Source organism: Nicotiana tabacum, chromosome 17 (assembly GCF_000715075.1).
Source record: "Nicotiana tabacum cultivar K326 chromosome 17, ASM71507v2, whole genome shotgun sequence".
Lineage (NCBI taxonomy): Eukaryota > Viridiplantae > Streptophyta > Magnoliopsida > Solanales > Solanaceae > Nicotiana > Nicotiana tabacum.
The window spans coordinates 81186537-81258625 of record NC_134096.1 but is presented as its reverse complement, the minus strand read 5'-3'; the positions used below and the strand labels follow the sequence as shown (position 1 = coordinate 81258625).

Below are 72089 nucleotides of genomic sequence, written 5' to 3'. Positions count from 1 at the left end.
TTGGAGGTGACGCACATGCTAGGTGACGGGCGTGTGGGCATGCACCATAGAAATTCTGACTTAATCGGTTCTGTGGAGTTGCATAACTAAATAATCATGTCATCATCCACATGTCCTTCACGTGTTGGAGAAATTGAGTTGAGACTCGTATTAAAGATCATGTTTAGGCTACGTGTCGATATTTTTGGACCCACAGAGGTCGTATTGCTATTAAATTATTTGTTTAAATTGTAATTTTATACTCAGTCTCTGTTTCCATTCATGGATATATCATATCATCATGTTGGACCGATTTTCATGTCATTGTGTGCCCGAGAAACTAGAGATTTGCAGTGATATTTATGGGATGGGGCTACACGCCGCAACATATTTTATTTATTTATGCCTGAATCTGGCTTATTATAGCGCTTGGGCAGAAGAAGCCCCTCCGGAGTCTGCACCCCACACAGTGAGCGCAGTGGATATTATATTTGGCATGGAGTTGCTGTATACATTATATTTGGGATGGAGTTCCCTGGGCATGGAGTTGACCTATACATTTATATTTGGGATGGAGTTCCCTGGGCTAGATTGGACATATACAGTACTGAGTGATTGAGTACTCTGAGAGTATGGGTACACGAGGCTTCCATTGTAGAGCATCACATACAGCATGTACCGTGGCATGTAGATATAGAGATGTCATACTCCTCATATCATTCAGATTTGATCTATTTTACTTGTATTGGGTTTATCTGTTGTACTTGAAAGCATGCATACATTTATATACTATTATTTTCTATAATTGGACAATGCATGTTGAGCTCGTCACTACTTTCAGCCCAAAGGTTAGTCTTGTTACTTATTGAGTACATTAGGTCGGTTGTACTCATACTATACTCTACACTTCGTGTGCAGATCCAGGTACTTCCGGATACAGTGGTTGCAAGATTTTCGAGATTTATCTGTTGGAGACTATCGAGGTAGCTTCTTTGGCATCCGCAGACCTTGACTCTCTTTCCTTTTAGTTATTTGTACTATTTTATATTTTTAGACAATATTTTTATTAGTCAGACTGTGTGGTCATTTAGATGCTCATGTACTTAGTGACACCGTTTTTGGGAGTGTATTGTATAAAGACAGTATTTTGTATCAGAAATTGTGGGATTTTACTCTTAAATTTATTTATTGTGTTTTCAAACTTAAAGGAATTGGTGTTTTATTGAGGTTGTCAACTAGCCTAGTATTAAGATAGGCGTCATCACGATAGATGAGATTTTGGGTCGTGACAAGTTAGTATTAAAGCCTAGGTTACATAGGTCTCACGAGTCATGAGCAGGTTTAGTAGATTCTTGCGGATCGGTACGGAGACGTTTGTACTTATCTTCGTGAGGCTGCCGAACCCTTAGGAAAATTTCACTTTCTTGTATTCTTATCGTGCGAATTTGTTGATTCTGGAAAACTAAACTTATATTATTCTATTCTCTCACAAATGGTGAGGATACGTGCTACCGGATCGGACGTCCAGCCACCAGTACCACCAGTTAGGGCCACGAGAGGTCGAGGCCGTGGTTGAGGCTGGGGCCGCGGTTGAGGCCGAGGTGCAGCTAGTACAGTAGCTAGAGCAGCACCTGTAGACCCATCAGTTGTTCCAGCTCAAGAGCAGGTTCCAGATATAGTAGAGCCGGTGGGACCAGCTCAGGCACCGGCTATGCCTATTGTGATACCAGGCCTTCAGGAGGCTTTTGGCCCAGATATTGATTGTTTGCACTGGCCTTGCTCAGGTGGTTTTGGCTCAGGCCGCACCATCCATTTCCCAGGCTGGGGGAGGTACTCATACTCCCGTCGCCTGTACTCCAAAGCAGGTAGTGCAGGGACTTCAGATACCGGGGGCACTACCAGTCCAGCCGGTTGTAGTTGCTGAGGCCTAGGTGGGTCCTATTATGAATGATGAGGAGCAGAAAAGACTAGAAAGATTTGGGAGACTTCATCCTCAATCATTTAGCGGAGCTGAATCAGAGGATGCTCAGGATTTCTTGGACAGATGCCAGCGGATACTTCATACACCGGGTATTCTGGAGACCAGTGGGGTCTCATTTACTACTTTTCAGCTGACCGGGGAAGCCTTCAGATGGTGGAAGACTTATAAGAGAAGCAGGCCAGTTGGTGCAGCACCACTTTCATGGCATGAATTCTCCGTATTATTCTTGGAGAAGTTTGTGCCACAGACCCACAAAGAGGAGCTGCGCAGGTAGTTCGAGCAGCTACGTTAGGAGAATCTGTCTGTGACCCAGTATGAGATGAGGTTTTCAAAATTGGCTCGTCATGCAGTTTGGATAGTCCTCAACCAACAGTTTTGTTTTGTTATGACTCTAAGGAATATACCAGGTGCCAAGTTTGACGAGGCAGTTGATAGTGCTCGGTGGCTAGAGATGGTCCGTATTCAGGAGCGTGAGGAGAGGGAGGTAAAGATACCTCGTGGTCCAGGTAATTCCAGTGGTGTTCCATCTAGGAGACAGTCCTATCACAGCAGGGGTCATCCTTATAGGCCCGCTTAGATGGCTCGTCCAGCTCATCTTGGTGCATCAGCTAGCCATGGTTCATACAGTGCTCGACCGGGTCAATCTTCTCTTAGTGCACTTCCAGCTCTCGTGCACCATCAGTTTAGGGTTTGTTTGTACCAGGTTCTTCTGGTAGTTATTTTGGTTCTCGAGGTCAGCCTCAGTACTTGCCGTCATTGTCCGAGAAAGGGTTGTTTTGAGTGTGGAGATTTGGGTCATATGAAGAGACATTGTCCCCGCCTTTCGGGGGGTCCAGTTCAACAGAGGAGTCAGGCTACAACTCTCGCACCAGTTATTTCACCACCCGCCTAACCAGCACGGGGTGGGGCACAGACAACTAGAGGTTGCCCTAGAGGAGGAGGTCAATCAGGTGGCGGTCGGGCCCGATTTTATGCTCTTCATGCCATACCAGATATCATTGCTTCAGACACAGTGGTAACGAGTATTGTCTCAGTATGCCACAGAGATGCTTCTTTATTATTTGATCTTGGTTTCGCTTATTCGTATGTATCATCGTAGTTTGCTCGTTATCTGGATATGCCCCGTGAGTACTTAGTTTTATTGTTCATGTATCTACACCGGTGGGCGATACTATTATTTTAGACCGCGTGTATCAGTTGTGTGTGGTGACTATCGGGGGATTGGAGACTAGAGTTGATCTCTTATTTGAATAGTATGGTTGATTTCGACATGATCTTGGGTATGGATTGGTTGCCTCCATGTCATGCTATGCTGGATTGTCACGCTAAGACCGTGACGTTGGCGAAGCCGGGGTTGCCGAGGATCGGGTGGAGAGGTTCTCTAGATTATGTTCCCAGCATGGTAATTTCTTATTTGAAGGCCCAACGGATGGTTGGGAAATGTTGTTTATCTTATTTGGCCTTTGTGAGGGATGTTGATGCTGACACTCCTACTATTGATTCTGTATCGGTAGTGCGAGAGTTTCCAGATGTGTTTCCTGCAGACCTGCCGAGCATGCCGCCCGACAGGGATATTGACTTTGGTATTGACATGGTGTCGGGCACTCAGCCTATTTCTATTCCTCCGTATCGTATGGCACCAGCTGAGTTGAAGGAATTGAAAGAGCAACTTCAGGAACTTCTTGATAAGGTGTTTATTAGGCCTAGTGTATCGCCTTGGGGTGCACCAGTTCTATTTGTGAAAAAGAAAGATAGTACTATGCGGATGTGCATTGACTACAAGCAGTTGAACAAAGTTACAATCAAGAACAAGTATTATTTGCCACGTATTGATGATTTATTTGACCAGCTTCAGGGAGCTAGGGTGTTCTCTAAGATTGATTTGAGGTCTGGGTATCACCAGTTGAAGATTCAGGACTCGGATATTCTAAAAATAGCATTCAAGACCCATTATAGTCATTATGAGTTCCTTGTGATGTCTTTTGGGCTAATCAATGCCCCAACAATATTCATGCATCTGATGAATAGTGTATTTCAACCTTATCTCGACTCATTTGTCATAGTATTCATTGATGATATCCTGGTTTACTCTCGTAGCCAGGAGGAGCATACCCAGTATTTGAGGATTGTGTTGCAGTGATTGAGGAAGGAGAAGCTTTATGAAGGGTGTTATAAGGTTCGAGAAGAAGGGCAAGTTGAGTCCTCGATATATTGGGCCTTTTGAAGTACTTAAGAGGATTGGAGAGGTAGCATATGAACTTGCATTGCCGCCTTGTCTATCGGGTGTTCATCCGGCGCTCATGTATCCATGCTCTGGAAGTATGTCGGGGATCCGTCTCCTATTTTGGATTTCAGTACGGTCCAGTTGGACGGTGATGTGACTTATGATGTGGAGCCGGTGGCCATTTTGGACCGTCAGGTTTGAAAGTTGAGATCAAAGAACATAGCTTCAGCGAAAGTGAAGTGGAGAGGCTAGCCAGTCGGAGAAGCTACCTGGGAGATTGAGAGGGAGATGCGGAGCAAATATCCACGTCGTTTTGAGACTCCGGGTATGATTCTAAACCCGTTCGAGGACGAACGTTTTTTTAAGAGGGGGAGAATGTAACGACCTGGCCGGTCGCCTTTTGTATTACAGCCCCGTTCCCCCATTTATTTCTTATTCTGTGTTCAATTATCGTTGTGTAATTAGCCGAGGTAGTTGGTTTGGTTCTGAAAATATTTCGGAATGAGTTGAAATACTTAGTCTCAAGGTTGGAAGGCTAAGTTAAAAAGGTTGACCGGATATTAACTTATGTGTAAACGACCCTGGAATGGAATTTTGATGGTTCCAATAACTCCGTATGGTGATTTCGGACTTAGGAGTGTGTCCGGATATTTATTTTGAAGCCCGTAGTTAAATTTGGCTTGAAATGGCGAAAATAGAAAATGGAAGGTTTAGAAGTTTGATCGGGAGTTAACTTTATTGATATCGAGGTCAGAATCTAGTTTTGGAAATTTTGATAGGTCCATTATGTCATTTATGACTTGTGTGCAAAATTTGAGGTCAATCGGACGTGATTTGATAGTTTCGGCATCGAATGTAGAAGTGAAAGTTCGTTAGTTTTCATTACGCTTGAATTGGGTGCAAATCATGTTTTTAGCATTGTTTAATGTAATATGAGGCATCAAGTAAGTTCGTATGATTTTTTAAGACTTGTTGGTATATTTGGTTGAGGTCCCGGGGGCCTCGGGTGGATTCCGAATGGTGAACGGATCGAAAATTGGACATGGAGAAATTCTGGAAATTTTTGCCTTTTGGTGCAATCGCACCTGCGGAATTTTACTTGCAGGTGTGATCACGCAGAAGCGATATGGGCGTCGCAGAAGAGGCCAGGCGTGACTGAGGCAGTGGTCGCAGAAGCGGGCAGGTGGACCGCAGAAGCGGAGTCGCACCTGTGAATGTGCGATCGCAGAAGCGGAAATGAGAGAGGGGTGGCTGCTTCGCAGAAGCGGACTTCTGTCCGCAGAATCACAATAAGTCGCAGAAGTGTCGGAAGACCTCGTATCTGCGAGAGCATAGATGTGGCCAAGTGTATCGCAGATGCGAAAACACTGGCAGTGTTAAAAGGAGTGGTTCCGAGATTCTTTCTCATTTTTGGACTTCAAACACTCGGTGGGGGCGATTTTTCAAAGGGAATTCACGGGAATTCTTGAGGTAAGTCACTCGTGACAATTTTTAGTCAATAATATTGAATTATCATTAAGTATTCCAATGAGATTACGTGATTTTGAGGTGTAATTCGAGAATTTGGTCCTAGGGATTTGAAAATAAGAATTTAGGATTTGGAGGTCGAGTTGATGTCGGAAAATGGTAAATTTGGTATGGTTGGACTCGTAGTTGAATGGGCGTTCATATTTTATAACTTTTGTCAGGTTCCGAGATGTGAGCCCCACTGTTGACTTTTGGATTGATTTTCAGATTTATTTGGGAAATTTAGTATTTTCATAGTGGATTGATTCCTATAATTTGTGTTGACTGTATCAAATTAATTGTGACTAGATTCGAGGCGTTTGGAGGCCAATTTGTGGTGCAAGGGCTTGTTGGAATAGAGAATTTGCACAGTTTAAGTTAAGTAACACTTCTAAACTTGGTTCTGAGGGTATAAATACCTAAACTACGTGTTATATGATTTGTTTGGAGGTGATACACATGCTAGGTGACGGGCGTGTGGGCATGCATCATAGAAATTGTGACTTAATCGGTTCTGTGGAGTTGCATAACCAAATAATCATGTCATCATCCACATGTCCTCCACGTTTTGGAGAAATTAAGCTGAGACTCGTATTAAAGATCATGTTTAGGCTATGTGCCGATATTTTTGAACCCACAAAGGTCGTATTGCTGTTGAATTATTTGTTTAAACTGTAATTTTATAGTCAGTCTTTGTTTCTATTCATGGATACATCATATCATCATGTCGGGCCGATTTTCATGTCATTGTAAGCCCGAGAGACTAGAGATTTACGAGTGATATTTATGGGATAGGCCTGCACGCCGCATCAGACTTTTATTTATTTATGCCTGGATCTGGCTTATTATAGCGCTTGGGCTGAAAGAGCCCCTCCAGAGTCTGCACCCCCACACACTGAGCGCAATGGATATTATATTTGGCATGGAGTTGCTGTATACATTATATTTGGGATGAAGTTCCCTGGGCATGGATTTTCCCTATACATTTATATTTGGGATGAAGTTCCTTGGGCTGGATTGGCCATATACAATACTGAGTAACTGAGTACTCTGAGAGTGTGGGTACACGAGGCTTCCATTGTAGAGCATCACATACAGCATGTACATTGGCATGAAGATATAGATATGTCATACTCGTATCATTCAGATTTGATCTATTTTACTTATATTGGGTTTATCTGTTGTAACTTGAAAGCATGCCTACATTTCTGTACTGTTATTTTTTATAATTAGATTGTGCCTGTTGAGCTCGTCACTACTTTTAGCCAAAAGGTTAGTCTTATTATTTATTGAGTACATTGGGTCGGTTGTACTCATACTACACTCTGCACTTCGTGTGCAGATTCAGGTACTTTCGGATACGGCGGTTGCAAGATTTTGGAGATTTATTTGTTGGAGACTATCGAGGTAGCTCCTTTGGCATCCGCAGACCTTGACTCTCTTTCCTTTCAGTTATTTAAATTGTTCTATATTTTCAGACAGTGTTTTTATCAGTCAGGCTGTGTGATTATTTAGATGCCCATGTACTTAGTGACACCAGATTTTGGGAGTGTATTATATAAAGATAGTATTTTGTATCAGAAATTGTCGAATTTTACTCTTAAATTTATTTATTGTGCTTCCAAACTTAAAGGAATTGGTGTTTTATTGAGGTTGTCGGCTTGCCTAGTATTAATATAGGCGCCATCATGACAGATGAGATTTTGGGTCGTGATACTTATCAAAAGGTTGATGACTCATGTGGGCAAGTCTATAGGCTCGATAGTATATCAATATCTGTGAGGGGATGGTTATAGTCATCTTGAAGGAGGAGAAATCTTAAAGTTGAAAACTTAAGTCTGCCAGTTTTCGAGTGGAAGTCTTCAAAAGGTCACCAAGTACAGAAGTCGAATTCGTAAAATCCATCAAGTCTCCAATCAAAATGGTTCTTGATTTAAAGGTGCTTCTATGTCAAGGTATCATCTTTTGGGGCAAAAGCGCTCAAAGCTAAAAATCCCAACGTGGCTAAATGCGAAGGTAAAATATAAAGTATTACCTAGAACTATCCTGGAGGAATTCCATTTTAAATTTTGATATGTTTTGAATTTTGAAGTCTAGTTTTCGATAAATCAAATGGTTCTTAATTTTGACATTTCTGCCAAGATATGAATTTTTTTGGTGAAACTGTGCAAATCTGAAACTGTCTACGTGTCAGAATCTAAAGTTGATTTCAAAATATTATCTGGGACGGTTCTAAAGGTGTTTGATAGGGAATTTCGGATATGTTCTAGATTTTGAAGTCTAATTTTCCATAAATCAAGCAGTTCTTAATTTCAACATTTTTACGCCAAGATATGATTTTTTTGACGAAGTTGCACAAATCTGAAATTGTCAACGTATCGGAATCTAAAGTTGATTACAAAATATTATCTGGGACGATTCTGAAGGTGTTTGTTTGGGAATTTTGGATATGTTCTAGATTTTGAAGTCTAATTTATAATAATCAAACGGTTCTAATTTCGATATTTCCACACCAAGATATGAATTTTTTGGTGAAGCTGCGTATATATGAAGTTGACTTCAAAATATTATATGGGATTATTCTGAAGTCGTTTGATTGGAAATTTTGAATATATTCTAGATTTTGAAGTCTAGCTTTCAAAAAATTAAACGGATCGTAATTTCAACATTTTCACACCAAGATATAATATTTTTGGTGAGACTGCGCAAATATGAAATTGTCAACATGGTGGAATCTAAAGTTGATTTTAAATTATTATCTGGGGCGATTATGAAGGTGTTTGATTACGAATTTTGGATATGTCTTAGATTTTACAGTTTGATTTTGAGAAATCAAATCGCTCATATTTTTTATGTTCTCACATTAAGATATTTATATTTCCTACCACAAAAGGTGCAAAGGTGATGAACAATATTATTCTCAAAGAAAAAAGAGGATGTATCTCCAAATATAGAGAACTTCGAGACATGAACGACAATGATGTTTAAAAGAAAGTCAAGTTCTATTATGTGGACGTCAATACGTCATGCTAAGAAAAGAACTATTGATATTGAATCGCAAAGAAAAAAAAACATCAATGAAAACATGTGATATAAAGTAAAACAGATAGAGTTTTCATTTCTAAGAATATCCGCTAATTAATCAAATGCAAGAAGAAGAAAAAGGCAAATAAAATACTCTATATAGGCTAATCTAAACATAACTTGTAATTGACTAAGTCTTTAAGGGTGGCCTCTAAGTGTTGTTTCTTCATCTCCACGTCAACCAAGTCATCAGAAGCCGCCAAGGAAACATCAGAACATCTACAATACTCATGTTCAGAAGATGAGACTCTAGATTCAATCTCTTCAACCTCTTTCTTGGCAGCATCTCGGAGAGCACTAAATTATTTCATCTTCTCCCTGGCCTCTTTGAGAGATTGACTGGTGGCAGATAATTTCTCGACCTTCTCCCCTTTTTCAGTCAAAATAAGATCAAGATGTTCCTTGGCTTTTAAAAATGACTCTGATTTTTCTACGTCCACAACCTTATCAGAAAGAGTTGATCGTGCCTGGTCATATGAAGTGGCAAGCCCAAATAAAGACGTCAATAGGTGTTTTAGAGGGGAAATATACACACCCTTTCCATCCATCTCCTCGAGAATCACTTGGATCTCGAATTAAAGAGAAGAAACATTGTCTGCAGTAAGGTCGGGGGGTTTGGCATGAATTTTAGCCCAGGCATTCAAAATGAAATCCTTGTGAAGAATCAAGACAACCTTTCTTCCGTCAAAGATAGACATCGTTGGTGCTAATCATTGGTGAAAATTAGGCCCTGATTTTTCTCCAAGATTAGGAATGGAAGAAGCCACTAGGTCCGACTTAGATATTGGAAGTGATTTCCTTGAGTCTGACTCCGCCACAGATTCACTACTACCTTGTGGCTTACTTCGGTATGATACTATCGAAATATTAACATTGTTTGGCTGCATAGAAAAAGATAGACGGTTAGTGAATCATTACCTCTTTAATAGTTGTCAAAGTCCTTGAAGCACTGCCAATGTTGTTAGTAATCTCGACTATACCCAAATCAACATCTCCTTATCTATTTGATTATGGCTTCACCCGCTTGAAGTTTTGATCTCCATGACTACTATCACTCTCATTTTGGGGTGGGTATTTTTTGGAGGTAGGAACAATGGTGCTTAATGGATAGGAACCCTCATTGACTTGATGAGCCTGAACATGTCCCTTCTTTTTTTGAATTTATTTATATGGAGGTCCCTTGATGTCACATGGTACAACCACTTTGAATTTTAAAGTAGGAGGTTTTTCATCCTTGTTATGCTCTTGAGGCGTGATCTCTAAAGGCGTAGCAGTAACTGGCCCATCGGTATTCACCAAAGATTGCAAGTGGTTTTCAAGGAAGTTTTCATGCACTGGTTCCCACCAAGACTTATAATCGGACGAGACATACTTCTTCATCTTGGGCATAATAGGGGAAAATGTAGACTTTGACCTACTTTTAGACAACACACAAATTCATAAAAGTTCCAATCTTTCTTCTAAAGAGGCCTCACAAAAATCTTGATCCAAACAACCGGGTATGTCTTGATAAAAACTGAATTGACGACTGAAGCGATGAGGGCTATAAGGCTCCACAGTGAAGGTCGATCCATTTCTGAAAGGAAGGTAATTCGAACGAATACTCATAAAATAATTTCACTCGAACTCTTCGTCATTGCCATCATCATGATAATAATGTGGTTGAGAATTACTTGGCATTGTGGAAGTCAACGCGGTACTTTCTCCTCCATGAATACGTTTTCTAGCGTACTCATTTCCAAAGTATCTCGATGTTCCCTCACCTGAATATATGGCCATCAGAGGAGTAGTCGGCCTATTTATTAGAGTAAAATGTGCTTGTAGTAACAGGCCAACCAACCATACACATAATGAATTGGAAAGTAAACTCTAGAAGGATCAAGTGGTGAGTCATTTGAAATTGTGTTTAAGCCGTTGTAGATGCAAGCTAAGACTGGAACGACGAGGTTAATTCTTTGCCCACATGTTAGAAGGCCTGCAATAAGTCTCAGGCCGAATGAAGTTGCCTTTTTTTGCATGGAGCACAAAGGCACATAACTAGCATGATAGAAAAACAACCAAGTATACTTTGTCTTTCTTGTCGCTTCTAACGCCAAGTTTAACAAATAGTGCATCTTCAACTTCCGAATAATTGACCATTTTATCTATGGCTCAAGTAGGGTTGTGTGTTGATTTGGGATGAGCTGACTTATTTTCTTTTCTCGCTGGAGGTTATTCATACTTTACAATCTTTTTGCACCAAAACTCTATCCATCTTATCATAGGGATGTCATGACTTGTAGTGTTTCCCTCTCGGAATTGGTGATATGCATCAAACAATTGTTGACAAGCTTGTGGAAGGAACATTTTATCCTTGTCGTAAGCACCTGTAAGTTCTCGAGTATTTGAAATAACTTCCTTATAAGGAGACCCCATTAAAGGCAGACTCCCAATAGTGTATAAGTCCCAAAGGGATATGGATAACTCTCCAACTTATGTGAGCAACGTGTTTGTAAGAGGAAACAAAGCCTCACAAAAAGTTTGCATGATACTGTAGAATGATCATAAGTAAACAATGAGGCATAGACAATATCGTAAATATTGGTGGCCCTCAATGTTCGATGGCTCTTACTAAGGATATCTTCGGTCCACTCCCAATAGCCAAGAACATAATGAAATTCGCCACCCAAAGTTAAGGAATCACTCCAGTGTATTTCTCCTTTGAGGATTCGTCGTCCTAAGCATGGGAGGAAATTTGCCACATTCTTAACTTTGTGATTATGGGAACGAAGAGTCCATGTCTTGAATTTACGTTTGGTGTTTTCAAAAGTCCAATATACCAAATAAAATGAATTTGTAAGGGTGGCCACGAAGCTGCATATAAGTCAGTTAGTGGTGTATCAACTAGCAATCTCGTCTCCGTTTTACTATCCCTGTACTCTGAAATTACAAGATACTTGGATGTAGAAGAAGAGGATGCTGATTCTCTGAAGTAATCCATGTTCAAGCTGCATGAAAAAAATATATGTTAGTACCTAAGTCAAAAGGGAAGAATAACAATCGTGATCTTGAAAGAGAACATGGATAAGTAAAAATTTTGCCTCAGACTTTTTTTTGCTTTTAAAGGGTTTTCGTTGCGAACTTTTAAAGGTATTCGTCTCGAACCTTTAAAGGCATTCAAATTTTAAAGGTTTTCGTTCGAACATTTAAAAGGCATATGTTTCAAACTTTTAAAGGTGCTCGTCTTAAACTTTTAAAGGTGCTCATGGCGAACTTTAATGGGTCCTTATTGTCGACTTTTAAAAAAAATTACCACGAGCTTTTAAGGGTCTTCGCCAAGAATAAAGGTTTTCATCGCGTGCTTTTAAAGGTCTTCACCAGGAGCTTTTAAATATTTTCACTGTGAATTTTTAAAGATCCTGACCATGACCATGAGGTTTTAAGGATTTTTGCACAAACTTTTATGGGTATTTGCCACAAATTTTAAAGGCTTTCATCGCGTACTTTTAAAGGTTTTCGTCTCGAACTTTTAAAGTACTTTGTAGTTTGACGAAGTTGCTTCTAAAAAAAAAAAAAAAAAACAGAGTAAAGAAAAATAGAAAAAAGCACAAGAAAGAAGGTAAAATTACCTTGGTGTCAATTCTTCCGAATCGTTAAAGCCCGGTTCGAACAACTTGCAAACACTGTAAACTGATGATCAATAAAGGAAGGAAATGCAACTATTTATAAGCTGCGAAAGGCTGCTACTGCAAGATTTATCCGATGTGGGATCAATTACGTTAAGGCGACGTTGGGTGTGTTTGGTATGACGAAAAATATTTTTTTATTTTCTATTGTTTGGTTGCACAAAATAGTTTGAAATTTTTTTTCTTAAATATCATATTTTCTTGAAATTGGAGGAAAATGACTTCCCTAAAAAAAGTTAGGAAAATATTTTCCAAAAACTCCACCTACCTCACATCTAATCCCCTCCAACTTCAATTTTTTATTTTTTTTCGTTTTTCTACGTCACCCCCTCCCCCACCCACCCTCGCAATTTTCTTTTGTATTTTCAATTTTCTGTCCCCCGCAATATTTTTTATATATTTTCAGTTCTAGTTTTTTTATTTTTCAGTTTACAGGTTCGAAATTTACGAGTTCCAAGGTTATGAGTTCGGAGATTTATGTGTTTAGAAGTTTGCGAGTTTAGAAATTATAGAGTTTACATGTTCGAAAGTTTAGCGGTTCAGAAATTTATAAAATTTATGGGTTCGGAAGGTTGTTGGTTCGAAAGTTTATGGCTTCATGTTTATTGTATCTAAATTATAATTTATGAATACTCTTGAGAAGTTATTTTCCTTAATTTGCGTATCAAACACCGAAAAATGAGTAAAATTATTACTTATTTTCCAAGAAAATATTTTCTTAAAAATATTTTCCACGGAAAATATTTTTCATGGAAAATATTTTCCCAAACACACCCTTAATGCTTTCGTGTCCAACTGAAACTGGTAAAAATATTTGATTCCTATTTGGATTTAATGATTCTGGAGGATTGAGGGTATGCGGGTAACATTAATCAGCCAAAGTGAGCTTTTGCTTCTATATTTGCCTTAAACTATACATAACTATCACAATTTTAAAGAAATATAACAAATTCGTAGCATGAAACCAATATTACAGTTGTGGCCGAAAAATATTTATATTTGTAGCACACAGTTCCATTAAAATAGGAATATTAATTATTAATCTCTAAACATAAGTAATTTGAATGGAAAGTCAATATATCTTTGTACAAAAATCATGCTTTTTTTTCTCTTTATCTATTAGCTTTCCTTCTTCTTCTTCTTCTTCTTCTTCATCTTCTTAATTTTATTTTCTGCCGAAACCAATATATTTTCTAAATTTGTTTCATTCATTTTCTTTTTAATTATCTTTCTTAAGTTTTTCTCTTCCTTCTTTCTTCCTTTCTTAACATAAAGATCTTACTTCGATAATAATATACATTAATATATACAAAACATATATAAAAAATATATATTGAATTAACACATATAAAATATACATAAAAAATACATCTTCAATTAAGATGATACTTAGACATGTGAAATATGCATAAAAATATATCTTAAATTTAATTAAGATGGCAAATAAATATACAAAAAATATATATATAAAAAATACATCCTGAATTAAAATGGCACTTGACATATAAAATATATTTGAAATATATATTAAAAATACATCTTAAAATAAGATGGCACTTCACAAATAAATATACAAAAATTATATACATAAAATATATTCTGAATTAAAGTGATACTTGATATACAAAGTATAAAAGACGTATAAATCAATACATCTTGAATTTAGGTGGCATTCACATATGCATCAGATTTTAAAAAATGGAGTGAAGAAGATGAATGTTGGGCTTAATTTTTGTAATATGCTAATAATAAAAAAAATATTCTTTATGGAATAAACAATAAATAATACTATTTTTTTAAAATAATAGTTAAAAAAGGATCAAGTGTGTAAAAAGAAAACTCTAAAAATAGTGTACACGTTGTCCCTACTAGCGAACTAATGAAGGAAAATATATAATTAAGTGGATGGGATATAATGATACTAAAAGATTCAATATTCAATGTGATATTCCATGCCACCTGGGAAAAGAATGTCAAATGCAAAAAGCTGACGTAGGTTCAATAAGCAAATGGAAGCCATTTTTATTCATGAATTAATAGGCTACTTTGTTAGCAATATTCAATGAATTGTTTGATCCACAAGTTCGAATAAATTTCTACTTCATGTCTAGTCATTAAAGTATATTGTTAGCTAAAGAAGCCTTAAAGTAGGGGCATTTGTAGACATGTAAAATTTATTGAATTCAAATTCAATAAAAAATTTGGATTATATTTTAAATATACTAGTCCAAATAAATTATGAGCTAATATAATTTGATTAATTATTTAAATCCGATAAATATTGACTGGGCTAGCCCATTTAGTTGGGCTACAAATAATTGGCCCACTTCATTAAGCCCAAAATGTCATCTTTCTAGAGGCCTAGTTTGGTGCCATGTGTCAAATGACGTGGCACGCTAAGTCAAACAAAAGAGCCAATAGGATCATGTCACATGTCAAAGTGACAAGGCATGCCACATCAAATTAAAAGGCTAATGAAATCGCGCCACGTATGCAAATGACATATTATGGTCTATCAAATGCGGCCTTGTCACACTTCAATTTGATTGGTCGGAAAGAGTTTGTTCTTATCATAACTCTTCCCTCCCACAACTATATATAGGGTTTTCATAACCCAGAAAAGACATCAGAAGTTATAACAAGAATCAAGAGAGAGTTTGTGGATCAAACGCTGCAGATTTCTCTAAAAAGCTACAAACATTCAAGTGTTCTAAGGATTAAAAAATCAATACGAATATTCAAGAACAAGCTGCAAGCCCTTGGATTAAAAATACGTCAAGCTCAAGCTTCAAGCACTTGGATTAATACGAAGATTCAAGAACAAGCTGCAAGCCCTAGGGGCATTTTATATATACCTACTTTGGGGGCTATCATTAAACTTATTTCGTATTGCACAAAAATTTACAAAGTGTACCCGCTCGAATATGAAGTAGTTTAATCTCTTCAATGCAACTTTAGAAAATCAAATTAGAAGTTCTTCTATATTTCAAATACAACTTTAGAAATTCGAATCTTAAGTAGTTCAATCTCTTTAATTCAACTTCAAAAATCAAATCTGTAATTTTTCTATTTATCAAATGTAACTTCAGAAATTCGAATCTTATGTAGTTCAATCTGTTCAAATGCAACTTTATATTTCGAATCTTAAGTTCTTAAACATAAACTTGTTCTTCGAATTTTAATAATTCAATACACAATTCAACACCCATATTTACTCCAAATGAGTTTAAATTTGAAATATAACTTAATATCGTAAAAGAACAAATCCTGATCATCAAATTGTCAAAACAATAATAAATTCAACAAATTTATTTTGCAACTAAGAAGAAGAAGAAATCCTAAGCACAAAGAAGATAAAGGCAACATCTAAGAAGAAGAAGAGAAAAATATATGTGTCTTTTTACAAAAAATGTGTATATATATGAAGTTAGCTATTTTTTAAAAGTGAGTACAAATTCAATGGAATTGGCAAAATTGAGAGCCACGTGACAAAATTTAAGCCTGTCAACAAGGGTTGGGCCGTCCAGACAACAAAACCATGTCTCAACTACGGTTTTGGCCCAACTCAGTACGCAACTCCACCGGCAGTAACTGTTATTACCTATTCATGGCGTAAAATGTCAGTTGACACCGGCAGAGAACGCCTAAGGAACACTGTCGTCTCCGATGTTCCGAACAATTTTTCACTTGCGATCTTTCTCAACCCCCATATTTTCCCTTCCTCAAGCCCTTCGCCACTTCTCTCATTTCTCCATCTCTCTACCAGCTCAATCAACCCACTTGCCCGTTAACCCATCACCACCGTTTACTGAAAAGTCTTCATTCCATTCTGTGTCATCGCTTAGTAGCTCGCTGCTTCTACAGAAGCATCAAGATGGGTCAGGAGATGAGTTCAATACGGACCCAAAGAGTCCTCCAAAGCTATTTGTTGTTCAGCCTCGGCTTCGGCCTGATTCCATTCTCAAGCCTAAGCTTGAGGAGGCACTGAACCTGGCTAACTCCCTTGAGGAGCAAAGAGATGGGTTATATGATACTGAGTTCCTTGATAAACAATTGCCCCCTCATCTTGTCGTCCAAAACCCTGCTGCTCGATCAACTCGCGCTGGTGCGTTTTCCCTACCATTGTTCCCCTGTTTTGCTTAGTAGGAGTAATACTTTTCGTTTTAGCTGATACCCAGCTGTAATGCAGCAACAACAACAACAACAACAACTATTACTGCTACAACTCAATTCCAAACTAGTTGGGATCAATTGTATGAAACCGAGGAGTACATGCATTAAAATTCTGTAGGAAATAGGAAGCTTAATTTGTGGGGAGTGTAGCAAGAGTTAGCTCAACTGTAGCTTGTAACACCGAGAACTTGGATCTGCAAGGTTAAACTCATCTCGCAAGTTGGAAACAATTTAGAAATGAGCTTAATATGCTTGCGTTGTCCAAGAATATGCTTGAACTGAGGGAATAAAGGACTCCATTTGTTCTAGTTTACGTGACCTTATTTTCTTTTTGGTCTGTCCCAAAAAGAATGACCCGTTATTATTTTAACATAAACTTTCTCATTTTACCCTTAATAACAATCTTTTTAGCCACACAAATGTTATGTCATTGTTAAGACCACAAGTTTCAAAAGTCCTATAGCCACACAACTTATAGCATGTTTAAGACCACAAGTTTCGAAAAGTGTTTCTTTGTTAAACTCCATGCAAATATAAACAGGTTCAAATAAAATGAAATAGAGGGAGTATATTAGAAGAAGAATATAACACTCAAAGCAAGTATTGTTTATAGTTGTCTCTAGTATATGTTTGTCCTATAGTAACTCAGGTGGTCACCTATGCTCTGATATTCTTCCTTTCATAAGAGCCCAATTGTTGTTCGAGGTGGAGAGTTGGAGTCTTCCTGAAGTTATCAGTAGGAAGGATGGCTAGCTATTGCTAATTATTTTATCCATCACTTAATTTTGAAATGATTTGTGCATTGTGCTTGCTATGATATGACAGATACGTTTTTCGGACCTGGAACTGTGGATAATGTTAAATGCCATGTAAATGCTCTGGAAAGTAAGGTAGAGGATTTAATATCTGGATGCAATTTAGTAAATTCAGTAATCTCTCCCTGTATTATGGAACTGTTAGCGGCTGATCAGGTTGATGTTGGTCACCACCATTTTGTTGGCAGGAAGGGATAGATGCCATTTTTGTAAATGCAATTCTCACTGGCATACAGCAGCGTAATTTAGAGGTAAGTCACTGTATTTGTTGGTCTATTCATTTTCTGGTGAAAAAATAAATTAATTGAGCCATTGGAAAAGTTGCTAACTTGCTGTACTTGTTAGTATATTTATTATCTTAGGACAAACATGTTTCTCATAGCCACAATTATCCATTGGCAAAGGGCTTACTGTATTTCCCTTTTCCTTTTCTGTTTATGTTTTGTCCTTTCACTGGCAGCGGGCTTGGGGTAAACCTGTTCTGGACCGTGTGGGCCTTATAATAGAGATTTTCAATGCACATGCTCAGACGAAGGAAGCAAAACTACAGGTGAACTACTCTCTGCTATGGTGTTCGATGTATTCTCACATGATAGTTTCTGGACGAAGAGGGAATACTTAGTTCTCCGCATCTGACTTTCCATTAACTTACAGGCTGAGTTGGCTACACTTATGTACAAGAAAAGCCGTCTTGTTCGTTTACGTGGTCCTGGTGGACGTTATGCTTTTGGTGTAGCTGGAGAAGCTGAAGTAGTTAGTGCCAGAGGGTAACTTTATTGCTTGTTGACTTAATCTCTATTCAAGGATGCTTTTGGAAATTCAATGAAGTGCTTTCTGTTCACATTTATCCACTTGTCAATAATATTTTTTCTGTAATTAAGATGACTGCTAAAGTTTGGGAAATTCCAGTGGCTGCTCCAGGAGTATCTGAAGTATGCCATTTTCACTTGCAGGAGAGGAAGTGGGGGACGTGGTTTCATTAGTGGTGCTGGAGAGACAGAATTGCAGCTTCAGCGGCGAAGGTTTGTCACTCACTCTGACTGAGAAGATGTATTATTTTATTATTCTAAATCTTTTGTGGACAGATAAAGCTGGAAAGGTTTTAGTCTATCTGTAGAAATTGTAGAGAACCTCTAATGTTAAATCGAACGAAATGGATATTGGGAATTCATAAGCCCAACTAGCTTGGCACTGAGGCTTAGTTCTTATTATTGCTGTAGACAAAGCTGGAAGTCAAACTTTCTGTCAAGTTAGCTATAGCAATATATTGAATGTGAATGTTATGCGTACACAACTCTGTCTATACGTCATTATGCAAGGCATCTCTGTTAACTGTTAGGAAGGTTATTTGAGAGTCAAATGAATATGAGCCTGACTTACTATATTAGAGACTTTGATGCATAATGAAGCTGATTGGATGAATGAACCTCAAGCATGGAATAGGATTAGTTGCATTTTGTCTTCTGTCTAAAGGACAGTGATTTAGTATGTATAATAGCAACTATTACTCCTTTCAGTGGCTATAAACTTATCGTATTTTTAGTGATCACATGTCTATTTTATGGAACTACTTGTCAAGAAAAATGAAAATGATTAGTAACTAGAAAAATAGAATGTGATAATATATGATTATTCCCTGAAAAGTTTGTCAACAGAAATATGTATCACTCCTTTTCCAATTTTCTTTTTTGATTGGTGAATTATTTTCAGTCAATAGTATAGGTTTTCTAGTATATACTTTAAACACTCCCTTTGGTATTGTCACCACTTGCCTGATGATGGTCCAATATCGTTTAGCTCATGCCTGTATCCATATGATATATTTCTACTCTAACTGCCTTCGGTTTCAGAATTTTAGAACGGAGGAATCAGTTGTTATCTGAAATTAAAGAGGTTCGTCGCACACGAGCTTTGCAACGCGCTGCTCGCAAGAGGCATGGAGGACCAGATGGTCAAGAAATTCCTACAGTTGCTGTTGTTGGTTACACAAATGCTGTAGGTTGATCAGAACTACATGAATCCCTTTAGTTTGATATTAATGCAATCTCTCGGTATTCATTGAGTTTGTTTCTTTAACAGGGGAAATCTACCTTAGTTAGTGCAGTCTCGGACAGTTATCTCTACTGCGATGATCGGTATGGTAAAGCAGTTGCTAGTCTGTACTTTCATTCTGATGCTGGCTGTCTATTAAGCTTTTAACTCCTAACTTGCCACCATGCCCTTCTATATCTTATGCTGGCAAGATGAGTTATATGACACTATCTGACATTTGGGCTCTTCATTTGCAGATTGTTTGCCACAGTGGACCCCAAGTTAAGAAGTGTCATTCTCCCATCAGGGTAATACAAAATTGGGTGAATTAGTAAGACCTTCCATCTAGTTTAGCGAAATTAAGTGGACGTCCCTTTATTCTCAAAAAAAATAAGTGGACTTCCTTTTAATCTGAGAAATATCTAGGATATCTTCTTTACTTTTCCCAAAGAAAATATCTAAGATTTCTCCTCAAGTTTAATGTTTTGTTACACATACCTCTGCCGCTGTTATTTGTGCTATTAAAAGCAATAGTGTCATAAAAATTAAAGTTCTTATTCGAATTTTGTGTTACAATGGTAATGTCTTACCTAAAATCTATAGGAGAGCCAAGAGAGAGAAATTTGACAAATTTTATACGTTGTAGCTTATGACTAAAAGTTAATTGCTGATGGACTTCAAGTTTAATGAGTTCACTTACTGTTTTCTCCATGCAGTTAACTTTTGTATTTTCATTTAACTTTTTATTGGAAAAAGTAGTCGAAGTTTCGCTAACAATCAATTTTAAAAAATGAGGCTATCTTGCTCCGAGTATTCAAATAGACTTCTACTGTTATACAAGTAGGTTCTATGATATTTCTCTCAGTGAGTGGAGGTCCATGAGATTTTCTTAAGTAGATGGGATGTCTAAATAATTGACTTTACTAAATTTTAAAGTTGCAAAAGTGATTTATGCCGTCCCCCAAGGCTGATGGCTCGGCCCTTTTTTGGTCAATTGATTAAATACTTCATATGCAGAAGGAAAGTGCTGCTCAGTGATACTGTGGGATTCATATCGGATTTGCCAACACAGGTGAGTGGATAGTGTCAGTACCCGCTCCTCCTCTTGTTATGGCATCAAAGACCTTCAGAATCACTTGGAGACTTCTTGTTTTTGCAGCTAGTTGAAGCCTTTCATGCAACATTGGAAGAAGTTGTTGAAGCCGACCTCCTTGTGGTTATCTTCTTTCTCTAATTACATTTTTGATTTTGTTAACTTACTATGTGCTGGCGACTATAGCTCCACACAACTATTCAACTCAAAATTGCAAATCCTTGAGCTGAAGGAAAGTTGCTTGAACTTAGAAGCTTCTAATCTGACGGATTGCTTAATTGTTGCAGCATGTGCTGGACTCAAGTGCACCAGACCTAAAGGAGCAGCGGGAAGCAGTGTTGCAGGTTCTTGGGCAGATAGGAGTCTCTGAGCATAAGCTCCAGAATATGATTGAAGTTTGGAATAAGGTAGGGAAAATAACTACCATTCCCAAAATTTAAGGACAGGCGGTGATAATCGGAAGTTCTAATACATGGATCCAGATGCATTGCTTCAGTACTTTTATATTTATGTAGATTGATCTTCACGAGGATTTTGTTGGAGATGGTTATTGCAACGAGCATGAAGTTTCTAGCTGGTCAGACGAAAACAATGATGTTGCATTCAATAACTTGTGTGAAGAGGACCTCCCTGATTATGGTGCTAATGAAAATGAGGACTTTGAGCAATCAGAAAAGCTTGGACAGGTTATAGATGATCAACAAGGTAACTACACTGATGAATGGTTGGTCTCAGGTGATGAACAAGATTCCTGGGTTGATTATAATAGTTCCTCGGTGGGCTGTGGGAGTACTGAGGTCCAGCAAAACAACCACTCTATGAAGTCGGATGTTATTAGTAGCGAAACCCAGTCCGTTTCTGAGTCTGCTACAGATACACATGTCAAGACGTCTGCCTTAACAGGTGTTGGATTGCAAGAGTTGCTGGAGCTTCTTGATGAAAGATTGAAGCCCCAGAAAACCATAGAGAAGAATATCTTTAACCGCAAATGGAGACCACCACGCACAGAGGATAGCAGAATAGCAGTTGAACAATAGTATATATAAAGAGCAAGACAAGCATTCCATCTCAAGGCAGTTGTGTTTATCCACGACTAAAGAGGAATTAAGTTTTAACACAATTAGGAGGATTTGTGACTAGTAGCTACATGCATCTCCTTGACATAGAAGATTGGAACATGGATTGGAGCTGCCTTTGGTCATTGGTTATTGGGGATGTGTTCACTCCTACTGTGAATGCTACACTATGGTTGTCCTATATCTGGTGTTTCTATTCTCTGAATATCCAGAACTGCCTATCAAACATCGAATTGCATTCTTAATTGCATTAAATTCCAAATTGACGATTTTTTTGGAAGTTAGCCAGTTGGTTAATCTTTGGTTTTGTTATTACTTGTTAGTTTAATTTCCCCTCTTGTTCTTTTTAAAAATCTTTATATCAAAACAAGAAAGTGTATTAATTTGGAAAACTAATGGTTGTTTGAACAGGTGAAGGGACCAAAACTAAATGACAGGTTAGATGTTGCGACTCTGAAGCCATGTTTGCTGAGGATAGTTGAAGGTAGGTGTTTATTAAATTTCCTCCCTAGGTTCACGTGTTGGGTTTTATTATTTTAATGAAAAAGTATTAAAATGGAGTTTGAACTTTTGTACCCTAGAGAAAGAAAGAAAAAAATACCTCAAATTTGACGCTATATTTTCAGCCTCCAGGCATGTTTAGGGAATTCCAATGTTGCATGACTTCAACTTTTGTGTAAGATAATTTAATTAATAAATAAATATTGTTCTCGTTTGAAATCAGATGTGTCGCTTTGCCGTTACCTATTTTAATATTTTTGCTCCCACATTTAACGGACTCTTTCTATAAGACACGTGGCACGATCTTAAACAATTTAACCATCTACCCTTTTACCCTACCCGTTCAGCCCCGACTCGATATCCAAACCCACCCCAAAAGAACCCTAAGTCTAATCCATATATATGGTTCTTCTCCTTCGTTTATATGGGGGAAACTGTTTCAGCCCATCTAAGGCTGCTGGATTCAAAAAAAAAAAAGTTAGATAATTCTTTAACTTCGGGAGCTGAAGCTAGTGTTTGGCCATAAATTTTAAAATTTATTTTGAAAAATCTAATTTTGGTGAAGTTTGGTTTGAAGATGAAAATGTGTTTGGACATCTGTTTTGGGTGAAGTTTGGTTTGAAAAAACATGAAACATGACTTATACCCACAAGTTCTAAAAACTATCACAAATATCCAACGGTATCATTATCAATAACATTCATTATATTATCGCAAATCATAGTCCTGAACATAAATAAATTTGATACAAAATTATCATTTTTATAATGAACTACATGATACAATATCAGATGACCGAGAAGACGAAGCAACATCGTTACAAAATAATAAATGGTGGGCTATTTTATAAAATATAAAAGTTTGGGGTAATTTTTTAAAAATATAACAGTGATATTTTGGCCCAAAATCAGCTATTGAGCTGGTTTTGAGATTTGAGACTTGGGATTTGGGATTTGGCCAAAATGTAGGCAAAATCTATGGCCAAACATGTGTTTGTCAAATAAAACCCAAGTTTATTTTGGCAAAATCTATGGCCAAACGGGTCCGAAATTTCAAGTTTGAGTTTTAAGAGTTGGTTGTGTTTCAAATCGGGACCGTAGTAGGAATTTCAAGTTTGAGTTTTAAGAATTAGTTGTGTTTTAAATCGGGAGCTGAAAACTTAAACTCAAACCGTGGCTCATTGTTTGGACGATTTGGTATTCGAACACTTGAATAACTTTCAAGTTCTTTGTGATGCTCGTAGTTTGAGTTTTGTGCGAAAATTTTAGATCCACTATTGATGAACAAACTTTGAAATTTAGATGTGGGTTTGATGTTTGAACTCGAAAAAGATGAACTGGGTATTTTAATTTCGTTGATGTTTGTTCGAATTGGTACTTTCTATTGTAATTAATATTGTTTATCAAGCTTCAGTTGTTAGTACACTGTTGAAACTTGGATTGAAGAAGAAGAATCTCATTGCTAAAATTTCGAGAGCTATTCGTTCACAAAAATTAAAAAAAACATAAATGTCATTGTTGAACCTTGAAGGTCTTGGGATTGAACAAGATTGGAAGGTTATTTGGGACAAATTTGAACTAGATTTGGTCAAGATTTGGTCGACATTTGACAGCTCAAAATGCAGCAGTTGTTTATCTTCAAGAACTTTGCATAATTCTGAAAATTGCTGCAATTTTACAATTGCACTTTAATGTGTTCTTACTCCATTTCGTTGTTTACTCTTGGTTAGTTTAGCTTAGCATTAGTACATATTAACTAAAATCTAGTTTTTGTGTTCTTAAATTGTCTGTGCTAATTTTGTTCGTACTAGATTAGCTTAGGCCGATGAAAAATATTAGTTTTCAAGGAGAGAGAATTTTGTAAAAGAAAAACCTAATGCAAAGAAAGGGAAGAGATGGATATAAGGAAAAGTTATAAATTGCACTAATGATGAAGTTAAGGAGAGTGAAAAAGGTAATGTAAATGGGTCTGGAGTTACGAGTATGGATACTAGGTTGAAAATGGAAAATAGGTCTGGACACTTAAAAAACTGCCACGTGTATGCAGGGCACGACTCCGTTAAATGTGGGGGCAGAAATATTAAAATGGGTAACGACAGGGGTAGATAGTGAAGAATAATATAACGGGGGATACTAATAACTATTTTTCAATAGTACAGGGACATATCTAGCACTTTTCAAGGGTGTTCAAAGTCTATTTTTAATCAATAACAAGTAATATTTTACCTTATACGTATTATAATTTTTTGGCGAAGGGTAGTCAGTTGATCACCCTTGGGCCAACATAGCTTTGCCTCTACTTACAAGAATGATTAAATTAGAGCACACCAACCTTATTTGTTGAAGGCAAGAGATGTAGATAGGTTATGGTTAAACCAATGGCGTGTATTTCAATAAAAAGTAAATACATCCTCCATTTCAATTTAGATAAAATATTTAGTTTATCGAGAGTCAACAGTATGAAGTTTGACCAATATTTTAAAATATTTTTTCTCATATTGATATGAGAAAAGTTACAACTTACAGTACTTTCGAATAATTTTTGAATATTTAAATTTTAATTTTAAAATATTGAGGTGAACTAAACTAATTTAACTTCAAAATTTTATTAAATGGACTCTCGATAAACGAAATATATCATCAATATTGAAACAGAGGCAATAGGTGTTAACATGTCACAAAATTGGAAAAATGAATCTTCACAATTACCTTCAACTTCAAAGTTAAAAACTTCACCTACTCCCCATTAATACTAATATCTATATGTAGTATATATTAAACGGAAAAGGGCATACAATACCCCTTTACTATATAAAATAGGACAAGCTAGCCCTCTGTTAAAAGTTGGTCTCTATTCTGCCATTGCCGTCAATAAATGGGCTCGTATATGCCCTCCATTACTAATGGGAGACTCATAAAACCACATGAAATATATGTGAGGGCAAGTGTAACACCCCGGAAAATTTTGAAGTACTTAAACGCTATTAAGAAAGTTGATGTGCGCTAATTATATTATTTTGTGTGTAGACAAGGACTATTATATAAATGATATCAATTGATCATGATAATATATGTATGACGTGCATTAAGAATGGTTTATGGTCTAAGAAGATCCCCAAGGCTAAGTCAAGTTGAAAATTTTATGATGAGATAAAGTTTCAAGTGAGTTCGCACAAGATCCTATTTCAAACGCATGCTGCAACCAAACTATAACTACTTAGGAGATGATCTACCTATCAAATTAAAGCCCTTTGAGTCTAGTTTCCAACGCTTCAAACCGTTCGTTATTTGTACACTCCTACAAGAAGTTATGACCAAATTATCAAATGCTGGGAAAATGAGATTCTGCTATCGCGAAAGTGCTTCTACGACCGCAAACTGGTCGCAGAATGGACCAGTACAACCCAGTTATTGGCACCGATTTTGCGGTGTATTTTTCGACCCGCATATCCATTATGCGGTCCATTATGCGACCACAGACCTAATTTCGGAGGGTTATTTTTTTTATTTTCATAACCCAACCCCATTTTTGATAAATAGGCTTTGGGGCTTATTTATGGGCAATTATCTGAGGAGTTTTAGAGAGAAGTGAGAGTGTTATAGAGAGAGAAAGTAGATGAAGTGTTTTGTTCATCAAGATCTTGCCCAAGCTTTGAAATCCAACAAGGAAATCTCACAAGATCTTCATCTAAGAGGTAAGGTTCCATACCCTAGTTTTCAATTTCGGATTTGGATAAAAGATGGTTGATTGGGAGTATGATTCTTGGGTGTAAGATTATTATTTATGCATGCTTGTACTAATAAGGTTTGTGGGAAGATTGTTGAGCTGAAATAAGTAAAGATAGGGTTGTGGAATGAAGGAAATCTTGTAGAAGAAACTTTGTAGTTAAATTTGAACACCTAGTGTTTGATAAAATGCTGAAATAAGCTGAGACCATGGATATCTTCCTAATTATGGTTCAATTTTGTTATGTCTCAAAATAGATTGGGATTTCTAGAATTTCCGGGACGTTGTAGTAATTTAAGGAAAGCTCAAAGCGAGGTATGTTGGCTAAACTTCCTTCTTAGAATTGAATTCAATGATGTTCCTGTAAGTTTCAAGTATGGGTGTCTCAAGTTCCTTATTCTATATTCCGGGTTGTTTCCAATCAATTTGAATGTCCCAAATAAGCAAAGTATCGAGAATTATGTATTCAAAACGTGTTCTGAATGTTCCTATCACATTATTTTATTTTTTGGGAATGTGTTCAAGAATGATATGTGTATTAAAATGCTATGTCTTTGAGTGGTGTTTCAAAGGAAGGTTATGATGTCAAATTGTGTGAGAAAACTCAATATGCTTAAGACTCTTAATTGCTCATATGTGTACCTAAAATATTGATTGGAAATGTCTTATTGTTGATAACCTACATAGATGGTTGGAAGTGAAATAAGTGAATTGAGGATATAAAGCGTGGCTAATGTGCGAAGAGTGAAAGTTATACTTGTGGCCAATGGTGCCCATGAAATGAGATGATGTGAGAAAGATTTAAAATGAGCTTTGATTCAACTATTCTAAAATTAACTTTGAAAATAACAACAACAACAACAACAACCCAGTAAAATCCCACTAATGGGGTCTGGGAGGGTAGTGTATACGCAGACCTTACCCCTACCCCGAAGGAGTAGAGAGGTTGTTTCCGAAAGACCCTCGGCTAAAAAAAATTTAAAAAAAGACAAAAAGAGACAATATGAGTATCACAGCAACAATCATAGGATAAATAGGAACATCATGAAATCCAGAAGAAAGATGCAAAGAAAGGGAGACAATATTAGTAAATATTAGTATCACCATAACAGTCATAAAAAAATAGGAACACCATGAAATCTAGAAGAAAGATGTAAAGCAAAAGCGATAGCTAGTAAATAGGACCTGCACAGAAAAGCGAACTAGTAAGTCACAACATTCTCACTAGTTATCTTAGACAACAACCCTATATGGCTAGTCCCACCATGTTACGAAGTAAGGCACAACTCAACTACCTCCTAACCTACAACCCTAATACTCGACCTCCATATCTTCCTATCAAGTGTCATGTCCTCGGAAATCTGGAGCCTCGCCATATCCTGCCTGATCACCTCTCCCCAATACTTCTTAGGCCGCCCTCTACCTCTTCTCGTGCCCTCCGTAACCAGCTGCTCACACCTCCGTACCGGAGCATCTGGGCTTCTCCTCTGAACATGTCCGAACCATCTAAGCCTCGCTTCCCGCATCTTGTCATCGATGGGAGCCACATGCACCTTCTCCCGAATATCATCATTCCTAATCTTATCTATCCTAGTGTGCCCGCACATCCACCGCAACATCCTCATTTCTGCTACTTTCATCTTCTGGATATGTGAGTTCTTAACGGGCCAACACTCAGCCCCATACATCATGGCCGGTCTAACCACCGCTTTATAAAACTTACCTTTGAGTATCGGTGGCACTCTCTTGTCACACAGGACTCCAGATGCTAACCTCCATTTCATCCATCCTACCCCAATACGGTGTGTGACATCCTCGTCGATCTCCCCTCCCCCTGGATAACCGAACCAAGGTACTTGAAGCTGCCTCTACTCGGGATGACCTGCGAATCAAGCCTCACATCCATGCCCACATCTCCTGGCTCAGCACAGAACTTACACTCCAGATATTGCGTCTTCGTCCTACTCAGCTTGAAACCCTTAGACTCAAGAGCATGTCTCCAAACCTCCAGCCTCTCGTTAACACCGGCTCGCGACTTATCAATCAGAACTATGTCATCGGCGAATAGCATGCACCATGGCACATCCCCTTGAATATGGTGTGTTAACGCGTCCATCACCAGGGAGAATAAGAACGGGCTGAGCGCAGAACCTTGGTGTAACCCCATTACAACCGAAAAATGCTTAGAGTCGCCTCCTACTGTCCTAACCCGAGTCTTAGCCCCATCATACATGTCCTTAATCGCCATAATGTAGGGAACCAACACACCTTTTGCCTCCAGGCATCTCCAGAGAATTTCTCTAGGAACTTTGTCATACGCTTTCTCTAGGTCAATAAACACCATGTGTAGATCCTTCTTCCTCTCTCTGTATAGTTCCACCAACCTTCTAACAAGGTGTATAGATTCTGTAGTCGAACGACCCGGCATGAACCCAAACTGGTTATCGGATACAGACACTGCCATCCTCACCCTCGCTTCAACCACCCTCTCCTACACTTTCATGGTATGACTCAGTAATTTGATACCCCTATAATTGTTACAACTCTGGATATCACCTTTGTTCTTATACAATGGAACCACCGTACTCCACCTCCACTCATCTGGCATCTTTTTTCCCTTAAAAATAATATTAAGCAACCTAGTCAACCACTCCAACTTTGAAAATAGAATTGCCTAAAAGCTTATGAACTCAAGTGATGCCCATCTGTGGCTGTTTTAGCTAATGCTATGTTTAGTGAGTATTTTCAATGTGTTTTGCATTCTTACATATTCGTGAGTGGAAATTGTGTATTGTCCCTTTTGGGAAAAAGTAATTCAAGAAAAAATGATGTGTTACTTGTTTATGATTTTAACTTGTGCTTTGATTGCCAATCATTTTACTCCATTTCTCGGAAAGAAATCCATTGTGTTTAAAATCTTCATTACTAATGAACCTAAAGTTGTGATTTACGGAATATTGTATATGTTGATATTTAGAATGATGATCCATGAAAGGAAAGATATGAAAGTGTGGAATATGAAATACGGCCATTGTGCCATGAAAGAAGAATCATATGTATGGCTAAGAGAGCCAATGAAATAATAATGTTGTAAGTGGTTGAAAGTACGGATTAAGTGATATAGGGTGTGAAAGGTTATGAGATGTACGTATTTGTACTTTTGTTTCCAATGTGTTATAAGCCCCTACGTTCTTGCGAGTAAAGACTATGATGTTCCTAAATGTTCTAAATGCTCTTAATGTTCTATGATCATCCATGGCAAGTACAAGTAAGTGATAGCATGAACATAAAATGTGATCGTTGCCTAAATGAGAATTTCGAAGTGTTGTATGTCCCAATGGTTTCAACTATAGTTGTATGCTTCTGAAATAATGTATGTAAATGACTCCGATTGTTAATCCCCAAGAGTCATGAACCTAGATAATGACCTCAAGAGGTCAAGGGAGTGAATAATGAAATGTCCTTTGTTAAATGATGATGAACCTTAAGAAAAGGAATTGGGCCCATGTGCCATTGAAATCAAATTATTGATTTACCATGCATGCGCTAATGTAATGAGTTGTGTTTCTCCATGATGAGTGTGAACATGAAGTATTCCAATGATATGAGTAATTACGACGCTAAATGTAATGACAAACTATGTTGCTTTGAGTTTATATATGGTATTGTGATTAGGATTACACCTTCACCCATATATATTGGGGTGAGGCGGCATTACCGCTTTGTGTAGGGATTGTGGTACACCTCCATCTGCGTATATTGGGGTGAGGTAGTAGGGCCGCTTTGTGTAGGGATTGGGGTATTGTGGAATACACCTCCACTCGTATATATTGGGGTGAGGCGGTAGGACCGCTTTGTGTAGGGATTGTGGTATTGTGGAATATACCTCCACCCGCATATATTGGGGTGAGGCGGCATGACTGCTTTGTGTTGGGATTGTGGTATTGTGATACACCTTCATCCGCATATATTGGGGTGAGGCGGCATGGCCGCTTTGTGTTGTGATTGTGGTTTGGTGATACACCTCCACCCGCATATATTGGGGTGAAGCAGCATGGTCGCTTTGTGTAGAGGTTGTGGTATTGTGATACACCTCTACCCACATATGTTGGGGTGAGGCGGCGGGGTCGCTTTGTGTAAGGCTGGTTATAAAGGATCCCCGACTTAATAACAATAAATTTGAATAGAAGCTCTTAATAAATTTGCTTGACGTTAACGACTATCTAAGCCCATTTATTGTTATCATGATTCATCATATTTATGTTGTATTTCCAAGCCCTTGAATAGGTGTATTTGTATCGTGTAAGTGAACGTTGTGAACAGTCTATGAGACACATAGATGTATAATATGATATGTGAACACTAAGGACGATCTACGAAATGTGTATGTGTAAAATAAGGGAGGAAGGTACCACTTTTGTTGTCATTGTTTGTACATGTTGATACAATTACATTATGTTATGTATTCCACGTATAGTTCATATGACGCAGTTGATCCTAAAAGAAGGTTAGAATGATGCAAGTATAATAAGACTTGAAATGTGATTTTATTGGATGTTTCGTAGTTTTTTTATGTACTTTATTTGCCTCTTATTTGAGTTATCATATTTTCATATGTTGTTTTGACTGTCTTACATACGAGTACTATTCCACATGTACTTATGTCCCTTTTGCCGGGGGCACTGCATCTTTTAATAGATGCAAGTATACTTCTACAGGATGATATGGATCTTTGATAGGGATCTTCTTCACTACTCAGCTTATGGTGAGCCCGCTACAGTTCTAGGGGGTGTTTGGGTCTAGTTCGTTTTATGTATATAGGTATCAATTTTCATAGAAACTCCATGTACACTATGGATCATGTAATTAAAGATTTGAGTTGTGTCATGTATTTATGTTCTCAGTATTTACAGCTATTTATAGAGTTGTGTAACCACCACGAGAAAGAAAATATGGGCCATTGAGCCAAGTGTAATTAATATGAAAGTCAAGAACTTATTATGTTATGGTAAACCATGCATGAGTAATGATGAGAGGTTAATGTAAATTAGGCTTGCTCGACTGGGTTTACTCGGTTGAGCGTCGGTCGCTCCTAGATTTCGGGGTGTGACAAACTTGGTATCAGAGCATGGTTTAGGAGTCCTAAGGTGTCGTGGAGCTGTGTCAGTAGAGTCCCTCTTATCAGTGAGTTGCCGGTCACACTTATAATAGGGAGGCTACAACGACATTTAGGAAATACTTCTCTTCTTCTATCCTCGATCATGCGTAAAGGTTCTAACTTTCTCGGAGTTCCCTTGTTAATACCAAGGAATGTTGCACATCGTGCTACGAAATGAGAAAGGCCTAAGGATTAAAGGGATGACGCACACGACAGTCATAATGTGTGAGTTACCCAATTGTCCTCGTAATGGAGGAAGGAAAAGCCAATGATACGACCAAAGGTAAGAAAGATGATAAAGTTGGCCTCGAGAGTCATAGTTGTTGATTTCATATACATGGTGCAAAGTGGTATTATCTATATGTTGTTTAGGATTGATTTTTGGGATTCTCTGACAGGTGGATAGGCCTAGTTATAGGGGAAACTCTGCCGAAATTTTAAGAATTTGTAAAGATAGCCAAATTTTAAGGGCCCTAAGTAAGTTGAGATTTTGGATAGGAAGAATAAGACCCATGTAGTCATAAGTGCCTATGTATAATGGTTTGAGGTAAAAGGATGGTAACTCTATTATTAGAGGTGACTTTTAAAACATCTGAGGACGAATGTTTTTAAGTGGGGGAAAATGTAACACCCCGAAATATTTCGAAGTACTTAAGCGCTATTAAGAAAGTTGATATGCGCTAATTATATTATTTTGTGTGTAGACAAAGACTATTATATGAATGATATCAATTGATCACGATAATATATGTATGATGTGCATTAAGAATGTTTTATGATCTAAGAAGAGTCCCAAGGCTAAGTCAAGTTGAAAATTTTATGTTGAGATAAAGTTTTAAGTGAGTTGGCACAAGATCCTATTTCAAACGCATACTTCTACCACACAATAACTACTTAGGTGATGATCTACCTATCAAATTAAAGCCCTTTGAGTCTAGTTTCCAATTCTTCAAACCGCTCATCCTTTGGACACTCCTACAAGAAGTTATGACCAAATTACCAAAGGCTGAAAAAATGAGATTCTGCGACCAATTCTGCGATCGCAGAATAATTATGCGATCGCGAAAGTGCTTTTGTGACCACAAACTGGTTGCAGAATGGACCAGTACAACCAAGTTATTGGCACCGATTTTTCGGTGCATTTTGCGACCCGCATAGCCATTCTGCGGTCCATTATGCGACTGCAGACCTGATTTCGGAGGGTTAATTTTTTTATTTTCATAACCCGACCCCATTTTTTTAAATAGACTTTAGGGCTTATTTAGGGGCAATTATCTGAGGTTTTTTAGAGAGAAGTGAGAGTGTTATAGAGAGAGAAAGTAGATGAAGTGTTTTGTTCATCAAGATCTTGCCCAAGCTTTGAAATCCAACAAGGAAATCTCACAAGATCTTCATCTAAGAGGTAAGGTTCCATACCCTAGTTTTCAATTTTGAATTTGGGTAAAAGATGGTTGATTGGGAGTATGATTCTTGAGTGTAAGAGTAATATTTATACATGCTTGTACTAATAAGGTCTGTGGGAAGATTGTTGAGCTGAAATAAGTAAAGATAGGGTTGTGGAATGAAGGAAATCTTGTAGAAGAACTTTGTAGTTAAATTTGAACACCTAGTGTTTGATAAAATGCTGAAATGAGCTGAGACCATGGATATCTTCCTAATTATGGTTCAATTTTGTTATGTCTCAAAATAGATTGGGATTTCTAGAATTTTCGGGACGTTGTAGTAATTTAAGGAAAGCTCAAAGCGAGGTATATTGGCTAAACTTCCTTCTTAGAATTGAATTCAATGATGTTCCTGTAAGTTTCAAGTATGGGTGTCTCAAGCTCCTTATTCTATGTTCCGGGTTGTTTCCAATCAATTTGAATGTCCCAAATAAGCAAAGTGTCGAGAATTATGTATTCAAAACGTGTTCTGAATGTTCCTATCACATTATGTTATCTTTTGGGAATGTGTTCAAGAATGATATGTGTATTAAAATGCTATGTCTTTGAGTAGTGTTTCAAAGGAAGGTTATGATGTCAAATTGTGTGAGAAAACTCAATATGCTTAAGACTCTTAATTCCCCATATGTGTACCTAAAGTGTTGATGGAAATGTCTTATTGTTGATAACCTACAAAGATGGTTGGAAGTGAAATAAGTGAATTGGGGATATAAAGTGTGGCCAACGTGCCAAGCGTGAAAATTATACTTGTGGCCAATGGTTCCTATGAAATGAGATGATGTGAGAAAGATTATGAAATGAGCTTTGATTCAACTATTCTAAAATTGACTTTGAAAATAGAATTGCCTAATAGCTTATGAACTCAAGTGATGCTCATATGTGACTGTTTTAGCTAATGCTATGTTTAGTGAGTATTTTCAATGTGTTTTGCATTCTTACATATTCGTGAGTGGAAATTGTGTATTGTCATTTTTGGAAAAAAGTAATTCAAGAAGAAACGATGTGTTACTTGTTTATGATTTTAACTTGTGCTTCGATTGCCAATCATTTTACTCCATTTCTCGGAAAGAAATCCTTGGCGGGGGGTTGTTCTCCGTACACTATTTTGACTCCCTCCGATGTCGGGAACTTTAGTACTTGGTGAAGGGTCGAGGGTACTGCCCTCATGTTATGGATCCACGGCCTTCCGAGCAGGGCGTTATATCTCATGTCACCTTCGATCACATGGAACATTGTTTCTTGGATAGTCCCAGCCATGTTCACTGGCAAAGTAATCTCACCTTTGGTAGTTTCGCTTGCCATGTTGAAACCGTTAAGTACTCGGGCTTCGGGCATAATTTGATCTTGTAGGTCGAGCTATTCTACGACCCTCGATCGAATAATGTATGCCGAGCTACCTGGATCAATCAAAACACGTATAACTTGAATTTTATTCATAAGGACAGATATTACCAGCGCGTCGTTGTGGGGTTGCAAGATCCCCTCTGCATCCTCGTAATTGAAAGACAGGGTTCTTCATGTACGTAGTCTTGAGTCCGCTTTTCCCTCGTGATCGACACCTTAGTGCATTTGAATACGAGCCCCTGAGGAGTATCGACCCCTCCAACAATCATGCGGATCACGTGTTGTGGCTCTTCTTGCTCATTCTGTCTGTTTGAATCTTTGTTCTTTAAATGGTTTTTAGACCGATCTCTTGAGAATTCTCGAAGATGCCCTCCATTGAACAAACGGGCTACCTCCTCCCTCAGTTGTCTGCAATCTTCTATTTTATGACCATGGGTGCCATGATATTTGCACATTTGATTAGGATTTCACTGGGCCGGATTAGTCTGTAGAGGTCGGGGCCACCTGGTGTCTTTGATGCGCCCAATGGCCGATATAATAACTGATGCATCAATGTTGAAGTTGTATTCCGATAGTCATGGTGCTTATTTGGGTTCGACATTTCTGTCAAAACTTTTGTTACCCATGAGCCCTCGATCATTTCTTCTATCAGTTCGACCGGGGTTGCATCCAGGCCCGCTGTTTCTCCGATCTCCAACGTATGGCTGATATCAATCTCTGTTTGACCGTGGTTCCCGGTCATGTCACGACCTAAAATCCAACTAGTCGTGATGGCACCTAACCCATCCCGTTAGGTAAGCCAATTACCAACTAACCAATTTCAATGATAATTATTAAAGCAATTTAAGTGAATAAAGATCATGATCTTATACAATCCCCAAGAACTAGTAGTACAAATTATGAGCTTCTAAGAATAGAGTATACAAAGCGAAAATGAAATAAATACATAGTCTGTTTGAATAATACATAAATGGAGCTTTTATAAATCTAAGGCTACCCAGAACAAGAGGCAGCTACAACAGGAACGCAGGTACATTTTCAAATCCCGTAACCATCGAGCATAGCAACAACAACAACCAACATATGCACGCAATGTGCAAAAGTGTAGTATCAGTACAACCGACCCCATGTACTGAGTAAGTAACAAACCTAGCCGTAGGTTAAAAGTAGTGACGAGCTTCCACCAAGGTCGGGTCCAAAACCAATAGTCCACAACAATCCACAACAACATAAAACAAATAATACCAGAAGTAACTCAGGGATAAAATACTCAGCCAAATAATGATTTCAAAAATAATAGTTCTTTCTTTCAAATACATCAGTGAAAACCAAAATCGTTTGCCGAAGTTGCCAATAATATGAATAGTTTGAAAATAATAAATTTCTCCAAAAAATCTTTTCAATAATAAATAATATGTTTCATTTTCCTTCCGGATAACCCGTGTAGAACAAATGCATCACTATGCCCATCTGTCAAAATGTCTGTGAAATCATGAATGATTTGATGTTGTACCGCATGAGAAAAAATACATCTCTATGCCTGTATGTCATGTGTGCATGCCAATGCGATGCAATTTAGTGATAAAATCATAAACAGCCCCTCGGGCAGAACATCACTCATATACAGCCCCTCGGGCAAACCTCACAGTCACTCGTGCCACTTGGGCATACCTCACAATCACTCTTGCCACTCGAGCATACCTCACAATCACTCATGCCTCCCAGTCACTCAGCACTCGGCACTCGCACTCAGTAGGTACCTGCGCTCACTGGGGTGTGTACAGACTCCGGAGGGGCTCCTTCAGTCCAAGCGCTATAATCTGCACGGAGAACTCACATGCTGCACGGATAACTCAAGTGCTATAATAATAAAAGTATGTTGCAGGCGGGCAGCCCCGATCCACACTCATCCTCACAATCAGGCCCTCGGCCGATATCAAACATGCTGCGGCGTGCAGCCCGATCCCATAAATACCCTCACAAATCAGGCCCTCGGCCTCACTCAGGCATAAACCTCTCAAGCCACTCAAGCATTTCAGTAAAACATGGCATTCGACCCAAAATATTTTATATGCATCAAAATAGAGTCATAAAACTGAATTATAATATGCAATGAAATGAATATGACTGAGTATGAATTTTCAATTTAAAATAAATAATTCACAGCAATATGACCTATGTGGGTCCCAATAATATTGGCACATAGCCTTAATCATGATTTTTAATATGATTTTCAGCTTAATTTCTCTAACTCATAAAACGCATGGAAAATGCAAAGATCATTTAACTACAAAATTCCACAGAAATAATTATGTCACAATTTCTATAGTGCACGCCTACACGCCCGTCACCTAGCATGTGTGTCACCTCCCAACAATTCACGAAATACATATATTCAGGGCTCATACCCTCAACTCCAAGATTAGAAGAGTTACTTACCTCAAACAAGCCAAATCCAATGTTGAGCAAGCTAAACAATGCTCCATAAATCCCATTATGCGCGTATCAACTCCCGAATGGTTCGAATCTACCACATTTAATTTGATTCAGTCCACACAATTTATAGGAATTAATTTCATATCAAAATACTAATATTTTTCAAAAATCTGAAATTGCGCCCCAAAAATACCCGTGGGGCCCACGTCTCGAAATCCGACGAAACTCACAAAATACGACAACCCATCCAATTACAAGTTCAACCGTACTAATTTCACTCAAATCTGACTCCAAATCGGTATTCAAACTTGAAAAATTCGTTTTGTGACATTATAGAAATTTTCTTCTATTTCTCTTGAAGATTCACTAATCTTACACCAAAAATGAAGATTATTTCATGGAATATAATCACAAGGGAGTTAAGAACACTTACCCCAAGTTGTGTGGGAAATTTCCTCTCCAAAATCGCCCAACCCGAGCTCCAAAATCCGAAAATGGGTGAAAATGTTGAACCTTCGAATTTAAGGTTTTGCCCCAGCGATTTCCGCATCCGCGGACAAGATTTGCGCACCTGCGCATTCGTTTATGCAAGCAAAACGTCGCATTTGCGAACTTCACTTGCCTGCCCAGTTTGCGCACCTGCGAGGAAACCATCGCATTTGTGAGGCCGCATCTGCGGGAAAGACATCGCAGATGCGAGACTCCTCATCTTCCAGCCATCTCGCTTCTGCGAGCAATCTTCCGCATCTGCGCTCACGCAGGTGCGGAATTTCCCTCGCACCTACGACCAATGCCTCACACTCCCTGCCCACATCTGCGCTTGCCAGGCTCGCTTCTGCGAGCTCGCACCTGCGATGGAATTTCCGCAGGTGCGATTGCATCAGATTGCAGAAACTTCAGCTTTTTTTCTCCTAAGTCTGAATTGATCCGTTAGCCATCCGAAACTTTCCCGAACCCCTCGGGACCCCATCTAAACATACCAATAAGTCCCATAAAATAACACGGACCTACTCGAGGCCTCAAAATACATATAACAACATCGAAACGACGAATTACTCCTCAATTCAAAATCAACGAACTTTGAACTTTCAAATTCTACATCTTGTGCCGAAATACATCAAATCAATTCGGAATTACTTCAAATTTTGCGCACAAGTAACATTTCACATTACGGACCTATTTCAATATCCAGAATCGAATTCCGACCTCGATATCAAAAAGTCAAACCCCCGGTCAAGCTTCCCAAAAATTCAACTTTCAGCAATTCAAGCCAAATTCCACTACGGACCTCCAAATAATTTTTCGGACACGCTCCTAAGTCCAAAATTACCATACGGAGCTATTGGAATCATCAGCATTAAATTCTGAGGTCGTTTACATATAAGTCCGCATCCGGTCACTATTTTAACTTAAGTTTTAAACCTTGGAACTAACTGTTCCAATTCCTTCCAAAACCTCACTGGACCCGAACCAATTACTCCGGCAAGTCACACAATAACTGTAAAGTACAATTTGAGTAGTAAATGGGAAAACGGGATTGTAATACTCAAAACTACCGGCCGAGTCGTTACAGGTCAATATCCATTTTAACTCTGTCGATAGTCTTGTTTGGATAAACGGACCTAGAAGGAGTCCCCAACTGGTCATCCTCGACCCTAATCTTTGACTGGTACCGATTATGTACATCGGCCCAGGTTACAGCTGGATATTCGATCAAGTTCTGCTTCAACTGTTGCAAGGCTACCGAACTTCTTATGCTTAGGCCTTGAGTGAAAGCCTGAACGGCCCAATCGTCGGCGACTGGGGGCAGATCCATGCGCTCCATTTGGAACTGAGATACGAACTCTCTGAGAATCTCGTTGTCTTTCTGTTTTACTTGGAAGAGATCCAATTTTCTAGTCTCGACCTTTATCGCTCTGGCGTGTGCTTTGACAAAGGAATCAGCAAGCATGACAAAAGAATCATTGGAGTTAGGTGGAAAATTATGGTACCATATCATCGCCCCATTTGATAAAGTTTCTCCGAATTTCTTCAGCAATAAGGACTCAATCTTATTGTCCTCAAGATCATTCCCCTTTATTGCGCATGTGTAAGAAGTGACATGCTCGTTGGGGTCGGTAGTTCTATTATACTTAGGAATTTCTGGCATGCGGAATTTCTTCGGAATGGGCTTAGGATCCGTGCTCGGGGGGAAGGGCTTTTGTACGAACTTCTTTGACTCCAAATCCTTCAAAATCGGTGGTGCCCCCGGAATTTGATCAACTCGGGAGTTATACGTTTCCACTTTTTTGTCATTCGCTTCAATCTTCTTCTCCCCCGGTTCAATTCGCTTTGTGAGATCCTCAAACATTTTCATGATAGCGGGGTCGGTCCCTGATTCATTCACATTTGACCTCCCCGGCATTGGTTCGACCTTGTGAACAACTTCCTGTGATGGCTCGGGTTCGACCCTACTTGGTGTGTGGTTTTGATTTTGAAGTTGTGCTATTGCAACTTGTTGAGCCTGCAACATTTCGAATATTATTCGAAGGCTGATTCCGCCTTCTTCGCCGCCCTGTGCGTTCTGACCGGCTGATCGAACGTCTCTGCAGATGCTATTTTTGGGGTCGACACCTAGATTTGCATTCAGGGCAACAAGGGAACTGACGTCGATGGGGTCTGCAACTGGTATTCCCTCGAGATCAACTAGAAACACTTCATTTCCTGGGGCGGCTACGTTATCGTTTTCGCCATGAAAACCAAGACCATTGTCGATGTGTGTGGGTACTGCTTGAGAGTTCGACATGCCGATCCTGGAATAAAAAATGCTTACAAAAACAAGTGTAAAGCAATGTGTGTTATGAAAATTAGCACCAGGCAATCACTATTACCCTTAGCCCCACGATGGGCTCCAAACTGTTTAGCCTCAAAATCGGATAACAATTAAATTTGTAAGTGGTTTTAAGGATATGTGATTACACTTGGCACAAACTGAGAAATATAAGAATTGAAGTTAGAAATTAACTGTGAAATGAAACAAACCAATGTAACGCGTAACTTCGGCCCTCGAGCTAGGTCGCCCTCAAACCAACTGAGTATGTTATTGAAAAGTAAGAACTGAACAACTAAATAAAAGAGCTTAAGAGAAAAAACGTAATATATTATTTTGTTATGAGTGTGTTTACAAAATAATTGGAACCCCCTTTATATAGTAGAGAAGTTCTACATATGGTACAATTCTAAATACATAAGAAAATCTTCTGATTGGCTAATCAACCGGTCTTGACTCTGTATATGCCGAGATCTCCGCCACAATCTTCGCCCGGTCACGGATTTCTCGGCTTTCTGTTATTTGACCTATCAGGCTTCCTTCGATCTCGCTAGATCCCTATCCTTCTCGGTCTCGAACTTAGCTGGTCTCGATCTCGATCGTTCCCTGAATCACGAGCTAGGCAATATTTATTCATGTAACGATCCAATATAACTTGGGATTGAATCTCGGTCTGCCACCCCGGTCTCGATTAACCATACAAAATCGGCACGATTTTGACCGTATACAGGTTTCTCTCTCAGTTCTCATATTGAACATCAGACATGTAAAGTCATTATCAGAATGTGTGTGCGCATGTGTATGTGATACCTATAATCGTACTACGATATCCTTTAACTAGGTTAGGTGCTTGTGAAAATATTCTTTGCTTTTTGACACCTTTTAGCAACTATAGTTTTGTTAACTCTGTTGTTGCCTTGGACAGACGGCCTTAGAATTTAAATCTTCGTAGATACACGCATAATAAGCACATTTAAAGGGGAAAAGAACACATAAGTAGCCCAGAAATTGCACCTTTCGTGTAAATGTTCGATGCCGGCGAGCTGCTTAGGTTGCAGTATTAACATTTTCTTGTTTTCTTCTTTAGTTTATCTCAACTTCCAAGCTCAAATATCCTTAACTACGTCATCATGAGTACATATTTCGGGATTACTCATAAAATTGTCAAGTATCAGGAAAGCCCCGGTCATCCGGATTCCAGAACTTTGCCTGTTTTCTTATGTTACCCTTTTCTTGTGTTATCCTTTTCTTGTTTCTTTCTCGTTGCATGTTACAGTGTCAAAGTTCTTGATTTCTATTGAAGAATTCTTTCTTCTTGGGTTGTTTTCAGGTTTAGGACGTAGTACTAAACGTGAGTAATGATATTACAGACAAAACTAGAAAACTAAACATTTAGAAACCTGTCTTTCATTACTTACAAATGAAAGGCACAAAATTGGAAACCTGCCTTGTGTAACAGAATAAAGGTAGAACGTCTCACTAAACGTGAGTAATGATATTACAGAAAAAACTGAAAAACTAGGTCTACTGACGTACGAGGAAAATTAATAGACTCTCTATCTCAAGACTAGCACAAATTTGTTGGGATATATACTATTAACCATGGGTTTGGTTTGGATATAGTATTTATTATGGAACAATTGTTTATTCAGTTTTAATAAAATTTTAAATAGATCATATATTAGTCTGTGTCCTTTGCTTATATAGTAGATGATTTAGTGTATAGAGTTTAGCTTATACACGAAAGATTAGATCATCGGTTCTTATAGGTATACAGTTTGAGTTCACAATCTAATGATGGAATTGGACAAACCATCATGGATGATTGTAGCACAAGATTAAATATAATTTATCTTGATTATGGGAATGGTTTAATTCCAACTTCGTGTGCTAGTATATTTTGTATGTATTGAACGGACTAAGTAGAGATAAGTATTTTATACTGACTTAATAAAATAAACTCTCTAGCCATTAAATAAACTTATACTCTTAATCTTGATATAATTATTATTAGCTGTGTATATTATTATTGTTTTGATTTATTAAAAGGCGAGATTCTTTCGTGGGTCAATATGCGTAGTAAATTGGATAATAATAATGTACATTGGCAAAGTAACAATTAGTTGGTGGAATCTATGTCTCGGTTTAGAGATTGATAATACACCTTTATGAAAGTTTATAAGTTTTCATGTGTAAACCCAGCCGGTAGATTTTGTATCCGACACATGAAATAAGTTAAGCGAAAGTCTAAAGGAAATAATCAATAAATTAAATCGTCAGTAATTTAATTTAATTGATTAGTATCTGAATCTTAACATGGGGAGTTAAATAAAATTTAATGGATGAATTTCGAAATTGAATAAGGAGTGCAATTACGAATTTTTAGTGGAATAATTCGTAATTAATTATGGTGGATATTAATTTCGAAAATTAGAAATTAATTCCATAATTGGAAGCCTTGTTAATTAAACTATGTTGTCCCTGTTGTGCCTAAATAATAGGAAATAAAGGAATCCATTTTCTGGTGGAAAAGAAAACTCAACTGGTTTTGAAAAAGGGTTTTAACCCTTAAAACTTGTGCTATAAATACATATGGTTTTCCACCTAGAGGAGCTAGAACAAGGTGGCCGAAATTTTCAGCCTTTTTCCTAGAAAATTTTGCCCACACGAAATTACTATTTTCGGATATTATTTGGGTAACACAGTAGAAGACCGTGGAACGTTCGCGAATCTATCATGCTGATGATGGAGAATTCATTGAGTTGCTGTGGAATTGGAGGCTCACGTGATAGAGGAGCTTTGTACACACTTCAAGAGGTAACCCGTGAAATTTTGTTTATGTTAGTTGTCTAGATTACATGTGATTTTGATACTGGGATTGCTTCCGCTGCTTATTACAATCCTTCAATTGGTATCAGAGCCCACTCACATCTAATTAGATAACTAAGTTTTTCATGAAACAAGAATATCGTGTTTATGTGCGTTTTTGAATTACATGTATATGTGATTTTCTGAAAAACTGAACTGTTATTTTGTGAATTAACTATGCAAAAATTTGAATTATTCTTGTAATCATGAGATATCTGTTTTTTATTGATATTTGATTGGGATGATCTAGATTTTTTTTTGGTTAACCCTAGAAAAATGCAAAACCTGATTTTGACCGAATTGTCGGTATTTTCGGAGGTCAGCGAACTTGACGGACTTCGATTGAGCTAAAATTTGGTGGGTCCATCGAAAACGACGTGGTGAGAAAAACTCGCTGCTTTAGCAATGAATCATGGTGTTTTTCGGCATTTTGAGGTCGTTTGGACTGTGTTTTGGATGTTTTTCTATTTTCTAGAAATTATTTCTTAATAATTTTAATTTAATTTTATTTCAATGGTGGTGGGGGTGACTCCCCATGGTCTCCATGATTAAATACTGGTGATATAATAGGTTTACACATTGGCTATTAGTAAATAGACGTGTTGTTGTATTAAATTCAATAATAGAAGTGCAGGATTTTATTGACTAGGTCTTACAAGGTATAATTGATGTTGTGTAATGATATAATTATTTTGTAAGAAAGTGAAATCCTCTGTTTGATATCCAAGATGACTAATGATCGGAGCGTTTGGTATATTTGTGCATAAAAATAAATTCTCAAAATTTAGTTTATGTTTTCATGTCCTACGTGATTACTAGTCATGGATTTTCGATAAAAAATTTTATTCTCTGGTTTGAGGTTGTAATTAAGTGAAATATGACGGTATTTTGTATGAGTTTTATATTATTGGCATGGCTTTAAAGTTGTGGTCCATAATCTGCCGTAAAATAATTTTATGAGCTATATGTATCTTCACTCGTAAATTGAGAATTTTGTAAGTAATAAATAGTTACCATTAAAGTGGTTTGTTTGTTTGAACTCATGAAAAATTCTTAATAAATTTGTACATGTGAAATTGTATCTATTCATGGATTGAGCATTATGATTAATAAGTAGGATCCACAAAATAGTTTATTTATTTGAGTCATTAAAATCTGCTTAATGTATCATGTGAAAATTATCCTTGATAAATCTACATTAGTGGTGGAGGTTCTTAACTAGGAAAAGAGTTTTATCCTTAGGTACTAGTGAGACCAACTCCATTCATGAGAAGAGATATTAGGTTTTTCGCCGAATGAGAGAAAATATAATATCTTAGGTTCTTGTGTATTTAATAAAATGATAATTTATTATAAAGGAGATATTATGTATCCTAGAAATAGGAAGAACATAATATATGCCTTGAGCTCATAGTATAATTATAAGGAGAATAGAAATCAATATCATATTTATTTTAATTCATGAAACTGCTTAAACGGTTATTCTCCGAGTTTGGTTACAGGCTGGTGGTCATGAATTTGACAAACTCCGATTGACCTGAAACTTGGTAGGTTCATCGAAAACGATATAGTGAGAAAAGCTCACCGCTTTGCCGTGAATCATGCTGTTTTTTGGCATTTTGAGGTCGTTTAGATGGGCTTTCAAGCAGTTTATTAAATTGAATTTGTTATAAATATGAAAACATTATTCTTTATATATCGGATATATTATGTTCATTCCTATTTTTAGGATACATAATATCTCCTTTTACATTATTCTAAATACGCCAAAAATAATTTATTTGAATTTGGTCTAGTTTTTTGGCGATCGTGAATTTCACGATCTCCGAATGACCTGAAATTCAGTAGGATCATCGAAAACAATCAGTTAAGAAGAACTCACTGCTATGCAGTGAACCACATCATATTTTGATGATTCGGGATCGTTTAGATGAGTTTTTTGGAGGTTTGGCGGATTAAAGTGTGATTTACATACGAAAAGTCATTCTTTCTATCATTTTATTTATGTCTAATCTGGAACATGATAACACATGTTGATTTGACATGAATTGGTACATGATAAGAATGTAGGTCATATTTTAAATTCTTAAAAAATGCTTAAAATGATAATTTTCCAAATTTGATCGCAATTTTTGGAGATTGTGATTTTAACGATCTCCGATTGGTCTGAAATTTGGTAGGTTTATCAGAAACAGCCTAGTGAACAATACTCACTGCTATGCAGTGAAAAATATTAAATATAGTGTTTTAATACTTTTTAAATGGGGTATTGAGCATTTTATTTAATTATGGAACTTAATCCTCAGAGAAAAGTTCGTGGTTGTGATAAAGTGGTGATAGGAATTAACCCCTATGGTATCTATTTTTTATTTATAGTGAGATAATAAATTTATGCGTTGACATTAGGTCTTCCTCCATATCGGATAAATTTATTATGAACTCAATGGATACAGTTACTAGTTATTGATAACCTGTATTAACTCTCTATCTGAGTTTAAAGGGTTGAATCAATTTTGTAACTAAAATACAATCATGATTAAGTGATGATAGAAATATATTTCTATGATCTTCCACTATTAATTTCAAGTGAGTAATAAATTTACACGTTGGCTTTAGGTCTTCCTCCATATCGGATAAATTTATTGTAAGCTCACTAAGTGAAATACTAGTAATTGATATCATGTACTTACTCTCCATCGGAATATACATGTTGGATCAATAGAACTAGAGCTATTAATAATGATGTTCACTTGACTTAAACAGTATACTCTACATCTGAGTTGGGTCTGTTTTAATTATTGGAGTGAATAATCTGGCATTACATATGTATGTTGCATGAGTAGTTCTTTTCCCATCGAAATTGCTATTCGAGATGCATGAATACATATATGTGTAGTGTGTTTAAAATTTTCGTATTAAAAGGTTATATACAATTGACTGAAAATAATAGTATACTATCCATCTGAGTTGGTTCTATTTATTTTTGGATTGTATAATTCTTGCATTATATAATATACTTTGGATGAATGATTCTTTTCCCATCGAAATTTATTATTCGAGATGCATGTATGTATATAAATATTGAATGCAATCTGAATTTTATTATTCAGTGTTTTGACTTATTAAGATCTATTTAATGTTTTTATCTAAACTCCATAATGACTTTATGCAATTTGTCGTATTACTTGTTAAAATTTTCTTTTAGTGATAAGACATTAATCTAAAGGATGAAATATATGTACCTTTTGTTAGAAGGGATTTAATTCCGATTTCTGGGCAAAATAAGAGATGGACATTTGTTTTATTTTTCAAATAACTCTTGAGTTATTGAGCTTGATAAATATTTTATCTTTTGTGGTACATTAATGCATGACCTTGTTATTGTATATTAATGTCTCTCCTGAACAGAACAATATTAGTCTACCTCATAAGAGAATATGTTCTTCAAAATTGAGTAAAACTTATCTATGCACTTTTGTCTAAGTCATATTAATCTGGATAGGATTTCAAGTTGGTCAAGTATGGACTTTAAGATTCATTAAAAGTATAGGCATTACCAACTTGTGGATCCTATTTGGAAGAAATTTGACTAAAGGATATTTCCCTTCAAAAGGAAATAAAGCTAGTGATAAGCTAGAATGAATCCCTTCTGATTTGTATGGTTAAATGAACATACTCCTAAGAGATAGTTTTGAGTATTTTGTGAACGTTCATAAATGATTACTCAAAATATTAATATATTTATTTGATGCATCGTAAGTCTTAATGATTTAAGTAATTCAAGATTTTTAAGACTTGAAACGGAGAAGCACCAAGGAAATATATTAAGTTACTACAATTTGATTGTAGTGGCGAGCACCTCTCTAAAGAGTTCTTTTGTTACTTATCAGAATAAGGGATTACATCTCAATTGTCTACACTGTAAACTCCATAATAGAGTGGTGTGGTAGAAAGAAGAAATAAGTCTCTTTTGGACATGGATAGATTAATGAAGTGTTATTCAGATTTGCCTTATTCGTTTTTGAAATATTTCCTAGAAACTGCAAATTACATTCTGAATTTAGTTCCTTCTAAGTTAGTACCTGTGACATCTATAGAACTGTGGACTAAATGTAAGCTCAGTTTGTGGCATGTTCAAATATAGGATTGTCCTGCATATGTGCTGAAAGGGAAAGCGGATATGTAAGTTGGAACTAAGAATGGACAGGTGCATGTTTATTGAATATCTAAGAAAACGAATGGAGTTTCATTTTATTGTCCTAAAGAAAACAAGGCAATTGTTAAAACAAATGCATTTTTCTAGATAAGGATTGTTTAATAAACCATGTTCCTAGAAGTAAACTATTTTTATAGGAACTGGGCAAAGAAATAACTAGATGTTCAAGAACATCAAAACCCACATGTCCAAATTGATGTTCCATTGCATTTAAGTAGTGGGAGAACGTTAATAGACATGCTTGTATCGAGTGAGAGTCATGTTTGAACAGTGAACACCATAGTAAGAAGTCGCTAATATTTCAATGTCGTAAGGTAATGAAGGTAATATTAGTAGTACTTCGTCGTAGTGGGAGAATACAAAGAAAAATCATAGTTTGGTGTACACTCTTGGGATAGTTTCGATAACAGGATCCCTGAAGAGTTTAATATCAAACTAGATAGTTACGACAAAGCACTACTGGACAAAGATTGCATCAGAAATAACTTGGCAAAATTCTTTAACAAAATCTTATTTTGTGGAGACTTTTAATAGTCATGTAAAAAGAATGCTTGAGAAAGTTGTAGATGCATGGTTACAAGTCTAAGTGGGAGATTATTGGGGCATATACTATTAACCATGCGTTTAGATATAGTATATTCTAATAATTGTCATGGTTAAAAGTCTAAGTGGGAGATTGTTGGGATATATACTATTAACCATGGGTTTGATTGGGATATAGTATTTATTATGGAACAATTGTTTATTCAATTTTAATAAAGTTTTAAATAGATCATATATTAGTCTGTGTCATTTGCTTATATAGTAGATGATTTAGTATATAGAGTTTAGCTTATACACGGAAAATTAGATCATCGGTTCTTATAAGTATACAGTTTGAGTTCACAATCTAATGATGGAATTGGACAAACCATCATGGATAATTGTAGCACAAGATTAAATATAATTTAGCACAAGTAACAATTAGTTGATGGAATCCATGTCTCGGTTTAGAGATTGATGATACACCTTTATGAAAGCTTATAAATTTTCATGTGTAAACCAGACCGGTGGATTTTGTATCTGACACATAAAATAAGTTAAGCGAAAGTCTAAAGGAAATAATCAATAAATTAAATCGTCAGTAATTTAATTTAATTGATTAGTATATGAATCTTAACATGGGGAGTTAAATAAGATTTAATGGATGAATTTCAAAATTGAATAAGGAGTGCAATGACGAATTTTTAGTGGAATAATTCGTAATTAATTATGGTGGATATTAATTTCGAAAATTAGAAATAAATTCCATAATTGGAAGCCTTGTTAATTAAATTCTGTGGTCCCTGCTGTGCCTAAATAATAAGAAATAAATAAATCTTTTTTCTGGTAGAAAAGAAAACTCAACATGTTTTGAAAAAAGATTTTAACCCTTAAAACTTGTGCTATAAATACATAAGGTTTTCCACCTAGAGGAGCTAGAACAAGGTGGCCAAAATTTTCAGCCTTTTTCCTAGAAACTTTCGCCCACACGAAATTACTATTTCCGAATATTATTTGGGTAACACAATAGAAGATTGTGGAACGTTCGCGAATCTTTATCATGATGATGATGGAGAATTCATTGAGTTGCTGTGGAATTGGAGGCTCACGTGATAGAGGAGCTTTGTTCACGCTTCAAGAGGTAACCCGTAAAATTTCATTTATGCTAGTTGTCTAAATTACATGTGATTTTGATACTGGGATTGCTTCCGCTGCTTATTATAATCCTTCAAAATTAACTAGTCGTGTTGTCGTAAGTATCTTCTCATCAAAAGTTAAACCTGTGACTAGCTAAGAACTAACTCAAAAATCCCATGCTTGGGGTAATCAGAGTAGAAAGGTTGGTGACAAAAGGATTAACTAATAGGGCTCCGTAAGTCTCCCAACTCTTTACTTAAAAACTCTTGAAAAGTAGACCACCATGAGTGGCAAAGAATGGAGCAAAGACAAGCGACTCTACTACCATCAGCTTGATTAGGATATTGAGTGATGGACCTGAAGTGTCCTTCAAAGGGTCACCAATGGTGTCACCCAATAACCGTAGCTTTGTGGGGTTCCGAACCCTTTGGGCCAAGGGTCCTTGCATGCTCTGAAGTACCAGCCTGGCACAGACTCAATAGTTAAAAGACTGAGTGTCTAACAAAAAATCAAAAAATAATCAGCACATAGATATGAGCTCTTTACCCCAATATACTTCTTGGCACATAGATTTAGGCCCAATTCTTCCAAAAGAAAGTATCTCAAAGAAAGGCAAACAACACACTCAAACAGAAAATGAAATCAACAATCATACCTGAAAACCAGAAACCAAAGCACCAGCAAGAACACCAGAAAGAGTCTACACTCCAAAGAAAATCCCAACTATGAGAGGTGTAGGCATGACAAGAGCACCTGGGGGAATCATTTCCTTAATAGATGCATCAGTCGAGATCTTAACACAAGTAGCATAATCAGGCTTCGCATGGCCCTCCATGAGACCAGGAATGGTATTAAATTGTCGGCGAACTTCCTCAACCATCTTCAGAGCTGCACTACCAACACTTTTCATGGTCATGGCAGAGAACCAGTGTTTTAAAAGGCGTTTTCGGGGCGAGCCCTGGGGCGAGGCGTACTAAAACTCCCCGAGACGATGGTGTGGGGCGAAAGTCTCAAGAGGCGTACGCCCGGGCGTTTGAGGCACGTTTTTTTAGTGAGTCATAAGCCCCAGAGACTTTTTAAAACAAAGTTTGTTGAATAAGTATTTCATATAATACCCAAATTCTCAAAATTCAACTTCGTAATTACTCAAAAGTTTTAAAAAGGAACTAAAATGTATTAAATTTAAAAGTCAAGACCTTTTTTATTGATTGAAGCCCGCTAGTCATGCTAATATCTCCCAAAAGCAACGAATATTCATTTATTTTTTTTACAAATACAAAGAGAACTCAATTCTCCTTCATAGCAGCAAGTTCAAAGTTCAAATTGCAGGTTAGTCATCCTTTTTGTTCCTATATGTAGAAAACTTTATTCTTTTCGACTCAAGTTACTTGTACTTCTAAGTAGCGTATAATAGATTGTTTTGACTAGTTTTTTATGGGGATGGAGCACATTAAATATATATATATATATATATATATATATATATATATATATATATATATATATATATATATTTCACATATTTATAGTTTTCTTTAATTTTTATGCAATTTTACCTGTTTATAAATATTTGCTGTAATTATATTATTTTATAAAATATTAAAAATTAAATACCTATGGGGCTTACGCCTCGCTGAAGCATATGTAAAACGCCTCGCGTTATGCCCACAACTTTTAAAACATTGCAGAGAACCAGTAGGGAAGCATGGCACCAACAATCAAACCAATGAAGACGTTGGGAGTCAAGACATCGACTGTTGAAATTGCAGCCCGACGCATAAAAGCACCAAACAGGGCCAAGGACACAAGTGCAGTGGAACCAATGGCAAATCCCTAGAAAGAAAGAGCCCATACTGGGTTAGAAAAAAGGAGAAATGTTGAATAAACTTCCATTATGAGAATGCAAAAGATGAAATTCTAATCGCAAATCCGATTAACGAAAAAGAAATCGAATACAACATGCATCATTGTGACAAGGTTCTGATTTCCAAACAAATTTATTGCCACGCTTTTGCGTAAATATGGACAAGCAACATGTGTAGGAAGGAGAGCAAAACAAATAAAAAAGATACAAACCTTTCCAATAGCAGCAGTGGTGTTTCCAGCTGCATCAAGAGCATCAATTCTTTCACGGATCCGGTGGCTCATGCCAGCCATCTCAACTATACCTCCAACATTATCACTGATAGGTCCATATGTATCAATGGCCAATCCAGTAGCAATGGTGCTCAACATTCCAAGAGCAGCAACAGCGATACCATACATAGCTGCGAAAGTAAAACTGACAAAGATAGCTATTGCAATGGCAAAGATAGGAATAATGACAGACTTGTAGCCAAGAGCAAGGCCCAAAAATAACATTGGTTGCAGCTCCCGTCCCGCAGGAGTCAGCTGCATCTTGGACAGGGCTGCAATAGAAACAACGGGAAAAAAAACATAAGACGAAGCGATCAATAAAGTACATCTTCGAAACAAGAATAGAAAACCACAGTGTGAAGAAAAACTACTAATTTTCACCTGTAAGCATTGCTAGTGTAGTACTCTGTGACAAATCCAATGATAAGTCGACCAATAGCCACGCATAGAAGCAGTTGCATGTGCAATAACAACATACGATAATTTTCAATACTGACTACTGAAAAAAGACAACCATACTGCACAAATTCAGAAACCAAAAGAAAAATGGTTAAAACATTAGGGGAAAAAATGGAAATTGAAATGCATAACATAAAAAGATTGATTAGAAAATGCCAGGCCTGATCTAGCCACATTGGAAGATTGGTGTCTAATCAAAAAGTTTCAAAACAAGAACTTGATACTTACCAGAGTTCTTTACAACCTTTTGAGTCCCAAAACTGAAGATGGTAAAGGAAGATGGAAGGCAAGTCCAGGTTACAATTGCAATTCCTACTGTCATAAGAGCAGTTGGGATAATAAGCTGGTTCTTCAGGGCTGGTTCAATTTCCTTGACAGCCTTAATTTCAAAGAAGTCAGTAGCAAAAAGGGTGGTTATCAAGCAAACAAGAATTCCCATAGAACTTATGAGCAGGGGATAACACATTGCAGTGAATTCATGATTAATTCCAAAAGACGAGATGGAAGCGACAACAAGGGCAGCACAAGATGATTCCGCATACGAGCCAAACATATCAGAACCCATTCCAGCAATGTCCCCAACATTATCGCCAACATTGTCAGCAATCACCTGCAAAGACATGAAGGGTAAAATTATTAGACGAGAACTCATCTGGAAATCAGAGTTTACACATGAAGAAATCGTGTAGCTTACAGCAGGATGTCTGGGATCATCTTCTGGGATGTTCCTTTCGACCTTCCCCGCGAGGTCAGCACCAACATCAGCAGCCTTGATGTAAATGCCACCACCAACTCTACCAAAAAGAGCCATGGAAGATCCACCAAGACCATAACCAGTAATTGCCTCAAAAAGGCCCTCCCATTCATCACCATAGCATAGCTTAAAGAGATTAATTGTAATATAAACCACCAAGAGGCCATTGACGGCAAGGAGAAAACCCACTACTGCACCAGATCTGAATGCAGTAATAAAGGCTTTGCCAACATCTTTTCTCGCTTCCAAAGTTGTCCTTGCGTTTGCATACGTTGCTATTTTCATCCCAAGGAAACCAGAAACAACTGAAGTGACAGCACCAAGCAAGAAGGATATTGTGCTGAAGATGGCCGTTGCAAGGGCTGGCTTGCACATCTTCTCCTTGTTGTAAGTGCATGGCTGGCTCTTGGTGCTGAAGCCTTCAACAGAACCGAGGAAAAGGAAGATCAAGATTGCAAAAGCAATCATAAAGATACCCACATAATGATATTCAGTGAAAAGAAAGGATGTTGCCCCTGCCACAATAAGCAAATCACATTAGTATTAGATACTAGTAAACTCAAAAGATATTATGTCCAAACAAGAGGATGTCATCTACACCAATGCTTATATGTGCGAGTAAAGAGTGAAAACAGGAGATAATGGAAGCTACTTCAAAAAAAAAAAAAAGGGAGACAAGGAAAGACATTGGAAACAGAAACATGATAATGGCGAGTCAAATGCATAAAACACCCCCTAGGCTACATTGCCCATAACACTAGCATGACAATCCCTAAAAATGCTTCTCCTCAGATGATCACAAGGGTTTGCTTAATCAAAGCAAGTATTATTGACCAGGGCATAAATATACTATAAGAACTGGCCATTTCATTTCTTTTACTTTTTAAAGTGGCCGACTACAAATGACATGGAGTTGCCAGGAAATCATCAATGCGAGTGGCCAGCATATCATTAGTCATTAACCACAATCGTACAATATTTCATCATTATGTTCACTTGTGTGATGGATACACAGATAGCAGTACTGAGGCTGCACCAACTATAAAAAAAGAATGAACTCTGCCTAAATTATGATCTAAACAAAAGATACGATAAAGGCATCTGATTTCAATCATAGTGATAGTGAGAGTCCCTAAACTAAGACAATAGAAGCACACAGCGAATATTTAGCACTTCTGTAATTATGGCCAATATTTTGGTTAATGGAATCCATCTTACATAAGCATCTTTGCAAAGTGTAGACTTTGTTGGCAATATTCTTTGGGACCCAAAAATATTTGCATTATGTGGTGTACATCATTTGCACAAGTTGTATCTCTTCTTTTACACCTAAGAGGCCAAGACTTTTTTGCTTATAAAAGGGAAGCCCATTAGTTCATTTTATACATACCAACAAGACTTGAGTCTTCATTTCTTGTTTCTTCCTTTCTTCCTTTACTAATAGTGTTTTGTGTGAGAGTTGAGTGTTGGAAAGCATTTGTGTGAACCCTTTCTTTGGAGTGATCTTGTGAGGTTATTCTCTTAGGTTATTTGGGATTAATTAGAATGTTTACTCTAATTTTGTACTCTCTTTTGTACTCTTATTGTTATAGTAAATTGCTCATCTCCGCTTGTGGATGTAGGTCACTTTGACTGAACCACGTTAAATTTGTATATTCTTTATCTACTTTAATTGTCGTTGCTATCAACTTCCATTGTCTTTGTTATTGTCATTATACCGTTGTTTGGCTAAATTTCGCATTACTCGGGTTCCCGATCCTAACAAATTGGTATCAGAGCCGGATCTAACCGGGTTAGTTTCAATAGCCAAAATGACTCTAACAAAGACCTATGTTGAGAAATTTGACCGAAGTGCAAACTTCGGAGTGTGGCAATTAAAGATGGAAGCTATCCTAATTCAGGATGGCTTAGACTTGGCGTTGTAAGGAAAGGAGAAGAAACCGGATAAAATGACGGATGAGGAGTTTGCCATCATAGACAAAAAAGCAAAAGCATGTATCATTTTAAATCTCTCAAATGAGGTTTTACGTGAAGTTTCTGTAGAAACCACAGCTAAAGGCATGTGGAAAAAATTGAAAATCTTATATATGAAGAGGACGGTGGAAAATATACTTTACCTGAAGCAGAAGCTTTATGCAATTCGTATGGGTGAAGGTACCTCTATTCTCTCTCATCTTGACACATTTAATTCCATTATTATGGATTTGAGTAATATAGATGCTGAAATTAAAGATGAGGATCAAGCCGTGTTACTGCTTTGTTCTCTACCCTCATCGTTTAAGCATATAAGAGATACTATGCTTTTTGCAAAGGATAATATCTCTTATAAGGATATTAAATCTATCTTAAAATCAAAAGAACAGATAGATAGTGATATTACTGGGGAAGCTAGTAGAACTCAAGCGGAAGTTGGCTTGTTTGTTAGGGGCAAATCCGACTCCATATCCAGATACAATAATTTAGAGTGTCGCTATTATCATAAGAAAGATCACACTATCTCCCAATATTATAAGCTGAAAAATAAAGAAAAACAAAATGAAAGGAAAAATGAGCACAAAAAAACTGACATTGTCGAAGCAAGTGTAACTGATGAGACTGAGGGAACTATTTTTTTAGCAATTAATAATAGTTTCAAATCTAACAATGAGTGAATTTTAAATTCGGATTGTTCTTATCATATGTGTCACAATCGGTATTTATTTACCACATATGAATCTATTGGAGGTGGAGTTGTCTTGATGGGCAACAATGCTGCCTGCAAAGTTTTTGGAAAAGGTACAGTCCGAATCAAAATGCACGATGGTATGGTGAGAATTCTCACTGATGTTAGACATATTCCTGACTTGAAGAAAAATCTCATCTCTTTGGGCACTCTAGAATCTCTTGGGTGCAAGTACACAGGTGAAGGTGGAGTTCTGAAAGTTTCTCATGGTGCTCTTGTGATCATGAAAGCACACAGATCTGGTTCGTTGTATACTTTATTGGGATCCACTGTTATAGGCCTTACTACAGTTTCGGTATCAGACAACTTGTCTGATTTTGATGGCATTAAATTTTGACATATGCCCATTGGGGATTTTGCGGAGAAGGTGGAGAAAATTTACTATATCAACCAAAATTAGGCCAAGGTGGAGATTTGTAATTATGGCCAATATTTTGGCTAATGGAATCCATCTTACATAAGCATCTTTGCAAAGTGTAGACTTTGTTGGCAATATTCTTTGGGACCCAAAAATATTTGCATTATGTGGTGTACATCATTTGCACAAGTTGTATCTCTTCTTTTACACCTAAGAGGCCAAGACTTTTTTGCTTATAAAAGGGAAGCCCATTAGTTCATTTTATACACACCAACAAGACTTGAGTCTTCATTTCTTGTTTCTTCCTTTCTTCCTTTACTAATAGTGTTTTGTGTGAGAGTTGAGTGTTGGAAAGCATTTGTGTGAACCCTTTATTTGGAGTGATCTTGTGAAGTTATTCTCTTAGGGTATTTGGGATTAATTAGAGTGTTTACTCTAATTTTGTACTCTTATTGGTATAGTGAAATTGCTGCTCTCCGCTTGTGGACGTAGGTCACACTGACCGAACCACGTTAAATTGGTGTCTTTTTTATCTACTTTAATTGTCGTTGTTATCAACTTCCATTATCTTTGTTATTATCATTATACCGTTGTTTGGCTAAATTATGCACTACCCGAGTTCCCGATCCTAACAACTTGCTTTTTCATTTTACTCCACTTTACCAGCTAACACGCTAAGCTCCATAAGAAACCTACTGAATAGGAAAAGAGCAGCTATAGACAACAACTATGAGTACAACTAGGTCTTTCACGAATAAAAATTGATCTAAAAGAGAGTACATTTTTCACCTTCGGAGATGGCGTTTTGTATGTCGGCGCACTTAACGACGACATTTTGGTCATTGATTCCTTCCTCTTCTTCAATCAAGCTGTCATTGTACCCATTCTTCTTCGGCGAAGAACCTCCGTGGTGGGTTGACAGTTTCACGAGCGATACGAGGTACCATTGTACTAGCCAGGGCCGGAGCCGTTGCTTAAGCCCATGGGCCCAAAATTTTGTGACGTTGGAGAACAATTGAAAAAGTAATATATTTTGGAAATTCATGTCTTAGGCGTGAACATTCCACTATGTTGTCTCATTTATGTACCATTATTATTATTATAAATAGGCTCACATTCTTTATCTTTTTTTATCTTTATCTGCAAAGCCTTCTCTACATTCCAATTTCCAATCTCATTCAGTTACTACCTCAAAATAATTTCCAATCTCATTCAGTTACTACCTCAAAATAAAATAACAGAACACAATTACCATCTCTTTGATTTGTTCTCAAGTATTTTGGCCTTTTATATCAAGAATTTTGAAGTAGCAAAAACTTATCAAATTATCTATTTGTTGTCTTGTTGAATCAGGTTTGATCGTTTTATATTTTATTATTTGCATCTACTTTTAAATTTTTTTGGATATATTTTCTTTGTAAGTATATATTATCTTTTTAGTTATTTATTAACGTTTTAATATGTCAACTAGAAAATATGAATCCGGATGTTCAAAATGTCAAAAAAGGAAAAGGATTGAAACTCTAGTACAATCCCAAAAGGGAACACTTATAAATTGGTAGCGAATAGTAAAAATTCTAAATCAGAAAATGGGGAAGATTTTATGATAGATGAACAAATCACTAATATAATTGAGATAGACAATAATAAAATTCAAGAAGAAGATGAAGGAGGAGAAGTTGTCGAAACCTAACATATATCCTCAAGAAAAACAAGAAGTTCTAAATAAGTTGGATAATTATACTTTTATGAACATATATGATCCTAGTCAATGGACTAGTATAGATACAAAGTTGAGAGATCTATTAGTAAAAAATGGACCAATTAAAATTACTAACATAGATTTTCCAAAAGGATAAATTCTTTAGATATTTTTCTACTACAAATTATATTCAAAAATTGGCTAATGGAGAAAGACATGAAAGAAGATGGTTAGTTTACTCGTGTAATTTAGATAATGTATTTTGTTTTTCGTGTAAGTTGTTTAATACGACTTCTAGCTTTTGTAGCAATAAATTAGCTAGTGATGGTAGTAATGATTGGAGAAATATAAGTGCTAAGCTCAAAACTCATGAAACATCAAAAGAGCATATTATTACTATGGGTGCATGCATTGATTTAGAAATGAGATTGCACAAAAGTAAAACTATTGATAAAGATGTTCAAGAACAAATCAATAGAGATAGAGAGCACTGAAAAAATGTATTATCGAGAATTATTGTTGTGATAAAAACTCTTGGAAAAAATAATTTGGCATTTAGAAAAAAAAATGAAAAGATCTATCAAGAAAGTAACGGAATTTTTTTGAGTCTAATTAAAATGATTGCAGAATTTGATCCAATCATGTAGGAACATGTTCGCCGAATTAAGCATGATGAAATCCATAATCATTACCTTGGACATAATATACAAAATGAATTGATAAATTTATTAGCTAGTGAAATTAAGAATAAAATTATTGACAAAATTATAGAAACAAAGTACTTCTCAATCATTCTTGATTGCACTCCAGATGCAAGTCATCAAGAACAAATGTCTTTTATATTACGGGGTGTCGACATCACTGTAACTCCAGTAAGAATTACTGAATATTTTTTAGAGTTTTTAAAAATTGATGATACAAGTGGAACATGTCTTTTTGAAGTTATTGTAGATGAGATAAAAAATATTGGACTTGATATTGATAATTTAAGAGGACAAGGATATGATAATGGATCCAATATGAAGGGAAAACACCAAGGAATGCAAAAATGAGACATAAATCCTAGATCATTTTATACACCATGTGGTTGTCATAATCTAAATTTGGTACTTTGTGATATGGCTTATTTATAGATATTTTTTTTAAAGAAAATTCTATTTAAAATCTTTATAAATAAAAATTATATATTTATATGTCTGTTTGGTCTACTATGTATAAAAAGTAATCAACTCTAAATGATTCTTCAAGAGATTTTGTAATTTCATTATCAACATTCTTATCAAATTGTTTCTTTCTATATATTACACGTTTATTACGAAATTCAGGTTCTATATTCAACTCATATGCAATTTTCTTAGAAGAAATCATGGCAGTTGCAAATCCTTCTTCTCTATATTTTTTGAAAAAAGAAATCAAACCCCTAAGTTGATCTATGGCAATAATTAGGACTTGTTGGTATATTTGGTTGAGGTCCCAGGGGCCTCGGGTGAGTTTCGGATGGTTAACAGGTCAAATATGGACTTATAACAATTGAAACTTGCTGCTGCCTACTGATGCAATCGCACCTGCGGAATTTGGCTTGTAGGTGCGAGCTCGCAGAAGCGAGCCTAGCATCGCAGAAGTGGATGAGGCGTCGCAGGAGCCTGACCGCAGAAGCGACGCAATAATCGCAAATGCCACCTAGGCTAAGGGGGCCTTGGACTGCAGAAGTGAGTCCGCAAAAACGGACTCTTGTCCGCAGAATCGAGCCAACTGCAGAAGCGACATCCACCCTCGCATCTGCGAAACAGCAGATGCGGCCAAGCGCATCGCAGATGCGGAAACACTGGCAGTGTTAAAAATAAAGGGGTTCCGAGATTTTTCTCATTTTTGGACATTTCAAGTACGGGTTGGGGCGATATTTGAGCAAGAATTCAAGGGAAAACTTAAGGTAAGTCACTTGTGATCATTGTTAGTAAATAATATTAAATTATCATCGAGTATTTCTATTAGATTACGTGTTTTTGAGGTGAAATTAGAGGATTTGGGCATAGGAATTTGAAATTTAGATTTGACGATTTGAAGGTCGAGTTGATATCAGAATTTAGTAATTTTGGTATGGTTGGACTCGTGGTTGAGTGAGCGTTCATATTTTATAACTTTTATCGGGTTCCAAAATGTAGGCCCCACGGGCAATTTTTGAGTTAAATTTCGGATTTTATTGAAAAATTATATTTTCATATGGAATTTATTCCTATAATTTATATTGACTGAATCAAATTAATTATGACTAGATTCGAGCCGATCAGAGTCGGAAAATCGAGGGAAAGGCATTCTTACTGACTCATTGAACATGGTTTGAGGTAAGTGACTTGTCTAACCTTGTGTGGGGGAAATTTCCCTTAGGATTTGTATTGATATGATAATTGTGATGTGTTGAAAGTCGTGTACGCGAGGTGACGAGTGTGTGCACGGAGTAAATGTGGAAAATTCTGATTTTAAATTGTGTAGATCTCTATTACATATTAATTAAATTATTTTACCCGGTTATGTTCATCATCATTGGTCTATTTTTATATTTTAAATTTGCCTTACCTTTTTCTGCTAATTGCTTTACATGTTTAGTTGATGCTTTGTTTCTTTTATTCTGTGCTCATTATTTGGATGTTGAATTTCTTAATTGAATTATTATTAATATGAAATATTTGATATTAAAAATTTGGTATTGAGGCAAAGTGTTAAATTTGTGAAATATTATTTTTGATGAGTTATTCACTCCCGAATATTTTATGAGATTTTGTATTCATTGTGATTGAGTCATGGGCTCCTTATTGTGAAAAATAATGTTGTTGTTGATTTATTTTGGCAAGTTGAACTATTTGGGTACTTGAGGTGCAAATTGTGATATTGATACGCATGCGGTGGTATAAGGTCTAGGTGTTGAAATGTATGCGGTGAGATAAGGGTAGCTTGATAGGCGTTGCTAGTAGAGGAACTACTAGAAGTCATGCAGTGTGATAAGGGTGGCTAAAATGCGGGATGCTATTTCGGGAAAAAAATAATTTCTTTAAAAATTTAATATGAAGGCTCCCGCAGTGACATAAGAAAATAAGATATTGTAAATTTATTTATTATTTTGGACTATGAGGCGGTACCTCGGGAGTGCCCTTATTGATATTTCTCTATGGCTTCACTTGCTTTTGGTTATTTGTGTTTTCTTTAAATTTATAAATTCTTGTTTTCCTTCCGTAAGGTATTATTTGCCCTTATTCTGTGAAGTTAAATTGTGACATACTACTTACTTGATTCATTCCCATTGTCATTTTATTGTTATTATAGTGTTAAAGTTTTCACCATGTCTTTTATTATTTCCAGTAGGCCTGACCTGACCTCGTCACTACTCTATCGAGTTTAGGCTTGGCACTTACTGGGTACCGTTGTGGTGTACTCATACTACGCTTCTGTATATTTTTTTGTACAGACTAGGTATCAGTGAACTAGCTGCACGCGGAGACTTTTCAAGGTATATTTGCCAGTGTCCGCAGACCTTGGAGTCCTCTTCTATCCTTATTGTGTTGCTTTTCTTATTCTCTTTAGACCCTGATGTATAGAGACACTTAGAATAAATTCTTAGAAGCTTGTGACTTATTTCTACTGGGTTTTGGGAGTTCTAATTTGTGCAATTTGCAATACTTATTTATTTCAGCTATTAAGGATTTAATTTTAGATTTATATTCAGTTATTCCGCAAATTATTAGGCTTACCTAGTCTTAGAGACTAGGTGCCATCACGACATCATACGGAGGGCATCTGGGGTCGTGGCATGAAGCCTCTAATGAAATACTTAAAAAAACTAACTATCTCGAAATACTGAAAGACTATAAAGTAATGATAATGCCCCGAAAGAGTTGGGCTCACTAAATAGCTGGTACGAGAATCCTAGCGCTATAAATTGTCAACCTGTAAATCGTTACCTACATTGTGAGATGCTGGCCCTGGGCAAAAGGGACATCAATACGTTTGAATTGCACTGGTATGTAAAGAAACTGAAAGAAAGTACTGTTAATGTTGAAACTAAAACTAAAATGATAACTAAGAACTGATAACTAGTAACTGAACTGATAACCAATAACTTATAACTGATAACTGAACTGAACAAAGGAAATAAGGATATGAATACTCCCTCTTCTGAATGATGAACCACATGTTTATCTGAATAAAATACGGTCTGAGGCCCAATATATATCTGCACAAATTACGGCCTCAGGCCCAAGTATACGTATACATAATGTAACAACCCGACCGGTCGTGTTGAGCTATGGCGCGTCACTCGGTGGTTTGAGGTCTTGAGTAGCTTCACTTTAGGTATTATGACTTGTATGTGTGGTCGAAATCGAATTTCGGGAGGTTCAGAGTTGATTTGGGAAGAAAATTCTAAATTCGAAAGCTTTAAGTTGGAAGAATTGACTAAGGTGTGACTTTTGACTAAACGATCTTGGAACCAGGATTTGATGGTTCCAATAGGTTTGTATGATGATTTCGGACTTGGGCGTATGTTCGGGTCGAGTATCGGGTAGCCCGGGAGTATATCAGCGCTTATTACGGAAGGTTGACATTTTGAAGGTTTAAGAATTCCCTAAATTTGGGTTGAAATGGATTTTGATGTTATCGACTTCCATTTGGGATTCCGAGCCTGGGATTACTTCCGTATGGTAATTTTGGTCTTAGGAGCGTGTCCGGACATTGATTTGGAAGTCCGTAGGTCGTTTCGGTGTCAATTGGCGAAAGTTAGAAATTTGATATTTTTGGAAAGTTTGACCGGGAGTGGACTTTTTGATATCGGGGTCGGAATCCGATTCTGAAAATTGGAATAGGTCTATTATGTCATTTATGACTTGTGTGCAAAATTTGAGGTCAATCAGAGTTGATTTGATAGGTTTCGGCATTGAATGTAGGAGTTGAAAATTCTTAGTTTCATTAAGCTTGAATTGAGGTATGATTCGTGGTTTTAGCTTTGTTTGATGTGATTTGAGATTTCGACTAAGTTCGTATCATGTTTTAGGATTTGTTGGTACATTCGTACGGGGTCCCAGGTGGCTCAGGTGTGTTTCGGGGTGAGTTTCGAGCTAGTATGGGCATTTCGGCACTCTGATGTTGTTCTGGAACTTTTGAAGCGCGGGGAGCACATTTTAGAGTGCTGAGGCAAAGCCCTAAGTGCAGACTGCATAGGAAAAGTGCGGACCGTAGAAATCTTCTCGCGGCCGCAGGAAGAAGATTCTGCACATTCGATGGTCTGACTTGGGAAGCTTATATCTTTTAATCTACAAGTAATTTGGAGATGATTTAAAAACAAAAGTTGTAGCCCTTTGAGTCTAGTTTATAGAAATGTAAATCAATCATCATTTGGATATTTGTAGAGAAAGTTATGGTCAATGAACTAAAGCATGGTTGTGCAGAGGCGACTGAAGTACGGCCGCACAATTTGGATTGCGGCCGCAGAACCTGGAATGTGCGGACCGCACAAAAATTGTGCGGTCAGCACAATGAGGGATCAGATTTTGTACTATATGAACTAGGGTTTCTTCTAATTTTTCATTTTTGGACTTTGGGAGCTCGGTTTGTGGCGATTTTTGTGGGATTTTCAAGAAATTCATGGGAGTAAGTGATTCTAACTGGGATTTGGTTAATATACATGAATATATCTTTGTTTTCATCATTTAATTAGTATTTTGAGATGGAAATTTGGGAAAAATTGTAGAAATTTTATAAAATTGAATTTTTGGGATTTGAATGTCCATTCGGGGTCGGATTTGAGTAAAACTAGTATGGTTGGACCCGTAATCGAATGGGTTATCAGATTTTGTGAGTTTCGTCAGATTTCGAGACGTGGGCCCTACTACCAACTTTTCGAGCAGAGTTGGAAATTTTTATAAATTTTTAAATTTCAAGCATTGGAGTATTTTTGCACGTTATTTGACTAGTTTCGGATTGAACGACACCAATTTGGGGCTTTAGAGCGAAATTGTGACCGGAAAGTAGGCTTTGAGATGAGGTAAGTCTCTTGTCTAACCTTGTAAGAGAGAATTTACCCCATAGGTAATTTAAATTATTGTTTGCTCCTAATTGTGGGGGCTACGTACGTACGAGGTGACGAGAGTCCACGCGTAGCTACTAATTATGCTTATGTCCGGATAGTTTTAGGACCCAAAGCATGAACTACTTGTAATGTTTGCACCCTTTGTTAATTGAAGTACCTGAATCATATTGTAAGATGTTAGAGGAAATAGTAAAAGACCAAAATTTCACGTACTTGAATTTTGTGCGAGTTACTCGACCGTTAATAAAAATTGTACTTCCTTACGTGTTAGCCTTTTGATAGCTTCTCATTCCAAAGGTTCATGAAGTGTCCTCCTTTCTTGTGGAGTGGGTCGAATGCCTCGGCAGTATAGATGCATCTATGGATCGTGCTGCTCGTCCCTCGGCAATGTACATATTATTCTTGATCAGGCCGAACAACCTCGGCAGAATTGTGCGTTATATCATTAGTAGCCCGAATATTCACGAGCAAATCTTTCCACTGATGCCGGACATTTTATATGGTATTCCTTATTTATTTGATAATGGCACTTGACATTTTTCTGAGTTGTTATGGTAGAGTACAAGATTTAGAAATTCATGCTTTAAAGGAAATATTTGGAAAACTTTGTAACTTACAGATTTACCCCATTATTTGTGTATGCTTCATATCTATTTGCGCTTTTATTATATTGCTCTATTAGACCTTTAGTAAGTGTAGATGTTGACCTCTCGTCACTACTTCTTCAAGGTTAGACTTAATACTTACTGGGTACGCGTTGATTTACGTACTCATACTATACTGCTGCATATTTTTGTGCAGGTACATATATGTCTAGTGTTATTTTGGGCGCAGAGGCGCGGCTATTGCGGGGATTTATGGTGAGTTGCATTCCATGTTACGAATCCGTAGCATACCGAGTTTCCATCAGAGTTATTTACATTTTTCTCTCTAATTTATATTCCAGACAGAGGTTGTATTTTACCATATTTCCTAGTTGATGCTCATGCACTTATGACACCGGGTTTTGAGGGTTTTCTTTGGCATTATTGTGGTTCACATTAATATTTTTATTTATTTTATAAATTCTATGTTATACTATTAAAATAAGTAAAAATCACGATTTTAAAAATACTAAAATGAGTGAATAAATTGATAAATCAACGTTGGCTTGCCTGACGGCGGCGTTAGGTGCCATCATGACCCATAGTAGATTTTGGGTCGTGACAGCTCGGTATCAGAGCGTTAGGTTCACTTAGGTCTCACGAGTCATGAACAAGTCTAGTAGAGTCTTGCGGATCGGTACAGAGACTACATTACTTATCTTCGAAAGGCTACATGGCTGTTAGGAGCACTTACCGTATTGATTCTTTTATTGTGCGGCTTGATTCCATTGAGGCTTGTGCCTCTATTTTCTTCCTACTCATTCTTTTATGATGTTGAGTGCTTGTGCCAATTGGGCACTGAGAAGTTTTATTGGTACTACAGACGTGGTGCATGATATTGTTCCTTGCGTGTTCGGGTAAGCTATTACCGTCGCCTTGCGAAAGGATGTTCTGTTATTTTGGCTCAGAATCTGTACTGCCTATGGTTTTGAGGTTACGCACATATTGCTATGGGGTCCGTGTGTTGCTATCGCACGATATTGATGTATTGGTGGGTGCTTGTTTATGCGTCAGGGCAGTAAAATGACTCGAAAGGAGGATTTCTCAGTGCGTGATTTAGAGGTTTAGTATTTAATTCTAGCAAAGGAAAGGCAATTGGACTATGAATGTTCAGGTTTGGGTTGATGGAGTAATGAGACTTAGAATTTTTGAGCGTGGTGGAATTTTTATTGTGATGCGGTGTCGTAGTCCTTGTTTGAGCATGTTACGGTTTGCCGATGTCATGGTCTTCTTTGATCTTACCTTCGGAGCAGGGTGTTGTGAAATGGTGCTTAAGGGGCGGTTGTCAAAAATAGTGGTGTGCATCGGTTCGGGATTGAATGGGTGATTCCAATATTGATGGCTCAAGAAAGATGATCTTCTACAACACTTAGAATTGGTAGTAATTTGTTAGCTCAGGTGCTACAGAGATGAATTTTGATTTGATGCAACAATTGGGTAATGAAGAATGAGGAAGGACATGTGGGAGGTGTCTTGCGGTGGTTAATTTACTAGCAGGTCAAGTATGAGAAGCGGAGGTCGAGAGGTTGCTTAAGGTAGATGGTTTGACCGAAGTGGGAGAGGCAGAGTATCATATGGATTTTATGGTAGGATAGTCGCATACCTTCAAAAAGTGAAGAACGGTTTGGGAATCGTGATGGAAGGTGATTTTGTCTATGTATTTTATTTGGAATGATGGTTATTGTACGGAGAGAGATTGAATATGGCAGAAAAGAGTTTTCTTGAAATAAAGAGGGGTATGAAGATTTGATTATCGTTTCAGATGCAATATGACTCGAATTTGGACGACATTGTTGAGCTTTCAATTGATGCCAATGGGGAAAGAATGGACTTATACAGCCAATGGGCGAGCATGGGGTCAGAAGGTTTTACTAAAGTCGTGGTAGTTGTACCTGGGGCATCATCATTGGAAGATGTCGGTATGAAATTTCATGGGTGGGTTATCTCCTGTGAACAGGATAACGATTGTGTGATATTGATGAAGCTTCTACGAAGAATTTTACTTGCTACCCGGTAAGGGGTCGGATATGAGACTATGGCTGATGATTCAGAATGTTCGTGAGAAGATTAACAAAACACTTCGAGAAACTTAGCGGGTTAACTGTGCGAGATCATGGTAATTGAGAAGGAGGAATCATTGTGGGCTTAACATTATGTGATTATAGCTTAAAGCTAAGTGGGGGGAGACCCACCGCCTATGATTGGATCGCATGGTTGTCTGCTTGTGTGGTTTCTAGCTATCAGTGCATGGGCGAATTATTTATGACTAATGAACGTGTGCAAGGAACTTGACGAATGTGTTCCAAACTTCGTCTTATCGATTCAGGTACAGGTTTTGGGAAGACTTAGAGTTATGCTTTTTGTGGATGTAATGTACAAGGAAAAGAATTCAGCCAGTTGCTTCTTTGAGAGGGAATTCATATGCTAGCAGAGCAATGAAGTTTGGTTATAATCGAGACCGGGTCAGAGTGGGTGACTCTTAACAATGGTCCAGTGAGTTCAAGAATTTGAGTCCAGTACCTAAGGATTTCGGGTCTGTTGTGTGGTTAAGGATCGAGTTTCTGCAGTGGATTGTGAACAAGACTTGAAATGTTCTATTTTATCATCGGATATGTGGTGCGGTATTGGAGGAAAGGAAGAAATAGCTTCGGATTTGCGGGAGGTCATGTAGAATGGGTATACCAGTTGGAGATGTCATTGTGTGCATGAGGAGGTATGAGATGAATCATGGGTATTGAGGCGATGTGGTCTCGCGATTCGGGTCGCTCGGGATAAGTACAGATTGAATTTTTTATATTGTAGATGGAGCTATTATTATTTTAAGACTGGTCTAGAGTAAATGTTAAGAAGTTAGTTCGGTTAGTAATGGTTGAAGCAGCACGATTGTGCCAATAATCGGTTTATTCGGTGTGTGAAGTTATAACATGTGGTTTTTGGTTATATGTGCGAGCTCGGAAGCCACCATAACTTGATTGAATTGGGAGGTATTTGATTCAAATGGCTTTGTGGTGTAAATGGATTTCTAGGAGAGTCATGGTAGTGTAGATCACGACTTGAGGTTGTATTTTCTGCAGTTTGGGAATTCAGTTGCGTGTTGCATTGGTTCTTCTGAAATGAGCTACGTGAAAGGTTTTCTAGCCAGTGAAGTATTCATTCCACTAGTAGTTCAGGAGTTAATGATGAATTCTGATATTCTCGCGTAGCGGCATGATAGGTGCAGTAAGTGGCATGGGGATTTGAAAGTTGAGGATCAAGGTTGCGGTTCGGTGTTGACAAGAATGTCACGAGCTCAGATGAGCAGGAGTGAATTCAAATGTTTAGAGTAAGATGGCATTTTATTTAATGTCACCTCAGAACGGTGTTCTGTGTAAGAGGCTTTGTGTATTGATTTGCGGATTCTTGATTTGCTTTATAGAATTTGTAAGGTTGGTGGTATGGAGGCACAAATGTTTCCACCGGGTGCGAAATGTCGTGGGAGCGTACCCCACGAGAATTGTTTTTATAAGTATGACATGTTGGTCATTTGATTGTGAAAGGTTAAATCCAAGTATGGAGGTTATAATAATATCGCTATGGTGAGAGTTTATGCCTGAGAGGCATTCTATTCCTTGGGCTGTGGACTGTGTGAGTTTGTTCCGGATTTGACAGTTGTTCTTATATTCCATGTAGGTTGTGAGACAGATTGATTATTCGCACATGTGTTTAGGTCTCGTGTAGCTTTCGGTGTTATATGAGCAAGATAGCTCTAGAGGATCAGGTCATATATCGCACCTTAGTTGTGCTTGGGTTTCGTAGCGTATGGCGTTATCCGTCTCCCTAGGATTATACTTTTGCACTGGCGTGCTTGTGGTCGATATTCGTAATTTCGTAAGTATAAGTATTATAGCTTGATGTGTGTTTTCTCCTTAACTGTTATATGCGGATCGAGTGGCACGCGGCCATGTGTATATTGTGCGGATTGGTTGGCATGCCACCACGGGTATGCTGTTTGGATTGGGTTGCTCGCCGCAACGATATTATGTGTGGATCGGGTTGTACGCCGCAACAGCGAGATGTTGAGTACGGTTCCCTATATCTATTCTTATGCATTTGTTTCTCATTCTCTGAGGAAGGTTCATAATAACTTTTCGGTTGTTTTATTAGTTACATGGGCTGGATAGTTATTTTCCAAAGTTCGCTTTTCCTTAGGTATCGCATTCTCGTTTGTAGCCTATTGGCGCATTGTTGGCGTCATATGAGATTTTGGTCAGTGTTTGAGATAGCTTACTACCCGAGCAGCTTATGCTGGGTGAGATGAGGATTATTGGACCTGGGATCAGTGCGATCAAAAAATATGTAGGGTATGTTAAAGAACAAATATCGTGATTCAGTTCAGCATAAGGTAATGGTTCCTGTCAGGACGAGAGATTCCAGGATTTGTTGATTCGGCAGGTGGTTATGAGTTTCTACACATCTCGTCCATCGTGGCAGTATTGAAGGATTGAAAACCAGGCTAATATGTGTTATGATGTATGTTTCGGGCGCCAAGTCAGTGAAATTTCAGCTGTTGTGCTTGGAGGAGGTTGCCTTGGGCAAATGAGTCATGCGGTGCATTGTATGATGTCAGCATGGGTGCATGATTATGTGTGGATTCAGCGTGTGGAGAATTGTATGGTGTTCGTACGTTGGAATTAGCTCTTGTAAAAAATACAAAGTCGGAATTTGATTCTAAGGCTTATTGCCTAGGGAAAAGGGAAGAACTTCAGTCCGGCTCGAGCTAATGTGCCCAACTGGGTTGTGGTGGCACGGGTAGGTGCACAGGGTGTTGAACAATAATTTTGGATAACTCCGGAGCAGTTCCTAGAACGTTCAAGGACGATAAGTGGGGGAGAATGTAACGGCCCGATCAGTCGTTTTGAGCTTTGGCGCATCATTCAGCGGTTTGAGGCCTTGAGTAGCTTCACTTCAGGTATTATGACTTGTATGTGTGGTCGGAATCGAATTTTGGGAGGTTCGTAGTTGATTTAGGAAGAAAAATTCTAAATTCGAAAGTTTTAAGTTGGAAGAATTGACTAAGGTGTGAATTTTGAGCAAACGAAATTGGAACCGGGATTTAATGGTTCCAATAGGTTCGTATGATAATTTAGGACTTGGGTGTATGTTCGAGTCGAGTAACGGGTAGCCTGGAGTATATCGGAGCTTATTACGGAAGGTTGGCATTTTGAAGGTTTAAGAATTCCCTAAGTTTGGGTTGAAGTGGATTTTGATGCTATCAATGTCAGTTTGGGATTCCGAGCCTGGGATTAGTTCCGTATGGTGATTTTGGTCTTAGGAGCGTGTCTGGACATTGATTTGGAAGTCCGTAGGTTATTTCGGTGTCAGTTGGCGAAAGTTGGAAATTTGATGATTTTTGGAAAGTTTGACCGGGAGTGGACTTTTTGATATCGGGGTCGGAATCCGATTCTGGAAACTGGAATAGGTATATTATGTCATTTATGACTTGTGTGCAAAATTTGAGGTCAATCGAACTTGATTTGATATGTTTCGACATTGAATGTAGAAGTTGAAACTTCTTAGTTTCATTAAGCTTAAATTAGGGTATGATTCATGGTTTTAGTGATGTTTGATGTGATTTGAGGTTTTGACTAAGTTCGTATCGTGTTTTAGGACTTGTTGGTACATTCGGACGGGGTCCCGAGTGGCTCGGGTATGTTTCGGGGTGAGTTTCAAGCGAGTCTGGGCATTTTGACACTCTGATATTGTTCTGGAACTTTTGAAGTGTGGGGGCACTTTTTGGAGTACTGAGGCAAAGCCTCAGGTGCGGACCGCAGAGGAAAAGTGTGGACCGCAGAGTAAATGTGCGGACCGTAAAAATCCTCTCGCAGCCACAGAAAGAAGATTCTGCAGATTCTGGAATGTAGTGTGGCCGCACAATTTGGATTGCAGCCGCAGAACCTGGAATGTGCTGACCGCACAATGGGGGATCAGATTTTGTACTATATAAACAAGGGTTTCATCTCATTTTTTTTTTATTTTTGGACTTTGGGAGCTTGGTTTGTGGCAACTTTCGTAGGAGTTTCAAGAAATTCATCGGGGTAAGTGATTCTAACTCGGATTTGGGTAATATATATGAATATATCATTATTTTTATCATTTAATTAGTATTTTGAGATGGAAATTTGGGAGAAATTGTAGAAATTTCATAAAAAAATGAATTTTTGGGATTTGAATGTCGATTCAGAGTCGGATTTGAGTAAAACTAGTATGGTTGGACTCATAATCGAATGGGTTATCGGATTTTATGAGTTTCGTCAGATACCGAGACATGGGCCCCACTGCCAACTTTTCGAGCGGGGTTGGGAATTTTTATAAATTGTTAAATTTCAAGTATTGGGGTATATTTTGATTAATTTGCATATTGTTTGACGAGTTTCAGATTGAACGACACCAAGTTGGGGGTTTAGAGCGAAATTGTGACCGAAAAGTGGGCTTTGAGACGAGGTAAGTCTCTTGTCTAACTTTGTAAGAGGTAATTTACCCCATAGGCGATTTAAATTATTGTTTGCTCCTAATTGTGGGGGCTACATACGTACGAGGTGATGAGAGTCTGTATGTAGCTACTAATTATGCTTATGTACGGGTAGTTTTAGGACCGAAATCATGAACTACTTGTAATGTTTGCACCCTTTTTAATTGAAGTACCTGAATCATATTGGAAGATGTTAGAGGAAATAGTAAAAGACCAAAATTTCACGTACTTGAATGTTGTGCGAGTTACTCGACCGTTAATAGAAATTGTACCTCCTTACGAGTTAGCCTTGTGATAGCTTCTCATTCCAGAGGTTCATGAAGTGTCCTCCTTTCTTGTGGAGTGGGTCGAACGCCTCGACAGTATAGATGCATCTATGGATCGTGCTGCTCGTTCCTCGGCAATGTACACATTATTCTTGATCAAGCCGAACGACCTCGGCAGAATCGTGCGTTATATCATTAGTAGCCCGAATATTCACGAGCAAATCTTTCCGTTGATGCCCGACATTTTATATAGTATTCCTTATTTATTTGATAATGGCACTTAACATTTTTCTGAGTTGTTATGGTAGAGTACAAGATTTAGAAATTCATGCTTTAAAGGAAATATTTGGAAAACTTTGTAACTTACAGATTTACCCCATTATTTGTGTATGCTTCATATCTACTCGCTTTTATTATATTGCTCTATTAGACCTTTAGTAAGTGTCGATGTCGACCTCTCGTCACTACTTCTTCGAGGTTAGACTTGATACTTACTGGGTACGCATTAATTTACGTACTCATACTACACTTGTTGCACATTTTTGTGCAGGTGCATATATGTCTAGTGAGTGGTCTTTTGGGCACAAAGGCACGACTATTGCAGGGACTTATGGTGAGCTGCATTCCATGTTACGAATTCGCAACATACGGAGTCTCCATCAGAGTTATTTAGATTTTCCTGTCTAATTTGTATTCCAGACAGAGGTTGTATTTTACCATATTTCCTAGTTGATGCTCATGCACTTGTAACACCAGGTTTTGAGGGTTTTCTTTGGCATTATTATGGTTCACGTTAATATTTTTATTCATTTTATAAATTCTATGTTATACTATTAAAATAAGTAAAAATCACGATTTCAAAAATACTAAAATGAGTAAATAAATTAATAAATCAACGTTGGCTTGCCTGACGGCGGCGTTAGGCGCAATCATGACCCATAGTGGATTTTGGGTCGTGACACATAATTGCGGCATCTAGCCCAAAGATGCATAAAGCATAAACTATGGCCTCAGGCCTAAAGATACATAAAACATAAACTACGACCTCAGGCCCAAAGAAGCATAAAGCATATAAAATATGGTCTCAGGCCCAAGATAGGTGTTTAACATTCATGGATTTAAAATCAGGAAGTGAGAATCATATTGTAATACATGATACTGAAATATTGAATTATACTGAGTTACATGATATTGGAATACTGAATAGAACTAGACTAAGACATGTATTCATGAACTGATTTTGAAAACTGAAACTTCAGCTGTTTATGACATGCTGAGTAATCTAGACTGAGACTCATGGATATCAAACACAAGTCTATATTGATTACGCACTGAGCTCACAACATTCGGAATGAAAGTCATTAACGAATTACGAAGCTAGAGAATAAAAGTTCTGCAACTATTCAAGGAACTAAGCTTAACTATATTTCTGAGGCAATTAATAACATTGTAAAGAAACACAATGCAGGGAGAATCATTAATATTTCCAAACATAGGGAGTTAGCCTCACATACCTTAACTTCCTGCTCTTGAGGGTAATACAACATTTGTCAACCCTTTCAACTTTAATCTATAGCAATACAAGTCAAAGGAATTCCATATTAGTTATGATACTCATGTTTTGGTCACTTAAGCACTTTATCAAATACTTCGTGGGCATAAAGCTTTGTAGCCCTTATTAATGGTGTTTCTACACCCAACAACCCATTATCTTGCTCCTAGATAATTCTAAAATCTCCAATTGCTATAATCAATACCATTCTTCACCACCCACACGATAAACAACACTCTTAATCAATAATCAACGATCAACAACCCAAACCTATAACCGTTCATGCTTTTCTATCAAACCTATCAACTCATATCTCATGAACTTAGAGTCTATAATCATTAATCCAATACTATAATCAATTAGAGGGTGAAGATATTACCTCTTTGAAGTTCAATCCTCTTGAATTCGAGTTCTGTGTTTTTTTTCTCAACAATGATGTCTCAATCGAATACCTAATGATTTAAAGGGTTTACCCATGTTAATAAGGTGTTGGAGAATTAAAATTAACTTAGAATCATCATTGAAACTTACCTTGGATGATGGAGGGACCTTGGAGGAAGTTGGGTTCTTGAGAGCTTCCCTTTCTAGAGCAAATTTACGTGTTTGGGGTGTAGGGAACGAGGTAGGGCTTTTAAAACAACTTTTAGGTTGAACTTCCATGCAGAAGAAGGCCCAACCACGCACGCGCACGGGACCATCCGGGCGCGCACCTGGGCGCGTATACTGTATATTGTCCAGTAAAACGTACATAAAGTTCACAGAGATCCGTTGTCACGACCCAAAATCCAACTAGCAGTGATGGCACCTAACTCAGCCGTTAGGTAAGCCCAATAATAATAATCCAATTTAATTAATATTTAACTTACTCTAATTCACTCCCCAAGGACTAGTAGTACAAATCATGACCTTCTAAAATTAGAAATTGCAAAGCTGGTATGAAATAAATACATCATCTGTTCGAAATGTATATAAACCGATTTTATAAATCTAAGACTACCACGAACGAGAAGCAGCTACAACCAGAACGCAGGTACGTCTTCAAATCCAGCTCCCGTTGATCACAACAACATCATCATCCAATATGTGCACGCAAGGTGCATGAGTGTAGTATGAGTACAACCGACCC

At 37.4% G+C, this 72089-nt stretch overlaps 2 protein-coding genes and 1 pseudogene across 2 annotated transcripts; 1 reads left to right on the top strand and 2 right to left on the bottom strand.

The window, feature by feature from the left end:
- The first annotated feature begins 15885 nt into the window (after positions 1 to 15885).
- On the top strand, positions 15886 to 21955 carry LOC107771041 (GTP-binding protein At3g49725, chloroplastic). The gene is made up of 13 exons (XM_016590372.2): positions 15886 to 16544; positions 17438 to 17502; positions 17616 to 17678; positions 17888 to 17977; positions 18082 to 18194; positions 18381 to 18449; positions 19278 to 19422; positions 19507 to 19562; positions 19716 to 19766; positions 20476 to 20530; positions 20618 to 20674; positions 20839 to 20958; positions 21067 to 21955. Exons 1-13 carry the CDS (start codon positions 16106 to 16108, stop codon positions 21586 to 21588), a joined length of 1845 nt encoding a protein of 614 aa, XP_016445858.2. The 5' UTR covers positions 15886 to 16105; the 3' UTR covers positions 21589 to 21955.
- A 25816-nt stretch (positions 21956 to 47771) lies between these two features.
- Positions 47772 to 55286, bottom strand: LOC107771043 (pyrophosphate-energized vacuolar membrane proton pump-like; annotated as a pseudogene).
- On the bottom strand, positions 48043 to 48702 carry LOC142171952 (pyrophosphate-energized vacuolar membrane proton pump 1-like). The gene is made up of 3 exons (XM_075235682.1): positions 48540 to 48702; positions 48405 to 48441; positions 48043 to 48250 (listed from the first exon to the last, which is right to left on the bottom strand). The coding sequence occupies exons 1-3, from the start codon at positions 48700 to 48702 to the stop codon at positions 48043 to 48045; spliced, it is 408 nt and encodes a 135-aa protein (XP_075091783.1).
- Positions 55287 to 72089: the final 16803 nt, after the last annotated feature.

Bases quoted from the DNA above. Each gene is read 5' to 3' on its own strand.
- LOC142171952 (XM_075235682.1), bottom strand. From the start codon at position 48,702: ATGACCATGAAAAGTGTTGGTAGTGCAGCTCTGAAGATGGTTGAGGAA. The intron at 48,442-48,539 runs GTGCTCTTGTCA...TCTGGTTTTCAG, and splicing joins TAAGGAAATGATTCCCCCAG to GTATGATTGTTGATTTCATT. The intron at 48,251-48,404 runs GTTTGCCTTTCT...AGTCTGTGCCAG, and splicing joins ATTTTCTGTTTGAGTGTGTT to GCTGGTACTTCAGAGCATGC.
- LOC107771041 (XM_016590372.2), top strand. From the start codon at position 16,106: ATGTTCCGAACAATTTTTCACTTGCGATCTTTCTCAACCCCCATATTT. The intron at 17,978-18,081 runs GTGAACTACTCT...ATTAACTTACAG, and splicing joins CGAAGGAAGCAAAACTACAG to GCTGAGTTGGCTACACTTAT. The intron at 19,767-20,475 runs GTAATACAAAAT...CTTCATATGCAG, and splicing joins AGTGTCATTCTCCCATCAGG to AAGGAAAGTGCTGCTCAGTG.